Source organism: Lissotriton helveticus, chromosome 6 (genome assembly GCF_964261635.1).
Source record: "Lissotriton helveticus chromosome 6, aLisHel1.1, whole genome shotgun sequence".
Taxonomy (NCBI): Eukaryota; Metazoa; Chordata; class Amphibia; order Caudata; family Salamandridae; genus Lissotriton; species Lissotriton helveticus.
In genome coordinates this window covers 1964893305-1964965393 of record NC_136067.1, presented here as the reverse complement: position 1 = coordinate 1964965393, position 72089 = coordinate 1964893305, and positions in this window count along the sequence as shown.

The window sequence follows — 72089 nt, the reverse complement described above, 5'->3', positions numbered from 1 at the left end:
TCGGTAGTTCGCAAGGCAGGGCTACGGCAGCGCCAGTAGTCCGTCAAGGATGAGTTCTTCACTGCGTCTCTCGACTCCAGGATACAACTGCCTTCCTGCTCTGGAGCTGCGCCAGTTATAGGTCTGGCGCCCTTTGATGTCCGGACCCTCGCACTGGGAGGTCGGGAGGTCCGGGATGAGGGAGTCCAGACACCCAGCAGGGGGGTGGAGCCAGCGCCTGGGGGAGCTGGGGGCGATCGGCACCTGGCGGGGGAGAGCCATCGACACCTCTTTCTCCCATTGACCTGCCAAGTAGTCCGCTCACCTCCTGGGTGGATGGTGGTGCCGGGATGTCGGGGCCTGGCCAGGCCCAGGGTTAGGGTTGATCGGAGGCCACGCGGCCTCGTGGTGCCGTGTCCAAGATGGCGCCCAGGCCGGGCGAGAGGGCCGGTAGGGAATCGGGCCCACGATGTGGAGATGTTCAGGGGCAGGGGCCCTATAGGAGACGGGAAACGGGTTGTTGTTGCGTGTAACGCCTGAGGAGCGGGGCTCGGGCCTGGTCGTGCGGGGAGGGAGCAAGCCTTACACGTGGCCTGTCCAACACTTAGGTAGCCCCCTCCATGTTTCCGCCCCATTTATGACATATTCTGTTACGTTTACATCACATGTCTATGTTCACGCCTCTTGTTACACCTACTTTCACCCTTATCTTTCGCGACTGCTATTGACCACACCCACTGCTCCGCCTATTGTATGTACTGTAATGCAATTGTTTTAGTATATATGCTTGTGCACTGTTATTAAAAGTTACGCCGCCGATACGCCGATTCCGATCCTGCCCCCGGCAGCGCTGCCATCCTAGTCCTGTGCAGGTTGTCCTGTTCCTGTCCTTATGCTGTATTAAACCTGCAAACTCCTACTACCTCGAATCTTGACTCTTATTTATTGAGCTATCTGTTATTACTATATCCAGTCAAAAATAGATCCGGTATTATTTATTTATATACCACATAATGGCGCCCGAATAGGGACTTGCCCTTTCCCCACGCGCCGGTGAAGCCACGTATGCCCCCTGACCCTCTGCAGCCGTGACGGAACTCTTCTGCGCACCGGCAGATATTTCTGCTTCAAGTATCCCTCAGGCCCACGGAGGAGACGGAGGTTGCGGTCCAGCGTCCAGACGAGGCGGTGGAGGAACGCGGCGAGTCCCGACCAGAGCCCAAGCCGAGAGTCCAAGGTCCGAGGTATCCGGAGGCCCACCCGTAACTGAAGTCCGAAGTTCGTCCGTCCGGCGTCGAAGCAGTCCAGTCCAGTCCGAGGCCTTCCGTTCTTGCTGCCCGGTGAGTACCGTTGCTGGGGTAGTATCTAGACAGGGTCAATCTAATTGACTCTGGTCCGTGGGTTTGGTGGTACACAGACCCAATACGAAGTGTCCACTCCGGTGGATGCGGGTCCTGACGTGTCTCTTTATGAGACCGGTAAGTTCGTACTGTTTTAGCAGTGCATCTAGTTTCTGTTCTAGTCAGTTCTGTTCTCGAGAAAATTCATGTATTCTGTTTTCAGTATTCCAGGTAGTATTTTGTCAAGACTATTATTTTGAAAATGTCATTCATGTATTTTAATGTCGTGGAATGAAAGTGGTGTAATTATCGTGTTCATTGTGTATTGTATTGTGTCTAGATTACAGTCCAGTCATGCCTTTGTTTTCCAAGTTACGTCAGTTAAAAACTAGAAAAGGTCTGTTAGAGGAAGCAGTTCCTGTCCCGCCTAGGGACAGTCCAGGTCATTTTATGTATCAAAAGCATGGCATAAGTGCCATATTATATCTAGATTTATGGGTGGAGTACACCAAACAGTTAGAAGAAAAGTACAGATGGCCCGTATCGGGTACATGGGATGCCGAGTGCATCATGCGAGTAGAAGAAGCATTATGGAAAAAGAAAGCCAGACAGTCACAGAAAGAGGCCGTCGAGTTATGGCGCAAAGAATCTCATAAGAGAACCGAAAAAGAAATCAGAAAGTCAGAATTAAGTAGAGAATCCATAGAAAGAGCCCAAGAAAGGGAATTAATCGAAATAGGTGAGCGAGTTAAAACCGAACAGTCAGACAGACAGAGGAATGCCCTCATTAAGGGTATGTATCCTCTTCTTGCCAAGGGCTTGCCAAAAGCAACCCCAGAGGCATCCAGTAATTTTCCGCCACCATTAGTTCCGACCAAGCTACGTCACAAACCGACCGCAGCTGATATTTTTATATCGTCCTATTTGGACGACATAGTCCCAGAATATGCAAATCCTGTTCCGCCAGTTCCTGTAAATCATGCAATTCCTGCTCCTCCAGACACCGGGGCACCTTTTGCAGTACCTGCTACGGTACCCCCGGTCCAGCCCATAGTACAACTTCCCGCCACATCAGCCACTCTGCCAGCACGAAGAATGTCAGTCGACGATTCTAGTTTAGGGGCCGCAGGAGGAGGTCCTCCTGGTACCCCGCCGCCACACCAACGTGTAACGTTAGTCGAGTTACATGAACGTGCGTTACAGCGTACGCCCAAATATAAGTCCGTTGCAGAAATCCGACGAGCTCTTACTGAATGCCGCTATGATCCAGTCACAGGCGATGATAGTACGGTTATATATTCCATACGTGTGAGACGGGTGACCGGGTATTTGGACACCCTACCGGATATGAAAGAAGATCTAGACAGAATATATCGTTTCATCCGTACAGGGGATGATCCAGAAAGTATTGGCGAAACCATGTCCCAAAGGAAAGCTGAGATCCAGCTCATGATATTAAAGTTTCTGATCAATTGTTTAATACGGGAACAAGATTCCCCGACCAAAGATCCGACAGAAATGAGAACCCTGACAAGGTGGAGTGATAATATAGCCGAGGGTAAACACAGAACCATCAGTAGTATAGAGAGTATGTACAAGAAAATTCGTAAGGAAATAATAAGGTTACACGAACAACATAAAACAGCACAAGTAAGCGAGAAAGAGAATGACTCTCCTACAGAAGAGGTAGAGGATGAGAATCCCGCCAGAATAGCGTATGTAGGTAAATCTAGATTTCCAGACCGCCATTCACGTTTGGAACACAAGAAAATCTTTCATCATCCAGCACCAGAACAAGGTTCTCTAGAACAAGTATTTCAAGCTACCGATCACATTTTGAAATCACGAATTGGTTATAGTGAGTTAAGTACTATGCATGAACAAGAACTAGCCCGATCAGCAGTCCGATGGACTACTGATTCTACCACTTTTCCAGACGAAATAGTGGCACAAATGTTTCTGAAACTGCCCCCAGCCGAACAGCGACTGGTGGGTATGTATATGATTCAGCACCTCATCACCTTGTATGAGGGTCAACATTCTGATCCAGGTCCGTTACATGATGTCCTGAACGAGTTACTCCAGTATAGATGGAAAGGTTTAGGTACCGATTTAATTAGTGTCATTCTAGAACAGCGTCATAAATATAGTATGTTTTTGAACCCGCATTTTGTTCACGTCTCACCTCCAGAAAGTAAACCGTTTTACATAGATAGACAGAATCCGTTACGAGAAGTACACCCAGTCAGGACAGCAGATGGTGAAATGCAACGAGTATTTGTTTACACCCCGATTACAAAGATGGAACTCTTAGAGATGAAGAAATTAATTCCCTGTCACGACAAAGATCCAGCAGGGTTCCACCGAGAGTTAAAGGACATGCTCCGTATGGGAGAATATACTTATCCAGATATTATTAAAATGCTAAAGGTCCTGTTGCCCGCAGGGGTATACGAAAAACTTAAGGAAAAAGAATGGGAGGTGGGAGAGAAAAAGATCGATTGGGCAGTTCTAGAAGCCGAAGATAAGATACGAGTACCAGGTACCGGTCTTGGAGAGAAATGTAAAGAATTACCAGAACTGTTAATACAAGTTTTGCCCAGATTGTTAGCCACTAAAAAGGAAGACTGGGATGCAATCTCAGCCTGTAAACAGAAACAAGACGAAGACACTAGTGATTTTTATTCTAGATTTGAAAAATGTTTCATTATAAACAGTGGATTGAAGACGAGTAGCGAGTCATACCCTCATCTTTTTGTTACTAAACTAGTCGAGAATTCAAGTCCACAAGTTAAGAATCGAGTTTTGAAAGTCGAAAGTACATGGCAAGCTAGTACCCCGTCCCAGATGTTACAGATGCTCCAGTATCACCAGAACAGAATCAGAGAAGAGCAAGAACACGAGAGAAGACGTATGAAAGACACGAAAATGAAAGTACTAGTTGCACAATCTATTCCACAAGACAGTCAGAAGAGGGGTCCGAATCAAGCCAGTCATCCTGCAGCTCCCGTTAAAGGGACATGCAATTATTGTAAACAGCCAGGTCATTTCATAAACGAGTGTGCAGTTCTGAAACATAATATAGCTACTGGTAAAACTAAAGAAAGACCACGTCCGTCTAGACAAGAACAAGTTTCACAGACTTCTCAGCCACAGAATGCACAACAGACAGTTCCAGCACCGCAGCCTATTGCTGCAACACAGCATGTTACACAGCAGATGTACCAGTATGCTCAGGCAGAGTATCCAGAGTACCAACAGTATTCATGAAACAGCCTAGAGAGTGAGGTAGGCTTGCCTCTCATCGAGATTCCTGTAGATCAAGAAGGTCCCTATATTCATAGTCAAGTACTAGGGAAAGACAGAAAGTTTCTGATTGATACAGGGGCAAGTAGGACCACTATAAGTCACGCCGAAGTTCCAGGGGCTCCGCTCTCAGGCTCTAGAAATGTTTCCCTTGGATTTTCAGGAAAGCCTATTGTAAACGAGATATCTAAGCCAGTTACTCTAGACGTAGGTCCATTGTCCCGTACTACTGATCTATTACTTACGAAGTCATGTCCAGAAAATCTGTTAGGCATTAAGACACTGAAAGAATTAGGTGCAGTTATTTGCTGCTCCCCAGAGGGAATAAGTTTGTTTTTACGTGACTTCAAGGGTCACTATGTATTACGAGATTTTGATCCGAGATTGTCAAATGTTCCGCAGCATCTATGGGCGCAAGGTCCAACTGATGTTGGTTTCATGCAAATCACACCCCATCGTGTGACTCTCAAACCAGGTGTAGTGTTACCACGAATCAGACAGTACAGATTGCCACCTGAGGCTGTAGCAGCCTTATCCAAAATAATTGACGAGCTCATTGCTCAAGGAGTAGTTGTAGAAACTGACTCCAATGTATGTAATTCTCCGATCATTCCAGTCATGAAACGTACTGATCCAAATGCACCCCCAGTATATCGATTAGTGATTGACCTTCGAGAACTCAATAAATGTATTATTCCCCAATACCCAGTTGTCCCAGATATCTCTTCCCTGTTGACAGCCATTGATTCTGAGGCAATATTCTTTACCGTAATTGATCTCAAAAACGCGTTTTTCAGTGTCCCCATTCATCCAGACAGCCAGTACCTTTTCGGTTTTTGCTTAAATGGAAGGAGCTATAAATTCACACGAGCTCCTCAAGGTTTCACAGAAAGTCCTAGCATTTACAGTCAAGCACTTAAGAGACAACTAGACAACATTCACATGCCAACAGACACTGCCCTGCTCCAGTATGTCGATGATCTACTGATCACAGCCCGTTCTGAACGTGCTTGCGAGCGAGCATCACTTACAGTCTTGTATTTCCTAGCCGAGATGGGGCACAAGGTGTCCCCTTCGAAGCTTCAATTCTGTGTCCAGCAAGTGATCTACTTAGGCCACTTACTGTCCAAGTGGGGTAGGCAGTTGACACCCGATCGTATCCAGTTAATAGCGAGTCTTCCTCAGCCCAAGACACAGAAGGAGGTACGTGCTTTTATCGGCCTCACTTCTTACTGCAGACAATGGATTCCTCAGTATGCATTTCTAGCTAAGCCACTGATACAGTTAACGACACAGGAGGCAGCCGTATCGACTGTCCTCCCTTGGACATCTGAACATACACTTAGTTTCAATGAGCTAAAGAAAGCTCTATGCCAAGCTCCTGTTCTAGCTACACCGAACTACAGTAAGTCTTTTACACTTTTTGTTACAGAACGTAATGGTACAGCATTATCTGTTCTTACACAAGATCAAGCAGGACAATACAAGCCCTGTGCTTATTTTTCGAGCACATTAGATCCTGTAGCCCAGGCTTTGCCTGCGTGCCTCAAGTCAGTTGCAGCCACAGCACTAGCTATCAGACAAAGTGATTCCATAGTATTAGGACACTCTCTGACAGTACAAGTTCCACACTCCGTAGAAGTTCTTTTAAACCGAACACAGACTCAGCACTTGACAATTGCACGTTTGACAGGTTATGAACTGACACTGTTTGTTGGACAGGCCACATGAAGGGCTCGCTCCCTCCCCGCAGGACAGGGCCCGGGCCACCGTCAGCACCATTGCCCGGCCCAGCCGCCATCTTGGACACGGCACCACGCGGCCGCGCGGCCTCAGCCCGACCCCAACCCTGGGCCTGGCCAGGCCCCGACATCCCGGCACCACCCTCCACCCAGGAGGTGAACGGACCACTTGGCAGGTCAATGGGAGTACGAAGTGTCGATGGCTCTCCCCCGCCAGGTGCCGAGCACCCCCAGCCTCCTCGGGCGCTGGCTCCACCCCCCTGCTGGGTGTCTGGACTCCCTCATCCCAGACCTCCCGACCTCCAAGAGCGAGGGTCCGGACATCAAAGGGCGCCAGACCTATAACTGAGGCAGCCCCAGGACAGGAAGGCAGTTGTATCCTGGAGTCGAGAGACACCGAGAAGAACTCATCCTTGACGGACTGCTGGCGCTGCCACAGCCCTGCCTTGTGAACTATTGTCCTGCCTGCTGGCGCTGCCGCGGCCCTCTGCAACCTTCATCCTCGTGGGACCTGCTGGCGCTGCCGCGGCCCTCTGCAACCTTCGTCCTCGTTGGGACCTGCTGGCGCTGCCACGGCCCGTAGTAACCTCCATCCTCGTGGGACCTGCTGGCGCTGCCGCGGCCCGTTGCAACCTGCATTCTCGTGGGACCTGCTGGCGCTGCCGCGGCCCGTTGTAACCTTCATCCTCGTTGGGACCTGCTGGCGCTGCCGCGGCCCGTTGCCACCTACGACCTCTTCGGGACCTGCCGGCGCTGCCGCGGTCTGACCCATCCGAACACCGAGCTCGAGGATTGTGAGCTATCACCGTTACACCTCAGTACCCGTAGGTACCAAGACTGTCCCGCTACCCCCTTCCCTTACTAGAGACTAGAATTGAGAGGATCATCGTGTCCTGATCGCCTTGTATCGTACCACTCTACTACCAGAAGTGCCTATAAAAGGTGTTACCCTGATCTTTGTGTGGTGTCCATCTGTGGGGGGGAAGTTACCTGTCTGTGCGATCACTGTGCTCGGCCGACCCTCCAGGTCTCCGTCTAACATTGGTGGCTAGCGGCGCGATCCGAACCAACGCGTACCGTACAGACAGTAACTCACCCTACGACTAAAACCACAATGACGACCAAAGAGAGCGGATCGGCGGAGAAGTTCCAGATGGAAAAGCTGGAAGAATACAACCACCGAGAGCTCAAACAATTTTGCATGGACTTAGGCATTGCTACCACCGGGCTAAGCACAAAAGAAGACTTCAAAAACGCCCTAGAGGCCTGGGCAGAGACAAATACCGCAACCCCCCGGGACCCCGCAGCCCCGGAAGTCAACACCACCCGGACGGAGGAGCGGAGAACAGGCCCTTCCCGTGAAGAGATCCAAGAGCGGGAAAAAAATAGATTACACGAGTTAGACTTGGCACGACTCAGATTAGACGGAGAATTGAAACTGGCGGAACAAAAAATAAACCTAGAACACTTACGGCTCAGAGAAGAGCGAGAGGAAAAACAGAGACAGAGAGACCTCGAAGAAAAAAGACTGGCATACGAGCACGAGTGCAAACTAGCGGAGATAGAAATACGCAAACTGAACAAAAACCTAGGGGTGCCCGAGCAACCGCACTCCCCGGGTCCTACCGAGCAGAAGGTCCACATCCCCAAGGATGTGGTCCGAGAATATCACCGGAATGACGACATACAGCAGTGGTTCAAGGCCTATGAGATTGCCATGACCGCCCACCGGGTCGCTCGAAGTGACTGGGGAGCCGGTCTATGGGGGAGATTCGTCAACGAGGGTCGTGATGCCCTGCTGCAGCTTCCGGACCATCAAATGACGTCCTATGACCACATGAAGGACGCCCTCCTCAGTCGATATGGGCTTACACCCGAAATGTACCGCCAGAGGTTCCGCAACTGCACCCGGATCCCAGGTACGACGTGGTTGGAATACGTGAACTATTTCAGCCGAGCCTTCGAGGGGTGGATCAAGGGTAACAACGTAACCACTTACGAACAACTCTTCAATATCATTGTGTGGGAGCACCTCTCCAACAACTGCTTCGTCGAGCTCAGGCAGCACCTCCTCGACAGTAAATTGACTGAACCCCGGCAGCTTGCCACCGAGGCTGACCGGTGGGAGAGCACCCGAGTGGCCCGGAGTGGGCCGAATGAGCAGAACAGAACCAACCAAGGTCATCATCGTCCCCGAGGAGGAGGAGGAGGCCCGGGCCGGGGCAGAGACGCCATCCCGGCCGCACCCACTAACGCCACCCCGGCCCCAGCAGGCCGGGGAAACCCCCCGATGCGCCCGGGGTTCCGAGCTAACGTGACGTGTCATCGATGCCAGCGAGTCGGCCACTATGCCAGTGACCCGACCTGCCCGAAGAACCAGGCCCCCGGGCCCCGCCAGATGGCGGCCGCCGCCCTGGGAGAAGAACAAGTCTCCGAAGACACGGAGACCTATGAGTCGGAGCAGTTCGAGTGGGAACCCGCCGCCATGACCCTGGCATGCCTAGGAGGAAGAGACATGGTCCCGCGGACTCCCCTGCCCGCCAACACTCGGAAGTACAGCCAATGGGTGAGCATCAATGGGCGCAAGGCCGAGGCCCTGCGTGACACCGGGGCCAGTGTGACGGCCGTCCGCTGTCACCTGGTGACCCCAGAACAAATCCTACCAAACGTACTTTGCCCCGTCCGATCGGCAGATAACTCGGAGAGCCTGTGTCGGATGGCCTGCGTCCCCTTCGAATGGGGAGGAGTGTCCGGCATGCTGAAAGTAACTGTCCGTGACAATGCCCCCGTAGACTGCCTCCTGGGGAACGATCTCGAGAGCTCCCCGTGGGCCGCTGTGGAAAGAAGAGAGCATCTGGGGATGTTGGGTCTCCCGGACTGGGCGTGCGTAACCACCCGGTCCATGGCCACCCGCACCATCCCTAGACCAGAAGAACCAGAATGGGCAGCACCTCCGCCCTCGATCACTCCAGAAGAAGACTTCCTCCAGACCGACCACCCGGACCCCACCCCAGAGGGGTCCACACAGCCCCCCGAGCTTCCCGACCTGCCTCAGTGGCGCCAAGAAGGGGGCCCACCCAGGAACAATTCCGGCAGGAGCAAAAGACCTGCCCCTCCCTCGAGGGATTGCGACAGCAAGCGCTCGCCCAGAGCCAAGGAGACACCACCGGGGCCCACTGGATTTATTGGGACAATGACCTCTTGTACAGCGAACAGAAAATCGCAGAACTGGGGGCCGGGCGAGTGCTGGTGGTGCCCCTCCACTTCAGAGACTTCCTGTTGAACCTAGCCCATGATGTCCCCCTGGCCGGGCACCTGGGCCAAGACAAGACCTACCACCGCCTGGTGACTCACTTTTTTTGGCCCAAAATGAGAAATGACGTATCCAACCATTGCCGGTCCTGCCCAACCTGCCAGGCCAACGGGAAGAGCGGCCGCAAACTCAAGGCACCCCTACAACCATTCCCCGTGGTGACCACCCCGTTCGAAAGGGTGGGAATAGACATTGTGGGGCCCCTGGACCCCCGAACAGCACAGGGGCATCGCTTCATCCTGGTCCTGGTGGACCACGCTACCCGCTATCCTGAGGCGGTCCCCCTTCGTACTATAACAGCCCCAGTAGTGGGTCGAGCCTTGATGGGGATCTTCTCTCGAGTGGGCTTCCCCCGGGAAGTCGTCAGCGACAGGGGTACGAACTTTATTTCAAAGTATATGAAATCCCTCTGGCAGCAGTGCGGAGACACTTACCGCTTCACCACCCCCTATCACCCCCAGGGGAACGGACTAGTCGAGCGGTTCAACCGCACCCTCAAGGGGATGATCATGGGGCTGGAAGAACCCCTACGCCGCCAGTGGGACGTGCTACTACCATTCCTCCTCTTCGCCTACCGAGAAGTCCCCCAGAAGTCCCTCGGCTTCAGCCCCTTCGAACTCCTGTACGGACACCCCGTTCGCGGGCCTCTCAGCCTAGTGAAGGAGGAATGGGAGATGGCCCCCCTAAAGACCCCCCCGGACGTCTACAAATACCTCCTGACCCTCCTCAATCAGACCCAGAAATTCAGAGAAATCGCTAAAGCCAATCTAGAGGCCAGTCAAGAGGACATGAAGAAGTGGTACGACCAACATGCCTCCTCCATCGAGTTTGAACCGGGTCAGCAGGTATGGGTGATGTCCCCCATCGAACCGTGTGCCTTGCAAGACAAATGGACGGGGCCCTTCAAGGTGATCGAGCGCAGGAGTCCCGTCACCTATCTCATCGACCTGGAGTCCCCCCGGAACCCCCTCCGGGTCCTCCACGCCAACAGGCTCAAACCCCACTTCATGCGCTCAGAACTCAGCCTGCTGATGGCTACCGACAGTGGTACGGAAGGAGACTCCGAGCCCCTCCCTGACCTACTGAGGACTCGGGAAAGGGATGGCTCGGTGGACGGGGTCCGACTCTCCGAGGCCCTGACCCCAGAGCAGCGTCAAGATTGCCGGGCCCTCCTGCTGCCGTTCGCAAACCTGTTCTCCCTCGCACCCGGAGTCACCTCCTGGTGCCTGCACGACGTGGACACGGGGGACAGTCCTCCTGTCCGACACCGGGCGTACCGAGTACTGGATCGGGTACGTACATGCATCCAAGAAGAAGTCTCCAAGATGCTCGCCCTCGGGGTCATCGAGCCTTCGGACAGTCCCTGGGCCAGCCCGGTCGTCCTGGTCCCCAAGGCCGCGGCACCGGGCACCACACCTGAGCTCCGATTCTGCATCGACTATCGGGGGCTGAACGCGGTCACCCGAACCGACGCTCACCCTATCCCCCGCGCAGATGAACTGGTCGACCGCATGGGGGCAGCCCGCTACCTAAGCATCTTTGACCTGACAGCGGGCTACTGGCAGATCGGCCTCACCCCCAGGGCCCAAGAACGTTCCGCTTTCTCCACCCCGGACGGACACTACCATTTCAGAGTGATGCCCTTCGGCATGAAGAACGCTCCAGCCACCTTTCAAAGACTGGTGAACCAGGTATTGGCGGGCCTCGAAGAATTCAGCGCCGCCTACCTGGACGACATCGCGGTATACAGCCGCCACTGGGCAGACCACCTCCACCACCTCCGAGAGGTCCTGCAGGCCCTCCAACAGGCCGGCCTCACCATAAAGGCCAGCAAGTGCCAAATCGGCCAGGGGTCCGTAACCTACCTCGGACACCAAGTGGGGAGCGGTCTGGTGGCTCCCCTCCAACTCAAGGTAGCTGCCATCCAGTCCTGGCAACCCCCCGAGTCACAAACAGAGGTCCGAGCCTTCCTGGGGCTCACCGGATACTACCGGCGGTTTGTGAGGGACTATGGCAGCATTGTGGGGCCCCTCACGGAACTCACGTCCAAGAACAGCCCAAAGAGAGTCAACTGGACGCCCGACTGTCAAGCAGCCTTCGAGACGCTGAAGGCCGCCATGTGCACCGCTCCTGTACTCCAGGCCCCCGACTACAGCCGCGAGTTCATCGTGCAGACCGATGCCTCCGACCATGGTATTGGGGCCATCCTCTCCCAACTGAACACCGAAGGGGTGGACCAACCAGTGGCCTTCATCAGCAGACGCCTACTGCCCCGAGAACAGCGCTGGAGCACCATTGAGCGAGAGGCCTTCGCTGTGGTATGGGCCCTCAAGAAACTCCGGCCGTACCTCTTCGGAACCCATTTCCGGGTACAGACGGACCATCGGCCCCTGCAATGGCTCATGCAGATGCGGGGGGAGAACCCCAAACTATTGCGATGGTCCATCTCCCTGCAGGGGATGGACTTCACTGTGGAACATCGCCCTGGCCAAGACCACGCCAACGCGGACGGCCTGTCCCGCTTTTTCCGCCTCGACGAGGAAAGTCCCCAAGAAGATGGGTGACTCTCCCCGCCTTCAGCTGGGGGGGACGCATGTTGGACAGGCCACATGAAGGGCTCGCTCCCTCCCCGCAGGACAGGGCCCGGGCCACCGTCAGCACCATTGCCCGGCCCAGCCACCATCTTGGACACGGCACCACGCGGCCGCGCGGCCTCAGCCCGACCCCAACCCTGGGCCTGGCCAGGCCCCGACATCCCGGCACCACCCTCCACCCAGGAGGTGAACGGACCACTTGGCAGGTCAATGGGAGTACGAAGTGTCGATGGCTCTCCCCCGCCAGGTGCCGAGCACCCCCAGCCTCCTCGGGCGCTGGCTCCACCCCCCTGCTGGGTGTCTGGACTCCCTCATCCCAGACCTCCCGACCTCCAAGAGCGAGGGTCCGGACATCAAAGGGCGCCAGACCTATAACTGAGGCAGCCCCAGGACAGGAAGGCAGTTGTATCCTGGAGTCGAGAGACACCGAGAAGAACTCATCCTTGACGGACTGCTGGCGCTGCCACAGCCCTGCCTTGTGAACTATTGTCCTGCCTGCTGGCGCTGCCGCGGCCCTCTGCAACCTTCATCCTCGTGGGACCTGCTGGCGCTGCCGCGGCCCTCTGCAACCTTCGTCCTCGTTGGGACCTGCTGGCGCTGCCGCGGCCCGTAGTAACCTCCATCCTCGTGGGACCTGCTGGCGCTGCCGCGGCCCGTTGCAACCTGCATTCTCGTGGGACCTGCTGGCGCTGCCGCGGCCCGTTGTAACCTTCATCCTCGTTGGGACCTGCTGGCGCTGCCGCGGCCCGTTGCCACCTACGACCTCTTCGGGACCTGCCGGCGCTGCCGCGGTCTGACCCATCCGAACACCGAGCTCGAGGATTGTGAGCTATCACCGTTACACCTCAGTACCCGTAGGTACCAAGACTGTCCCGCTACCCCCTTCCCTTACTAGAGACTAGAATTGAGAGGATCATCGTGTCCTGATCGCCTTGTATCGTACCACTCTACTACCAGAAGTGCCTATAAAAGGTGTTACCCTGATCTTTGTGTGGTGTCCATCTGTGGGGGGGAAGTTACCTGTCTGTGCGATCACTGTGCTCGGCCGACCCTCCAGCGTCTAACACTGTTCCAGCCACACATAGAAATCAGACGCTGCAACGTTCTAAATCCTGCTACACTGTTACCGTCAGTTAATTCAAATCCTGCCACACACAACTGTGTGGAAGTAGTTAATACTATGACTAAGCCAAGACAAGATCTGACAGATATTCCATTACCAGATCCTGACCTGACACTTTATGTGGATGGTTCATGTATGAGAACAAGTACAGGAGAACTAGTAGCCGCGTATGCAGTGACTACTGACACTGAAGTTATAGAAACACACCGTATTGACACCCTGTCTGCTCAAGCAGCAGAGCTAGTTGCTCTGACCCAAGCCTGCATACACGCCAAGAACCTGAAAGTCAATGTTTATACAGATTCACGCTACGCATTTGGAGTCGTACACGACTTTGGAGTGCTCTGGCAGGAGAGAGGTTTCATGACTTCTCATGGAACCAAGATTCAGCATGGTCTCCTTATTCAAGCTCTGTTAGATGCTATACACTTACCGACATCTATCGCTATCATGAAGTGCAAAGCACACACGAAGGTTACTGACACTATTTCCCAGGGTAATGATCTAGCAGATCGCACAGCCAAGCTTACAGCACAGACACCAGATATACCAGTTAACAAGACACCGACATCCATTCTAGAACAGACTACTTGTATGACAGTTAAGGACCCCACTCAAGATATCATAGATATCCAGTTACATGCTACTCCCGATGAAATCAAGAAATGGTCCGAACAAGGAGGGGTCCAGACAGATCAGGGATGGTTGACGAAGGGTAGAGCCACATGGTTTCTCCCCGACTCTATGGTTCAAGTCATTATCAATACCGCACATAGTCCAGCACACTTAGGAGAAAAAGCTATGTTAGACAGTATCCAGAACATTTGGTTCAACAAACATTTACGAGCTGCAGCCAAGCAGAAAGTCCGTACCTGTATGATATGTTGCCAGTTTAATCCAGGTAAAAGTGTCCCGGTGGAACAAGGTGGATTCCAGCCCCCTGACCACCCTTTTGAAGCCCTCCAGATGGATTATATTCAGATGGAGCGATGTCGAGGTTTCAAGTATGTCCTTGTAGTTGTATGCGCTTTGTCCAGGTGGACAGAAGCATATCCAGTCCCAGATTACACAGCCGCGACCACTGCCAAACAGTTGGTTCGTGAATTCTTCCCCCGCTATGGACTCCCAAGGGCCGTATATTCTGATAACGGCCAGCCATTCTCATCTGAACTGATGAAACACGTTTCCCTGTTGTTAGGATACCAGTGGTACGCCATCCTGAAGCAGCCGGTCTGGTAGAGAGACATAACCAGACCCTGAAAATCCGCATTGCCAAAGTCTGTAAAGAGAAAGGTGTGGACTGGCTAGTAGCTCTGCCAGTCGCTCTGTTTTATATGCGCATTTATTTATTTTATTTTATTTTATATTCTTCTATAGCGCCTGAATAGACCCCCGAAGGGGTATCTCCGCGCTTTGCCAGTAAGAATATCCTCAGATGAATATGGGTAGTACATATAAACAGAGAGGGATCAATTGCTGGGGAATAGGTACGTTTTTAAGACCTTACGGAAGGTCAGATGGTTGGTAAGTATTCTCATCTCAGAAGGTAGGGAGTTCCAGAGCTTTGGTCCAAGATGGGCCAGAGCTCGCCCTCCTTGTCTGGACCTTTTTATTCTGGGCACCTGCAGAAGCTGCTGGTTACCGGAACGAAGGGTACGTCCAGGGGCATAGGGCAGGAAGATGTTGGCCAGATATTTTGGGCCTTTGCCTATCATGCTTTTGTGGATAGTGCATAGGGTCTTAAAATGTACTCGTGCCCTCACTGGCAGCCAGTGGAGCCTAATCAGCAGAGGGAGGGAGGGAGTCCTAGGGGGGGCATTGAGGACTACCCTTGCTGCCGTGTTTTGAATCACTTGCAACTTTTTGAGCTGCCCTTCGTTTGCTCCTAAAAGGAGGCCGTTGCAGTAATCCACTCTGCTGATGACTAATGCCTGCACGAGTGTTTTCCTATGGCAGTCTGGCAGATAGGGGAACACTCTTCTTAACATTCCAATAGCTTGGAAGCAGGTGCTAGCCACCTGGTTTACATGGTCCTTGTAAGTGAGTGTCTGGTCTAATAACACTCCAAGGTTTCTCACCATGCTTTTAGGGCTGGGAACAGGGCCCAATTCCAGGGGCCACCAATCCGGTGTCCAGTGTGTTGCTGCTTGCCCAAACAACATTACCTCAGTTTTTCCGATATTACATTGGAGGCAATTTAATGACATCCATGTAGATATTGCTTTCATTCCCTCTGCAAAAGATCTTTGTATTGCAGGTGTTAGATCTTTAAAGGGAAAGAGGAGTTGGGTGTCGTCAGCATACGACACAGGTGTAAACCCAAATGATCTTGCTAGAGTGGCCAAGGGGGCCACATACACGTTGAAGAGTGTAGGACTTAAGCAAGAACCCTGTGGCACTCCCTTGTTGAGCTCCCTGTAGATGGATTTGTGGGAGCCCAGCCTGACCTCTTGAGAACGGCCTGACAGGAAGCTTTCCATCCATGTCAGTGCCACTCCCTCCAATCCTACGCCCTTTAGTCGCTCAAGAAGCACTTTGTGAGACACCGTATCGAAAGCGGCGGAGAGATCCAACAGCACCAGAATCATAGAGCTACCTCCATCCAGTGCCATTCTGATGTTATTGGTCACTGTTTGGAGGGCTGATTCGGTGCTGTGGTTCGGCCTGAAACCAGATTGGGAATAGTCCAGGCCCTCCGTCGCTTCGAGATGTTGTGACAGATAGGTGTTCACATGCTTCTCAGCTATTTTGCTGATGTATGGCAGGAGCGAGATGGGGCGCAAGTTGGAGAGGTCGGTCCATGGGGATGCAGCTTTCTTGCGTATTGGGTTTACCACCGCCCTTTTCCACTCTACCGGGACGTGTCCTTTAGTAAGAGAGATGTTAATAACATTTTGTATAAAGGGGCCCAGGAGAGGGATCAGGGGAGGAACCATCTTGGCAGGGAGGAGGTCATTTGGAGATCCTGATTTAATGTGAGTAATGAGATGAGGAAGATCTGTACTTTCAATAAGGGGGAAAAATGATAATGGGTGTGGGTTATCTTTAGGCGGGGTTAGAGGTGTAATCTTATTGGTATCGCTCATGCTGTTATTGGCAGCCACTATTTTCTCATATATGTTGTTTATTTTACTCTCAAAAAACGATGATATGTCGTCGCATAAAATCTGTGAGAACTCCTCAGGGCTCTCACATGCGGCGGGTTTGATGAAGTTTTGAAGGATTTTAAAAAGCTCCTTAGGGCAATTAACAGCTTCTTCCAGCTGTTGCAGAAGACGATTTTTACGGGCCGTTCTGATGTTTTTGTAATAAATGGATTGAGCAAGACGGAAGACCGCTCTAATCTCCTCAGTCTTATGCTTCCTCCATTTTTTTTCGGCTTGCCTACATTTCTGTTTTTGCTCCCTTAGCTCCTGAGTATACCAACTTTCTTGTTTAGAGGAGGGATACTCTTTGTATAGTTTTAAAGGGGCCAGGGTGTCAATGGCTTGCTTAATTGAGCCTGTGAATTTTTCCAGTGCTGTGTCTGCTGTGTCTTCTGCTAATATGGTGGGTTCTACCCAAATTTCCCGTAGGTTACTTAAGGAGATTTTGTGCCATTGGCGGCGCCAAGTCTGAGGAAAGGGTCCTTTGTTAGTGGGTTTTTTGGGGATTGAAAATGAGAATTGTAGAAGAAAATGGTCTGTCCATAGGATCTCTCTTGCTGGAAGGCAGTTGATCTTTGAACAGTTGGAGAGGACAAGGTCTAACGTGTGGCCACCACTGTGCGTGGGTCCGGTGTTTTTTATCTCTAGACCTAGATTTAACAGGTCGGTGATAAGGGAGTAAGATTCAGGTAGAGTTGGTTGATCTACATGAATGTTGAAGTCCCCTAGAAGGATAAAATCTTCGTTGGATTTGAGTTGGGGCGCTAGCAACTCTTGGAGGAGGAGCGGGAAGTCTGGGTTTGATCCTGGGGGACGATAAGCCAGAGCTCCTTTCCAGAATATGTGGCTTTTAAGATCAATTTTAAAAAACATGATTTCAAGTAGTGGGCTTTGATATTGCGAAAATACAGTGACCTTTAAATCATCCTTGTGTATGATTGCTAGGCCACCGCCAGTCTTCCCTTCTCTATCTAGGTGTTTAAGTTTATATCCGATTGGGATCCCCATTGTTACAGCAGTGATGGTGTGGGGCTTCATCCAGGTTTCAGTGATGAAACATATGTCTGGCTGGATAGAGTGTATCAGATCCCATACCTCGTGCTGGTGTTTGGGCAGGGATCTTACGTTAAGAAGGAAAGACTTCAACCTTATTGCGGGAGCTTCTACTTCAGGTGGACTGTAATTACAGAGCAATCGATGATGACATTCTAAACATGAAAAGGCTCCCTCCACAGTATGCCATGGTATTTTAGTGCTGCATGCGGACAGCGGTTTTAGGGCTTTTAAGGATTGAGTAGAGTAGGTGATAAAGTGTGGATTCATACCTGATCGTGATAATATAGAAGGCGCAATGGCTGTGGCCCCTGGCCCCGTCCTGTCGCGGACGGGCGCAGACGGGCAGCTCTTTGGCGGGTCTTCGGCGGGGCTGCGCGCGATCGCTGCGCGCTCAAAAGGGCGCGAGGGCTATATACCACTGCGTGGATCCACTAGAGCGCTAACCGCTCCCAGTGGACCAGGAAGTGAACAGGAAGTGAGTAAAAAGCCTACCACCCCCTTGTTACCGTGGGAGGCGGCAGCCTAGCGCTTTCACCCACCGTGGGTCACGCGAGGATATCTGGAAGCTAAGTTGCTTCTTGGTGAGTGCGTGCGGTGCAAGCAATGCGCTCCGATTTTAAAAATACACTTTAGTGTTATATCAGTAAAATAATGCCACAGTTCAATTCACATTTGCTTTTAAAAATTATGTTGGTACCATTCCACACACGCTCTCCTTACATGAGGCGACCGACAAGCGGGTTGGAGACACTGCCACCGTCTCCTTCCCGCAGCGAGCACCTCCGGCGCTCCGCCTATATACCACTGCGTGGATCCACTAGAGCGCTAACCGCTCCCAGTGGACCAGGAAGTGAACAGGAAGTGAGTAAAAAGCCTACCACCCCCTTGTTACCGTGGGAGGCGGCAGCCTAGCGCTTTCACCCACCGTGGGTCACGCGAGGATATCTGGAAGCTAAGTTGCTTCTTGGTGAGTGCGTGCGGTGCAAGCAATGCGCTCCGATTTTAAAAATACACTTTAGTGTTATATCAGTAAAATAATGCCACAGTTCAATTCACATTTGCTTTTAAAAATTATGTTGGTACCATTCCACACACGCTCTCCTTACATGAGGCGACCGACAAGCGGGTTGGAGACACTGCCACCGTCTCCTTCCCGCAGCGAGCACCTCCGGCGCTCCGCCTATATACCACTGCGTGGATCCACTAGAGCGCTAACCGCTCCCAGTGGACCAGGAAGTGAACAGGAAGTGAGTAAAAAGCCTACCACCCCCTTGTTACCGTGGGAGGCGGCAGCCTAGCGCTTTCACCCACCGTGGGTCACGCGAGGATATCTGGAAGCTAAGTTGCTTCTTGGTGAGTGCGTGCGGTGCAAGCAATGCGCTCCGATTTTAAAAATACACTTTAGTGTTATATCAGTAAAATAATGCCACAGTTCAATTCACATTTGCTTTTAAAAATTATGTTGGTACCATTCCACACACGCTCTCCTTACATGAGGCGACCGACAAGCGGGTTGGAGACACTGCCACCGTCTGCATGGTCGCACATTCCAGATCAGGTCTGTCCCCCTATGAGGTCGTATTTGGCCGCCCCCCTAATATGTGGGGTACACCTAGACCTCGAAGTATTACAGATGTTTCAAGTAATATGCTGACAGATTACCTAGCTTCCTTGATGTCTGCCCTACACTCTTGTCGTTCACAGGTTGCCGCCGCATTTCCAGACAATACCGAGGTGGCACCGCATGAAATCGTTCCCGGAAGTCTGGTTCTCGTAAGGAACTTTGATCGTTCAAGTCCGCTGGAGCCCCGCTGGAAGGAGCCAAAGCAGGTCCTCCTGGCCACCCGTACTGCCGTCAAGCTGGAAGGCAGGAAGGGGTGGGTCCATCTGTCTCACGTAAAGAAATTTTATGGACTAAAGACTGTTTCCAAGAACATTTCCGAGGATTTTAAAGACTGCCAAAGTACTATTCTCAAGGACTGTCCCGCAAAAGACACTGATTCAAAGCCCTCCCTGTTAGAGAAAACTCCGCAGCAGGAGTATAAGGTGAAATTAAGGTCTAGTAAAATAAGTCAGCCAGTTTGATTGTCTAAGTCCTCCCCTAGGTGAAACGGTTAGACCGGTTTCTGACATGTATAAAATAGACCCCCATAGAGAGAGAGTTAGTGAGAACTCTAAAAGTTGCATTATTATTTTATGTTTTCTGTTATATCTCAGCCTTATGATTGCCTGCACGAGTTATGCATTTTATTTATGTTTTCCACTTTCTCATGTAAATAAGTCTTCTAATGCTACAGTAGAACACACGTTTAGTGATCTGCCTCCTCATGAACTATCTTATCGTCTTGCTATGCGAAATAATTCCTTTATCCGCATGTTACATTATTCACACCAGACCAGCAATGCCACTAATTGTTGGGTGTGTGGTCGACTCCCCCTTTTCCAGACACCGAAGGGAGTTCTGCCACTCTTTCCTTATCCATTTTCACATACTGGTTCGTGTGGAGCATGGTCCACGTTAACATTATCCTCAAATGATATGTCCTTTCTTAACAGTACATGTTTTCCAGGCAAGCAAGGTCTTCCCCACAGAACAGGGTTAGATCTAGAAAATGAGGTTTATAATTTGGGTAATTATTCTTCGAATTTTATGGTCCTGAATGTTCAGTCTGATCCTACTCCAGACTTACCTGTTATGTCAGTACTACCAGTCAAAGGCGAATTATGTGTCAGAAATAATGGTTCCATACATGTAGGACATAGTGATTGTACTACTATTGTCAAGTATAGTGACAGCAGGAAATCTATTTTCAAAGCTTCACGTCATTCTTATTTTGTTTGTGGTCAGACCGCATATGTTCGTCTGCCCCTCGATTGGGAGGGAACCTGTTACATTGCATTCCTTCTGCCACCAGTTTTCCTAGCCCCACCTGACTATCATAGGAATTCCCACCTAGTACATACTAGACACAAGAGAGACCTCCCGATTGTCGATTATACTGAAACTGCTCTAGAACAATACATAGATATCAATAAAGGTGTCTTCCCCTACTTAGGTACTGTCGTGAATAGTAAACTGATACGTAGATTAACCAGAACCCTTGAAGGAGTAGTGATTGAGACTACCTCTGCTCTAGGTAACTTAACCGAAGAGCAATCTTTTATGAGAATTGTCGTGCTCCAGAATCGTCTCGTCCTTGACGTCATACTGGCCGATAGGGGCGGGGCATGTAGAGTCATCGGATCTAGTTGCTGCATTTTCATTCCTAATAACGCGCCGTCTGTTTATTCAGCTATAACCAGACTCCATAAAATTGCCCATCTGTTACACCAAAATCCAGGCACCTGGACATGGTCCGGTTGGTTCTGGAGTATAATTTCTGCCTGGGGATGGAAAGTGTTGTCCTTCCTAGGTATTGCAGTAGCGATCATATTCAGTTGCTGCCTCTGTATACAATGTGGCCCTGCGATTTGCGGCATTTGTGCTACCTCTTGTATTCCTAGTCCCAAGTCCCGTTCTAAATCCAGTTCCAAGAAAATTCGAGACGAGCAAATGATACTGTATGAAATAATAGATGGTATCATGAATATTGATGTTTCCTGATGGAAACGTAGTGACAAGGAGGGAATGTGGAAAAGTAAATTTTGCCATGTTCTGTGTCCCTACGTGTTCCCCATCCTATGTTGTATGTGCATGATTAATATGCATATGTATTCCCCATGATCGATTAAAGACGCAATTACAGTTGTGTCCATCTCTAGTATGCCAGTTCTCAGTTCTCGTGAAAGCTACGAGTATTAGGCCTATGTAAAGTTACGTTGCCACGTTTCTCAGTGTGCACGTTATTTCATTGAAAAGTCCCCGTTTCTAGGCCTCAAAAGGGCCTGGACACCAGATTCAGCTCCTGTCTCCTGAGCCCTCGCTGAGGAGCGATACAGCCCCCACCTGTATCCCTGACCCTTCACTTACTTCCTGCCTCACAGTGCCCGGCTCGGCCTGGCTCTGCCTGCCAGTCTGCCAAGAGTATGTTATGATTCTAGTTATCAGTCCAGCCCTCCTTCTCTGCATTCCTAAAGCTACTGAATCGCATCAATAGTTTCCGTCATCGTCTAGCCTTTACGTCTCCATGTAAGAGAAATACTGTATTAATGGTCATTTAATATTCTTCAACACGCACTACATGTAGAATAATGCATGCACCAGTCTTAGTGTCTGTTAGCCTTTACCCCGATAACTTTTGGATTCTATCAACATGTTCTCTAAACATCAGATACTAGATAGTGTTTAGGTACATGTCGCCCTGACTCCCCTGACTCCCCAGACTTCAGTCTCTGCTCCTAGCGCAGAAGTCATAGCCCCCAGCTTCTCCTAGTAACACGTCATTGTCAGTTTGCGCGCACCACTAGGTTAGAGGTTCCGGCTCCTTAGGTAGCCCCCTCCATGTTTCCGCCCCATTTATGACATATTCTGTTACGTTTACATCACATGTCTATGTTCACGCCTCTTGTTACACCTACTTTCACCCTTATCTTTCGCGACTGCTATTGACCACACCCACTGCTCCGCCTATTGTATGTACTGTAATGCAATTGTTTTAGTATATATGCTTGTGCACTGTTATTAAAAGTTACGCCGCCGATACGCCAATTCCGATCCTGCCCCCGGCAGCGCTGCCATCCTAGTCCTGTGCAGGTTGTCCTGTTCCTGTCCTTATGCTGTATTAAACCTGCAAACTCCTACTACCTCGAATCTTGACTCTTATTTATTGAGCTATCTGTTATTACTATATCCAGTCAAAAATAGATCCGGTATTATTTATTTATATACCACACTCAGACCGGTGGTAGCAATGCCTAGTTCTATGCAAAATTGTTTTAGCTCTCGGTGGTTGTACTCTTCCAGTTTTTCCATCTGGAATTTCTCTGCAGATCCGCTCTCTCTGGTCGTCATTGTGGATTAGTCGTAGGGTGAGTTACTCTCTGTACGGTTACGCGTTGGTTCGGATCGCGCCGCTGGCCACCAATGTTAGACGGGGACCTGGAGGGTCGGCCGAGCACAAGGGGAGAGGCCTCCAGTGAGGGCCGTCTCCAGCGATCGTACAGACAAGTAATTTCCCCCCCACAGATGGACACCACACGAAGGTCAGCTTAACACCTTTTATAGGCAATTCTTTGAGTAAGGTAGTACGATACAAGGAGATTAGGACACGATGATCCTCTCAATTCTAGTCTCTAGTAGGGGAAGGGGGTAGCGGGACAGTCTTGGTACCTACAGGCACTGAGGTGAAACGGTGGTAGCTCACAATCCTCGAGCTCGGCGTTCGGACGGGTCAGACCGCGGCAGCGCCAGCAGGTCCCGAAGAGGTCGTAGGTGGCAACGGGCCACGGCAGCGCCAGCAGGTCCCGAAGAGGTCGTAGGTGGCAACGGGCCGCGGCAGCGCCAGCAGGTCCCAACGAGGATGACGGTTACAACGGGCCGAGGCAGCGCCAGCAGGACCCACGAGGATGAAGGTTGCAGAAGGCCGCGGCGGCGCCAGCAGGCAGGACAATAGTTCAAAAGGCAGGGCTGCGGCAGCGCCAGCAGTCCATCAAGGATGAGTTCTTCTCGGTGTCTCTCGACTCCAGGATACAACTGCCTTCCTGCTCTGGGGCTGCCTCAGTTATAGGTCTGGCGCCCTTTGATGTCTGGACCCTCGCACTGGGAGGTCGGGAGGTCCGGGATGAGGGAGTCCAGACACCCAGCAGGGGGGTGGAGCCAGCACCCGGGGAGGCTGGGGGCGATCGGCACCTGGCGGGGGAGAGCCATCGACACTTCTTTTTCCCATCAGCCTGCCAAGTGGTCCGTTCACCTCCTGGATGGATGGTGGTGCCGGGATGGCGGGGCCTGGCCGGGCCCAGGGTTGGGGTCGAGCTGAGGCCACGCTGCCGCGTGGTGCAGTGTCCAAGATGGCGGCTGGGCCGGGCAATGGGGCTGCCGGGGGCCCGGGCCCGTGACACAGAGATATCCGGGGGCAGGCGTCCCGGAGATGACGGGTTGTGGGTTGCTTCTGCGGGTAGGCCCCGGAGAGCCGGTGTCTGGGCTCTGTCATGCGGGGAGGGAGCGAGCGCTTCGTGGGGCCTGTCCAACACCCTCCCTATGCACTCTGCACTCCCTATGCACTCTGCACTCTGCACTCCCTATGCACTCTGCACTCCCTATGCACTCTGCACTCCCTATGCACTCTGCACTCTGCACTCCCTATGCACTCTGCACTCCCTATGCACTCTGCACTCCCTATGCATTCTGCACTCTGCACTCCCTATGCACTCTGCACTCCCTATGCACTCTGCCCTCCCTATGCACTCTGCCCTCCCTATGCACTCTGCCCTGCCTATGCACTCTGCACTCCCTATGCACTCTGCACTCTGCACTCTGTATGCACTCTGCACTCTGCACTCCCTATGCACTCTGCACTCCCTATGCACTCTGCACTCCCTATGCACTCTGCACTCCCTATGCACTCTGCACTCTGCACTCCCTATGCACTCTGCACTCTGCACTCCCTATGCACTCTGCACTCTGCACTCCCTATGCACTCTGCACTCCCTATGCACTCTGCACTCTGCACTCCCTATGCACTCTGCACTCCCTATGCACTCTGCACTCTGCACTCCCTATGCACTCTGCACTCCCTATGCACTCTGCACTCCCTATGCACTCTGCACTCCCTATGCACTCTGCCCTCCCTATGCACTATGCACTCTGCACTCCCTATGCACTCTGCACTCTGCACTCCATATGCACTCTGCACTCCCTATGCACTCTGCACTCCCCATGCACTCTGCACTCCCTATGCACTCCCTATGCACTCTGCACTCCCTATGCACTCTGCACTCTGCACTCCCTATGCACTCTGCACTCCCTATGCACTCTGCACTCTGCACTCCCTATGCACTCTGCACTCCCTATGCACTCTGCACTCCCTATGCACTCTGCACTCCCTATGCACTCTACACTCCCTATGCACTCTGCACTCCCTATGCACTCTGCACTCCCTATGCACTCTGCACTCCCTATGCACTCTGCACTCCCTATGCACTCTGCACTCCATATGCACTCTGCACTCCCTATGCACTCTGCACTCCCTATGCACTCTGCACTCTGCACTCCCTATGCACTCTGCACTCCCTATGCACTCTGCACTCTGCACTCCCTATGCACTCTGCACTCCATATGCACTCTGCACTCCCTATGCACTCTGCACTCTGCACTCCCTATGCACTCTGCACTCCCTATGCACTCTGCACTCCCTATGCACTCTGCACTCTGCATTCCCTATGCACTCTGCACTCCCTATGCACTCTGCACTCCATATGCACTCTGCACTCCCTATGCACTCTGCCCTCCCTATGCACTTTGCCCTCCCTATGCACTCTGCCCTCCCTATGCACTGTGCCCTCCCTATGAACTCTGCACTCCCTATGCACTCTGCACTCTGCACTCCATATGCACTCTGCACTCTGCACTCCCTATGCACTCTGCACTCCCTATGCACTCTGCACTCCCTATGCACTCTGCACTCCCTATGTACTCTGCACTCCCTATGCACTCTGCACTCTGCACTCCCTATGCACTCTGCATTCCCTATGCACTCTGCACTCTGCACTCCCTATGCACTCTGCACTCTGCACTCCCTATGCACTCTGCACTCTGCACTCCCTATGCACTCTGCACTCTGCACTCCCTATGCACTCTGCACTCCCTATGCACTCTGCACTCCCTATGCACTCTGCACTCCCTATGCACTCTGCACTCCCTATGCACTCTGCACTCCCTATGCACTCTGCACTCTGCACTCCATATGCACTCGGCACTCTGCACTCCCTATGCACTCGGCACTCCCTATGCACTCTGCACTCCCTATGCACTCTGCACTCCTTATGCACTCTGCACTCCCTATGCACTCTGCACTCCCTATGCACTCTGCACTCCCTGTGCACTCCCTATGCACTCTGCACTCCCTATGCACTCTGCACTCCCTATGCACTCTGCACTCGCTATGCACTCTGCACTCCCTATGCACTCTGCATTCCCTATGCACTCTGCACTGCCTATGCACTCTGCACTCCCTATGCACTCTGCACTCCCTATGCACTCTGCACTCTGCACTCCCTATGCACTCTGCACTCCCTATGCACTCTGCACTCCCTATGCACTCTGCACTCCCTATGCACTCTGCACTCCCTATGCACTCTGCACTCTGCACTCCCTATGCACTCTGCACTCCCTATGCACTCTGCACTCCCTATGCACGCTGCACTCCCTATGCACTCTGCACTCCCTATGCACTCTGCACTCCCTATGCACTCTGCACTCCCTATGCACTCCACACTCCCTATGCACTCCGCACTCCCTTTGCACTCTGCACTCCCTATGCACTCCCTATGCACTCTGCACTCCCTATGCACTCTGCACTCCCTATGCACTCTGCACTCTAGCACTCCCTAGCACTCCCTACTCACTCTGCACTCTGCACTCCCTATGCACTCTGCACTCCCTATGCACTCTGCACTCCCTATGCACTCTGCACTCTGCACTCCCTATGCACTCTGCACTCCCTATGCACTCTGCACTCTGCACTCCCTATGCACTCTGCACTCTGCACTCCCTATGCACTCTGCACTCTGCACTCCCTATGCACTCTGCACTCCCTATGCACTCTGCACTCCCTATGCACTCTGCACTCCCTATGCACTCCCTATGCACTCTGCACTCCCTATGCACTCTGCACTCTGCACTCCCTATGCACTCTGCACTCCCTATGCACTCTGCACTCCCTATGCACTCTGCACTCCCTATGCACTCTGCACGCCCTATGCACTCTGCACTCCCTATGCACTCTGCACTCCCTATGCACTCTGCACTCCCTATGCACTCTGCACTCTGCACTCCATATGCACTCGCCACTCTGCACTCCCTATGCACTCTGCACTCCCTATGCACTCTGCACTCCCTATGCACTCTGCACTCCCTATGCACTCTGCACTACCTATGCACTCTGCACTCCCTATGCACTCTTCACTCCCTATGCACTCTGCACTCCCTATGCACTCTGCACTCCCTATGCACTCTGCCCTCCCTATGCGCTCTGCCCTCCCTATGCACTCTTCCCTCCCTATGCACTCTGCCCTCCCTATGCACTCTGCCCTGCCTATGCACTCTGCACTCTGCACTCCCTATGCACTCTGCACTATGCACTCCCTATGCACTCTGCACTCCCTATGCACTCTGCCCTCCCTATGCACTCTGCCCTCCCTATGCACTCTGCCCTCCCTATGCACTCTGCCCTCCCTATGCACTCTGCACTCTGCACTCCCTATGCACTCTGCACTCCCTATGCACTCTGCACTCCCTATGCACTCTGCACTCCCTATGCAAATCAAATTTCAAAGCTTTATTCGACATTAGTCATAAAAGCATCCACCTAACCCTAATACAATAAATACTATATCTAAAAATACATCCTAAAACACATATTAAACATTGACAGTCGAATGCTATGCATATAAAAAATACAAATACATTTTCCAAAATTCATTAAAAAAAAATTATTTTTTAGAAATGGCAATTCGCTTAACGTGATAGATTGATAATAGCAACCATATTTCAATTTACTATATTTGCTATAAGGGTACGAGTGCGGATTATCCAAGCCCAAGCAAGAAATTTTGCTACGGCAACTACAAATGGAGCTGAGCAATCAGTTTCTAATATTCTAAGGGCTATCTGCCCTCCCTATGCACTCTGCCCTGCCTATGCACTCTGCACTCTGCACTCCCTATGCACTCTGCACTATGCACTCCCTCTGCACTCTGCACTCCCTATGCACTCTGCACTCCCTATGCACTCTGCACTCCCTATGCACTCTGCACTCCCTATGCACTCTGCACTCTGCACTCCCTATGCACTCTGCACTCCCTATGCACTCTGCACTCTGCATTCCCTATGCACTCTGCACTCCATATGCACTCTGCACTCCCTATGCACTCTGCACTCTGCACTCCCTATGCACTCTGCACTCCCTATGCACTCTGCACTCTGCATTCCCTATGCACTCTGCACTCCCTATGCACTCTGCACTCCATATGCACTCTGCACTCCCTATGCACTCTGCCCTCCCTATGCACTTTGCCCTCCCTATGCACTCTGCCCTCCCTATGCACTGTGCCTTCCCTATGAACTCTGCACTCCCTATGCACTCTGCACTCTGCACTCCGTATGCACTCTGCACTCTGCACTCCCTATGCACTCTGCACTCCATATGCACTCTGCACTCCCTATGCACTCTGCACTCCCTATGTACTCTGCACTCCCTATGCACTCTGCACTCTGCACTCCCTATGCACTCTGCACTCCCTATGCACTCTGCACTCTGCACTCCCTATGCACTCTGCACTCTGCACTCCCTATGCACTCTGCACTCTGCACTCCCTATGCACTCTGCACTCCCTATGCACTCTGCACTCCCTATGCACTCTGCACTCCCTATGCACTCTGCACTCTGCACTCCATATGCACTCGGCACTCTGCACTCCCTATGCACTCTGCACTCCCTATGCACTCTGCACTCCCTATGCACTCTGCACTCCTTATGCACTCTGCACTCCCTATGCACTCTGCACTCCCTATGCACTCTGCACTCCCTATGCACTCCCTATGCACTCTGCACTCCCTATGCACTCTGCACTCCCTATGCACTCTGCACTCGCTATGCACTCTGCACTCCCTATGCACTCTGCATTCCCTATGCACTCTGCACTGCCTATGCACTCTGCACTCCCTATGCACTCTGCACTCCCTATGCACTCTGCACTCCCTATGCACTCTGCACTCCCTATGCACTCTGCACTCCCTATGCACTCTGCACTCTGCACTCCCTATGCACTCTGCACTCCCTATGCACTCTGCACTCCCTATGCACTCTGCACTCCCTATGCACTCTGCACTCTGCACTCCCTATGCACTCTGCACTCCCTATGCACTCTGCACTCTGCACTCCCTATGCACTCTGCACTCCCTATGCACTCTGCACTCCCTATGCACGCTGCACTCCCTATGCACTCTGCACTCCCTATGCACTCTGCACTCCCTATGCACTCTGCACTCCCTATGCACTCCGCACTCCCTATGCACTCCGCACTCCCTTTGCACTCTGCACTCCCTATGCACTCCCTATGCACTCTGCACTCCCTATGCACTCTGCACTCCCTATGCACTCTGCACTCTAGCACTCCCTAGCACTCCCTACTCACTCTGCACTCTGCACTCCCTATGCACTCTGCACTCCCTATGCACTCTGCACTCTGCACTCCCTATGCACTCTGCACTCCCTATGCACTCTGCACTCTGCACTCCCTATGCACTCTGCACTCTGCACTCCCTATGCACTCTGCACTCTGCACTCCCTATGCACTCTGCACTCCCTATGCACTCCCTATGCACTCTGCACTCCCTATGCACTCTGCACTCTGCACTCCCTATGCACTCTGCACTCCCTATGCACTCTGCACTCCCTATGCACTCTGCACTCCCTATGCACTCTGCACGCCCTATGCACTCTGCACTCCCTATGCACTCTGCACTCCCTATGCACTCTGCACTCTGCACTCCATATGCACTCGCCACTCTGCACTCCCTATGCACTCTGCACTCCCTATGCACTCTGCACTCCCTATGCACTCTGCACTCCCTATGCACTCTGCACTCCCTATGCACTCTGCACTACCTATGCACTCTGCACTCCCTATGCACTCTTCACTCCCTATGCACTCTGCACTCCCTATGCACTCTGCACTCCCTATGCACTCTGCCCTCCCTATGCGCTCTGCCCTCCCTATGCACTCTGCCCTCCCTATGCACTCTGCCCTCCCTATGCACTCTGCCCTGCCTATGCACTCTGCACTCTGCACTCCCTATGCACTCTGCACTATGCACTCCCTATGCACTCTGCACTCCCTATGCACTCTGCCCTCCCTATGCACTCTGCCCTCCCTATGCACTCTGCCCTCCCTATGCACTCTGCACTCTGCACTCCCTATGCACTCTGCACTCCCTATGCACTCTGCACTCCCTATGCACTCTGCACTCCCTATGCAAATCAAATTTCAAAGCTTTATTCGACATTAGTCATAAAAGCATCCACCTAACCCTAATACAATAAATACTATATCTAAAAATACATCCTAAAACACATATTAAACATTGACAGTCGAATGCTATGCATATAAAAAATACAAATACATTTTCCAAAATTCATTAAAAAAAAAATATTTTTTAGAAATGGCAATTCGCTTAACGTGATAGATTGATAATAGCAACCATATTTCAATTTACTATATTTGCTATAAGGGTACGAGTGCGGATTATCCAAGCCCAAGCAAGACATTTTGCTACGGCAACTACAAATGGAGCTGAGCAATCAGTTTCTAATATTCTAAGGGCTATCGATTGGCTGCGGGTACCAATATTTAGGCACACTGGTTTTAACCACTTGCGCCTAGGGCTGGTATACAATGGGCAACAGAATAGCAAATGGGAAATGTGCTCTACTTGATCTTTGCAAAAATAACAATGTTCATCCCACAATGGGGACCAGTGTTTCTTGAACGCATTCACAGGTAATGTTCCTATGCGGAACTGGAAATACAGTTTCCTGTCATATGGTCGTTCAATTATATCCCAATATTGTTCGCATGACGGATACATTTTTATGTCTAAAAAACGAGATGACAATTTTGGATAGGATCCATTACAGAACATTGTTGAATACACCATTTCCCAATATAATTCTTTCAGTATCGCTTTTGTAGGAAAGCTAGCCACATCATTAGAGCCCCATAAATGGTCCAGTTTTAACTTTACAAGAAGTCCCCGTAGTTCTTTTAGCCATTCAATGCAATGGAAACGATCGAACTCAACAACATCTGCCAAAGCTAAAGCATAATGATTTAGCTCTGGATTCACCATCAGGCGTCTCCAATATAAGAGTGGCCGTAACCTGGCAATATCCTCAATATTTTTCCTGCCAAGGTCCAATTTCAGTGGAATTGTGGGTGTGCTTTGGGGGACCGTTACAAGCCCTCGCAAGAATCTGTTTTCTGCACGTCCCAGCTCTCCCAAGTTTGAGAACCCCCACAATTCAGAACCATATAGGCAAGCACCCAATACTTTCGTATTATAAATTTCAAGCGCACAATTTACTGGCTTAGTTAGCGAGGCTCGGTGTTTTAGGCTAACTGCGCCTGCGAGCTGGTTGAACTTCAAAACTGTCGTATTTATGTGCGATTTCCACTTCATATTCCCCTGCAGGATGATACCTAAATAAGAAAAAGCATCCACTTTCTCTAGGGGAGTACCTTTATATTTTATTACACCTTTAAAAGTGGAATATTGATTTAGGCACATAAATTTAGTTTTTGTGGTATTCAGTTCAAGACCCCTATTATCAGAGAATTCTCCAAAAGCGTCTACCACTTTTTGAAGACCGCTCGGCGTACGTGAAAGTAAAAGCGTGTCGTCCGCAAACATAAGGACGGGGACGCGGGAGCCTGCTATAATTGGGGCGTCACTTGAGATTTCCTTTAGATGGTCGACTATGCCATTTATATAAATTGAAAATAATGTTGGTGCTAGGACACATCCTTGTCTTACTCCTCGTTCTACTGGAAACGGGTCTGTAACTTCTCCTTGCTTGCCCCACCTGATCTTAGCAAAATTATTTTCATGGAGGCGAACTAGGAGGGTGAGGAGTTCCTGGCTTAATCCTACATCGGCCAGGGTCTGCCACAATTTTTCTCTGGGGACAAGGTCAAACGCTGCTTTTAGATCCACAAAAACGGCGTACAATGACCCCTTTTTTAGTGTGACATTTCTCCAATAGATAGCTATTGTTGGACAGGCCGCATGTTCGAGCTGTCCCCCCTCCCCGCAATGGGACCAGGACCCTGGCTCTCCCTGCATCCCCAGCCAGAGTCCACAAACGACCACCCGAAGTACCCTGCAATCCCTCCACTACAAGACACCAGCTCCGGACCCAGCTGGCCCGGGTCACCATCTACCCCACGACATCGACCCGGCCGCCATCTTGGGGCACTGCAGCACGAGGCCGCGTGGCCTCAACTCGACCCTAACCCCGGGCCCGGCCGGCCCCGACATCGAGGCCCCACCATCCTCCCAGGAGGCAGAGTGACCACTTGGCGAGTCAATAGGAGAAGGAATCGTCAACGGCTCTCCCCCGCCAGGTGTCGATCACCCCAGGCCGCCTGGGCGCTGGCTCCACCCCCCTGCTGGGTGTCTGGACTCCCTCATCCCGGACCTCCCGGCCCCCAGGCGCGAGGGTCCGGACATCAAAGGGGACCAGACCTATAACTGGGGCAGGACCAGACCAGGAAGGCAGTTGTATCCTGGAGTCGAGAGACCCGAGAAGAACTCATCCGTGACTTGGCCTGCTGGCGCTGCCGCGGCCCTCTGCCTCGTGAAACCATCGTCTTGGCCTGCTGGCGCTGCCGCGGCCCTCTGCCTCGTGAAACCATCGTCTTGGCCTGCTGGCGCTGCCGCGGCCCTCTGCCTTGTGAAACCATCGTCTTGGCCTGCTGGCGCTGCCGCGGCCCTCTGCCTCGTGAAACCATCGTCTTGGCCTGCTGGCGCTGCCGCGGCCCTCTGCCTCGTGAAACCATCGTCTTGGCCTGCTGGCGCTGCCGCGGCCCTCTGCTTTATGAGACTATCACCTTGGCCTGCTGGCGCTGCCGCGGCCCGATCCACAGACACTCCAGCTCGAGGATTGTGAGCTCGCCTTTTTACCACTACCTGTACCGATCCGGTACCAAGACTGTCCCGCTACCCCCTTTCCCTACAGAGACTAGAAGTGAGAGGACCCCCGGGTCCAAGATATCCTGTATCGCTGATATCCTTGCCTTAAGAACCTTATATAAAGCCTTGAACTCGACTTGGTGTGGTGCCTGTTTGTGGGGAGGGAGGTAACTTGTCTGTACGATCGCCGGAGACGGTCCCCCTCGGGGATCTCTCCCTCGGTATCCGGCCGACCCTCAGGGTCCCCGTCTAACAGCTATGAAGTATAAGACTTGGTCAACACTGCTAGTCAGGGGTCGAAATCCTGCCTGATAGGGTGACAATATATCCCTTTCATCGATCCATTGCTGCAGTTTGTTTTGGACTAGACGCCCCATCAGTTTTTGGGCTGTATCAATTAAACTGATGGGTCTATAGTTTTTAGCTAGGGTTTTGTCCCCTTTTTTAAATATGGGGACAATTTCTGCTCCCTTCCATGATGCAGGTACCTCCCCTCCCATCGCCACAGCATTGGCCAGCATTTCAAAATAGGTACACCAGGATTTCCGGTCCGATAAAAATATATCAGCCGGGATTCCATCCATACCCGGGGCTTTTCCCCCCGCTATACAATCCAATGCTTTACTGACATCCATTTCATTGAATATTTGATATTTGAAAAAGACAGGTGGTGGAGGTTTAATGGAGATGTAAGCTGGGTTTCGGGCATACTGTGGTTGGAAAAACTCAGTCCATTTGCATTTAGCAACATGGTTTTGTGGCTGGGCAGCTATCCCTCCCCTTTCCCATTTTACCAGGGACCAAAATCGCTTGGAGTCCTTAGCAGCACAGGCCTCCTTCAAGTCCTGCCAGCATTCCTCATCCCAGCGTTTCCTAGCCTGTTTTTGGGTCTGTCTATAATTATCCCTAGCCCTCCTTACTGCTTTGGCATTGCCTGTTCTCAATTCTGTACTTAGGTTGAATCGTGCCAGCCTGCAACTCTTATCATACCACCCTTGCCTAGGTTGCTCCTTTTTAGTTTTACTAGAATCTACTGTTTTAATAAAAAAGCTTTGGATGTTACGAAAAAGATTTTTATGGGCCTCCATCATGTGAACTTGAAAGTTGGGCTTTCCACAATGAGACTTAATGTTGTTTACTTGATCGGCTACTACTTTTTTGAGAGTCTCAAGTTTTTCAACATCTTCTGATAGCATTCTCCATTTCAGATGTCGTTGGTTGTTCGAACAAACAACATCTTGTGTGACCATTTCATTTTTGTTAGTAGACTCTGTACTCTCATTATAAGGGTGAAGGGTCAGGCATAGGGGGTTGTGGTCGCTTTCTAATCTCTTTTTCACAACCATATCTACCATTTTATTCCAAGCCCTTACATCCAATAGTAAATAGTCAATTCTACTAGCTGCTCGACCATTGTCAAACGTATTATTCCCTTCTAAATCAGAGGGCGAACGCCCGTTTACTGCTCTTAAACCTTTTGCTAAACAGAGACTCTTTAGCTGGATTGCCACTGAGCTCCATTTTTTAATAACAGGCACCTCTAACTGGGGTATGCCCCACTTGGCATCCTCTTCCTCAGACAGGATCCTATCCTCTTCACCTAAGGGTTCAAAGGTGGCGTTTAAGTCTCCGCCTACTATCACATGGGGTTTTGCTGTTACCATTTCAATATTCTGGTCAAGAATTGTTACAGTCTCTGAAGATTTGCCACTACCAACTCCCCTGGCATAAATATTATACAAGACAAGTTCGTGGCCATTTCCCCAGTTGATATCAAGTGCTATGATATCCTTAGTTGGTACAGATCTTTGTTTTATAGAACAATTCAATGACTGTCGTATCCAGATTAACAAGCCTCCTGAGGGGCGTCCCAAGCGGTTTCTGGTTGCTGGCATATAGAAGTTTAAATACCCCTGGCGGAAAGTTGGAGTCAATGACCAAGTTTCTTGTAGCATAATTATATCATATTGGTCAATGAAATCCACCCACTCTGGTGTAGTTATTTTATTCGCTAAGCCTGCTATATTCCATGAGACAAGGGACAGTAATGATGTCTCTTGGTGTTGCAACACCTGGCACTTCTCTGCATTGTTTATAAGTACCTCACATTCTGCAGTTGGTGTTTCACCATCCATCAATATAACCTTACTTTCTTTTGCCTTTCTAGCTCTATTTATACCTTTAAAATCTGGCATTGTCCCTCCCTCAACAAAAGTTTGGGGTTCCCTAAAGCCTATTTTCTGATTATTTGGCTGTGTACAACTCATATTTTCTGCCCTTCCATTATTTAAAATTATCTGCTTTTTAAGAGATACAGATTCATAACTTGCGAGTCAGTCGCATTCGTTTAAGTCAGATAAAGCCGAATAACGATTTACCATATTTAGTCCCCAATTGCATGTAGGATCTGCCCTGGCCCTTCTCTTTCCCACCACTGACCACTTAGTTCTCAATATACTTGGCTTAGCTACAAGACCTCTTCTAGTATAGAAAAAATCTAACATTAGTGGAATTATTTCTTCCGTTCTACGTTGTGGAGGGAAAATGTTATGCAAAATGTCCGGTAGTACCTCAGGGCCCTTAAGGTTTAATACCACACAGTCACCTGCAAATTTCTTCGGTTTAGTCCCTATCCACTTTACCCGTCTCGCTGATAGCAAGTCTCCTAAAAGCTTTTCTTTTCCCCGGGGAGATATATGCATGTTATTACTCAACCACTGCGAAGCTTTGTTTAATAAAGAATCTGGGGACTCACCCTGGCCTGTTTTTAGGGGTGGAACATTAGCAAGTACTAATATCAATGGTGAGGCTTCTACAATTAGTTCCATAGGACTTGTTTCAGTATTAGAGTCAGGGGATAGGATATTCCCTTGAATTGGCAGAGGGTCTAGGGTGATACAGTTACTAGGAACATTACTAGGTCTGGTACTAGTTAGTTGAATAGGAACTGGAATGTCTTCTATTCCCCCAGGGATGTTTCCCCCTATTATGTTTCCCGTCACTTGTTTTTCATCAAATTTATTTAATACTAGATTCGGTATCTCTACTACACTATCATTTATTGTTTTTACGAGGGTCTCCAGTTTTTTAACTTTATCAGTTAAATGATCTATTTTAGATGTAAGGGGTTTGATCAACTGGGATATCTTGGATTCTAACATGCCCATAAACTTGCTTGATAACATATCATCCCATACATTATTGGCATTCCCTTCCTCCCCTATCCCTTCTGAGGCACTCTTGTGTTTGTTTCTAGGTGGATTTGTTGATTTATTTCTACTAGAGCGAAGTCCTTCTCTTTTGGGGGGGGCTTTTATGGACCCTCTTGTTACTCTTGGTGCAGGTACAGGCATTGGGGAAGAGATGCTTTCCTTGTCTATCCCTGACTCATTACAGGATATGTTTAGCTCCTCCCCAATCAATAGATCGACATTTGTATCAAGTTGTGGAGCAATAGATGTCATAGAAGCATTTAGCGCTATACAATCACTAGTCTCTTCCACATGCAAATCTGAGACAATTATTTCATCAGAGTCCAATTAGGTTTCGCCCAGATCTACTAATTGGGCACACGGTGGGGAGTCTACTAGTTGAGCACATGGTGGAGAGTCACTAAGCCCCAGGGAAGACCTTCGTACACTGTTAATTTTTGTCACCACTTGGACTAAATAATTGTCCATTGTGTTAGCAGGGGTGATGGGGGTCTTCTGTCTCGACATGTCAGAGGCATTCAAACCTAATACGGGACAAATGTCTTTTCAATAGCAGAATTATCAGGTTTTGGGCACTTAAATAGTTAGTAACAACTTAGTCGGAAAAGCGTGGAACTCACAGCACAATAGATGATAGATTCCTGGCCCAGTCCAGTCGTGGCCAGTCTTGGACTGTCTTAGACTGTCCGCCCTTTGTCCGGGCTTCGTCCGGCGTCCCGCACACGCGTCCCGCTATGCGTCAATGATACGTTTTTGTAGGAGGAGCAGGGGGCGGGAAGAGACTCCAGGTGCGCTACGATTTTCCTGCGCGGAACCCTGGGTCTCGCAGTCCCAGCCCCTGTTACAACAGCCTTTCAGTCGCCCTAAATCCAAAGCGCCTTTCCTCGCAATTCAGCAGGCAAACGGTGGGTCAGAGGCAGAGTCACGGACACAGTAGGAAACGAGCGGCTCCCGCGAAGCGGGGGCCGCGAGCTGTTTGAAGAGCAGGTCAGCCAATCAGGGAGGAGCAGGGGCGGGAAGAGACTCCAGGTGCGCTACGATTTTCCTGCGCGGAACCCTGGGTCTCGCAGTCCCAGCCCCTGTTACAACAGCCTTTCAGTCGCCCTAAATCCAAAGCGCCTTTCCTCGCAATTCAGCAGGCAAATGGTGGGTCAGAGGCAGAGTCACGGACACAGTAGGAAACGAGCGGCACCCGCGAAGCGGGGCCCGTGAGCTGTTTGAAGAGCAGGTCAGCCAATCAGGGAGGAGCAGGGGCGGGAAGAGACTCCAGGTGCGCTACGATTTTCCTGCGCGGAACCCTGGGTCTCGCAGTCCCAGCCCCTGTTACAACAGCCTTTCAGTCGCCCTAAATCCAAAGCGCCTTTCCTCGCAATTCAGCAGGCAAACGGTGGGTCAGAGGCAGAGTCACGGACACAGTAGGAAACGAGCAGCACTCCCTATGCACTCTGCACTCCCTCTGCACTCTGCACTCCCTATGCACTCTGCACTCCCTATGCACTCTGCACTCCCTATGCACTCTGCACTCTGCACTCCCTATGCACTCTGCACTCCCTATGCACTCTGCACTCCCTATGCACTCTGCACTCCCAATGCACTCTGCACTCCCTATGCACTCTGCACTCCCTATGCACTCGGCACTCCCTCTGCACTCTGCACTCTGCACTCCCTATGCACTCTGCACTCCCTATGCACTCTGCACTCTGCACTCCCTATGCACTCTGCACTCCCTATGCACTCTGCTCTCCCTATGCACTCTGCACTCTGCACTCCCTATGCACTCTGCACTCCCTATGCACTCTGCACTCCCTATGCACTCTGCACTCCCTATGCACTCTGCACTCCCTATGCACTCTGCACTCTGCACTCCCTATGCACTCTGCACTCTGCACTCCCTATGCACTCTGCACTCCCTATGCACTCTGCACTCTGCACTCCCTATGCACTCTGCACTCCCTATGCAATCTGCACTCCCTATGCACTCTGCACTCCCTATGCACTCTGCACTCTGTACTCCCTATGCACTCTGCACTCCCTATGCACTATGCACTCTGCACTCTGCACTCCCTATGCACTCTGCACTCCCTATGCACTCTCCACTCCCTATGCACTCTGCACTCCATATGCACTCTGCACTCCCTATGCACTCTGCTCTCTGCACTCCCTATGCACTCTGCACTCCCTATGCACTCTGCACTCCCTATGCACTCTGCACTCCCTATGCACTCTGCACTCCCTATGCACTCTGCACCCCCTATGCACTCTGCACTCCCTATGCACTCTGCACTCCCTATGCACTCTGCACTCCCTATGCACTCTGCACTCTGCACTCCATATGCACTCTGCACTCTGCACTCCCTATGCACTCTGCACTCTGCACTCCCTATGCACTCTGCACTCCCTATGCACTCTGTACTCTGCACTCCCTACACTCTGCTCTCCCTATGCACTCCCTATGCACTCTGCACTCCCTATGCACTCTGCACTCCCTCTGCACTCCCTATGCACTCTGCACTCCCTATGCACTCTGCACTCCCTATGCACTATGCACTCTGCACTCTGCACTCCCTATGCACTCTGCACTCCCTATGCACTCTGCACTCCCTATGCACTCTGCACTCCTTATGCACTCTCCACTATGCACTCCGTATGCACTCTGCACTCCCTATGCACTCTGCCCTCCCTATGCACTCTCCACTCCCTATGCACTCTGCACTCCATATGCACTCTGCACTCCCTATGAACTCTGCTCTGTGCACTCCCTATGCACTCTGCACTCCCTATGCACTCTGCACTCCCTATGCACTCTGCACTCCCTATGCACTCTGCACTCCCTATGCACTCTGCACCCCCTATGCACTCTGCACTCCCTATGCACTCTGCACTCCCTATGCACTCTGCACTCCCTATGCACTCTGCACTCCCTATGCACTCTGCACTCCCTATGCACTCTGCACTCTGCACTCCATATGCACTCTGCACTCTGCACTCCCTATGCACTCTGCACTCTGCACTCCCTATGCACTCTGCACTCCCTATGCACTCTGCACTCCCTATGCACTCTGTACTCTGCACTCCCTATGCACTCTGAACTCTGCTCTCCCTATGCACTCCCTATGCACTCTGCACTCCCTATGCACTCTGCACTCCCTCTGCACTCCCTATGCACTCTGCACTCCCTATGCACTCTGCACTCTGCACTCCCTATGCACTCTGCACTCCCTATGCACTCTGCACTCCCTATGCACTCTGCACTCCCTATGCACTCTGCACTCCCTATGCACTCCGCACTCCCTATGCACTCTGCACTCCCTATGCACTCCCTATTCACTCTGCACTCCCTATGCACTCTGCACTCTGCACTCCCTATGCACTCCCTATTCACTCTGCACTCCCTATGCACTCTGCACTCTGCACTCTGCACTCCCTATGCACTCTGCACTCCCTATGCACTCTGCACTCCCTATGCACTCTGCACTCCCTATGCACTCTGCACCCCTATGCACTCTGCACTCCCTATGCACTCTAGCACTCCCTAGCACTCCCTATGCACTCTGCACTCCCTATGCACTCTGCACTCTGCACTCCCTATGCACTCCCTATGCACTCTGCACTCCCTATGCACTCTGCACTCTGCACTCCCTATGCACTCTGCACTCCCTATGCACTCTGCACTCCCTATGCACTCTGCACTCCCTATGCACTCTGCACCCCCTAAGCACTCTGCACTCCCTATGCACTCTGCACTCTAGCACTCCCTAGCACTCCCTACTCACTCTGCACTCTGCACTCCCTATGCACTCTGCACTCCCTTTGCACTCTACACTCCCTATGCACTCTGCACTCCCTATGCACTCTGCACTCCCTATGCACTCTGCACTCCCTATGCACTCTGAACTCCCTATGCACTCTGCACTCCCTATGCACTCTGCACTCCCTATGCACTCTGCACTCTGCACTCCCTATGCACTCTGCACTCCCTATGCACTCTGCACTCCGCACTCCCTATGCACTCTGCACTCCCTATGCACTCTGCACTCCCTATGCACTCTGCACTCCCTATGCACTCTGCACTCTGCCCCCCATGCACTCTGCACTCCCTATGCACTCCCTATGCACTCCCTATGCACTCTGCACTCTGCACTCACTATGCACTCTGCAATCACTCTGCACTCCATATGTACTCAGCACTCTAGCACTCCCTAGCACTCCCTACTCACTCTGCACTCCCTATGCACTCTGCACTCCCTATGCACTCTGCACTCCCTATGCACTCTGCACTCCCTCTGCACTCTGAACTCCCTATGCACTCTGAACTCCCTATGCACTCTGCACTCCCTATGCACTCTGCACTATGCACTCTGCACTCTGCACTCCCTATGCACTCTGCACTCCTTATGCACTCTGCACTCTGCACTCCCTATGCACTCTGTACTCCCTATGCACTCTGCACTCCCCTTGCACTCTGCACTCTGCACTCCCTATGCACTCTGCACTCCCTATGCACTCTGCACTCTGAACTCCCTATGCACTCTGCACTCTGAACTCCCTATGCACTCTGCACTCCCTATGCACTCTGCACTCCCTATGCACTCTGCACTCTGCACTCCCTATGCACTCTGCACTCTGCACTCCCTATGCACTCTGCACTCTGCACTCCCTATGCACTCTGCACTCCCTATGCACTATGCACTCTGCACTCCCTATGGACTCTGCACTCCCTTGCACTCCCTAGCACTCTGCACTCCCTAGCACTCTGCACTCCCTAGCACTCTGCACTCCCTAGCACTCTGCACTCCCTTGAACTCTGCACTCCCTAGCACTCTGCACTCCCTAGCACTCTGCACTCCCTAGCACTCTGCACTCCCTTGCACTCCCTAGCACTCTGCACTCCCTAGCACTCTGCACTCCCTAGCACTCTGCACTCCCTAGCACTTACCTTTAACTTGAACAGACAGAAACGAGACACACAAAGGGGAGACGACATAAGACGGAACACGGAGCAAAAGTATAAACAAAATGCTGCTTACCTGATCGGAAATCACAACAACTTCCTGGCAACGTAAATCTCGCCGACCACTCCGGCTAAAGGCACTTCCAAAAAGACGAAAACATCACGGGAGAAAAAAATAAATAAATACACGCCCACTGCCACATGACGTCAGAAAAGAGGCAGGATGAGAAAAACATCGCCGAAACGCCCACGAATCGCCCCGAACGATGACAGGCAGATCTCACTTCCAATGGCTAGCCTCCATTTATGGAGGTAGCCAATGGACGTGAGAGGCGTAACAAAGCACCATACTCTTCACAAAAGATTTCGCCTCCGCGAACCGCTGCTTGCGCAGCTTTTCGCCAGGTCGAAACCTAAAAAGGACTAGGCTCCCCTCTACGTATTGGACTTTTGTCATCTTTGTGGAGTTTTGATTTTTAAAATACTGTCTATTTTTCTAAATTGGTTTGGGATTTTTCTTTTACTGTGTTTCACTTTAATACTGTTTGAGTGTTGCCAACATATTTTACTCATTGCCTAGAAGTTAAACCTGGCTGCTTCGTGCCAAGGTTTATTGACAATTGTAGCTCACCCTGAACAGGATTGTTATTATTTCTTGAAGTGGGTTCACCCCTACATCAACAAATAATCCAATTTCTTTCAAAGAGGAAAAGATGGGCTCAACAAGAGGCAAGGTACATTGAGGTCAATTGGCGGCTGGGAAGACTGGTCCTAAAAGTTTTACTGACTTTGTGCCAATAGGAATTGGGGTGGAGCCAGGAAAATGTAGTCCAGCTATCCCCTCTGCTTTATAGGCAGTTGTTCCCTGCCAGTCTTTGAGATGAGATGGAACTGACAGAAGGAGAGTTGACTTCTGCCTCTCCACACCACACCTGATCCTAACTTAGACAACAGAGAAAGGTGCAGGATATGACCCAGTTGCAAGGGAGTGTAGATTGTAAAGACTTTAACTAATGAAGTTACTGGGATATTAAAACTGGAGGAGAAGGTGCATAAAGGATTTCTACTATGCCTGATGTAAGAGTATGATATGAAAACAAGTATGAAAACAATCAGTTTAAGAAGAACTTCAGTTTGATTGCCTATTCCTCAAGTGTACAATCCACAATTCTCTTTCAGACTTTTACTCAAAATAAGACAACATAACAGTTTAAAGACTAGAGATTAAAAAAAGTTTCTCAATCTAAAGCTACATATAATCTTATGGAATTTCATACGTGTTAGACGGAGACCGGGAGGGTCGGCCGAGCACAAGGGGAGAGGCCTCCGGGGAGGGCCGTCTCCAGCGATCGTACAGACAAGTAACTTCCCCCCCACAGATGGACACCACACGAAGATCAGATTAACACCCTTTATAGGCAGTTCTTGAAGTAAGGTAGTACGATACAAGGAGATCAGGACACGATGATCCTCTCAATTCTAGTCTCTAGTAGGGAAAGGGGGTAGCGGGACAGTCTTGGTACCTACTGGTACTGAGGTGAAACGGTGGTAGCTCACAATCCTCGAGCTCGGCGTTCGGACGGGTCGGACCGCGGCAGCGCCAGCAGGTCCCGAAGAGGTCGTAGGTGGCAACGGGCCGCGGCAGCGCCAGCAGGTCCCACGAGGATGGAAGTTGCAACGGGCCGCGGCAGCGCCAGCAGGTCCCACGAGGATGAAGGTTGCAGAAGGCCGCGGCAGCGCCAGCAGGCAGGACGATAGTTCACAAGGCAGGGCTGCGGCAGCGCCAGCAGTCCGTCAAGGATGAGTTCTTCTCGGTGTCTCTCGACTCCAGGATACAACTGCCCTCCTGCTCTGGGGCTGCTTCAGTTATAGGTCTGGCGCCCTTTGATGTCCGGACCCTCGCACTGGGAGGTCGGGAGGTCCGGGATGAGGGAGTCCAGACACCCAGCAGGGGGGTGAAGCCAGCACCCGGGGAGGCTGGGGGCGATCGGCGCCTGGCGGGGGGAGAGCCATCGACACTTCTTTCTCCCATTAACCTGCCAAGTGGTCCGTTCACCTCCTGGGTGGATGGTGGTGCCGGGATGTCGGGGCCTGGCCAGGCCCAGGGTTGGGGTCGAGCTGTGGCCACGCGGCCGCGTGGTGCAGTGTCCAAGATGGCGGCTGGGCCGGGCAATGGGGCTGACGGGGGCCCGGGCCCGTGACACAGAGATAACCGGGAGCAGGCGTCCCGTAGGGGACGGGTTGCGGGTTGCTTCTGCGGGTAGCACCCGGAGAGCTGGTGTCTGGGCCCTGTCATGCGGGGAGGGAGCAAGCCCTTCATGGGGCCTGTCCAACATGCGTCCCCCCCAGCTGAAGGCGGGGAGAGTCACCCATCCTCTTGGGGACTCTCCTCGTCGAGGCGGAAAAAGCGGGACAGGCCATCCGCGTTGGCGTGGTCTTGGCCAGGGCGATGCTCCACAGTGAAGTCCATCCCCTGCAGGGAGATGGACCATCGCAATAGTTTGGGGTTCTCCCCTCGCATTTGCATTAGCCATTGCAGGGGCCGATGATCTGTTTGTACCCGGAAGTGGGTTCCGAAGAGGTAAGGCCGGAGCTTCTTGAGGGCCCATACTACTGCAAAGGCCTCTCGCTCAATGGTGCTCCAGCGCTGTTCTCGGGGCAGTAGGCGTCTGCTGATGAAGGCCACTGGTTGGTCGACTCCCTCGGGGTTCAGTTGGGAGAGGACGGCCCCGATGCCATGGTCTGAGGCATCAGTCTGGACGATGAACTCACGGCTGTAGTCGGGGGCCTGGAGCACAGGAGCGGTGCACATGGAGGCCTTCAGTTTCTCGAAGGCCGCTTGACAGTCGGGAGTCCAGTTGACTGTTTTTGGGTTGGTCTTGGATGTGAGTTCCGTGAGGGGCCCCACAATGCTGCCATAGTCCTTCACGAACCGCCTTTAGTATCCGGTGAGCCCCAGGAAGGCTCGGACCTCGTTTTGGGTTACGGGGGGGCGCCAGGACTGGATGGCAGCAATCTTGAGCTGGAGGGGGGCCACCAGACTGCTCCCCACTTGGTGTCCGAGGTAGGTCACGGACCCCTGGCCGATTTGGCACTTGGTATTTGGTATTTGGTATTTTGGTATTTGGAGGGGTATTTGTAAAGCGCGGCGTTCGCTCCGGAGGGAGCATCATGGCGCTGTGAATCCTTGAGCCCAAATCGCAGAGTGGTAGGAGGGGGGAGCTAGATGGCGGATTTAGTCCAGTCGTCAGGGAGATTAAAAATCCAAGTTTTGAGGAGCTTCCTAAAGGGTTTCTCAGGAGTCTGAAGTCTGAGATGTCTTGGCATGCTATTCCAGGCTTTGATGGCCAGGGTGCTAAGGGTTTTACCTCCTTTAGACTTCAGATTGAATTTGGTGGAGGTCATAAGGTTTTCTTGTGAGGATCGAAGGGAGCGACTAGGATTATAGTGAGGGAACCGTCTGGTAAGGTAAGCAGGACCTGTATTGTTGAAGGCTCGAAAAGCAACAATGAGGATTTTAAAGAGTATTCTCTTGTGCAAAGGGAGCCAATGCAGGGTCTTGAGGGCTGTGGAGATTGATGATTTGCGTGGGAGTTTTAGAACCAGGCGAGCCGCAGTGTGTAAAACACTTTGAAGTTTCGAGATCGTTGACTTTTTAGTCCCTGCCAGAAGACCGTTACAGTAGTCCAATCGGGAGAGTATGAGGGCCACTGTGACTGCCTTTCTAGAATCAAGGGTGAGGAAATCAAAGAACTTTCTCAAAGATTTTATTATGCCGAAGCATTTGCCTGCTACGGACGTGACATGATGATCGAAAGAGAGGTCAGAATCAAAAATGACCCCGAGATTTCTAGCAGAGGTGACTGTCTGAGGGGGGGCTACAGAGTTGTCGGGCCACCATAGGGCAGGGCAGAACGAGGTGTTCTTTCCAATGGGGAGGATCTCAGTTTTATTTGAGTTGCAGCGAAGATGGTTAGCATCCATCCATTGGAATACTGCCGTTAGACAGTGTTTGAGATTGAGCTCTGTTTTATTAGAGTTATCGTCTAGGGGGATGATCAACTGAGTATCATCAGCATAGGAAGTTACGGTTATGCCGAATGATTCTATCAAAGTAAGAAGTGGAATGAGATAAATGTTGAAGAGGAGGGGGCTTAGGATGGAACCTTGAGGGACTCCAGAAGACACCTTTTTCTCATTGGATTGGAAGGAGCCGAGGGTGACAGTTTGCGACCTATCGCTGAGGAAGGATCTGATCCATGATAAGGCTGTGCTAGTGATGCCGATATCAATAAGTCTGTTGATGAGGATGGAGTGGGATATGGTATCGAAGGCTGCCGTGAGGTCAAGAAGGATTAAAATAGCCTTCTTCCTTTGATCCTGTATGGATTTGATGGTGTCGGTCAGTTCGATTAGAGCGGTTTCAGTTGAATGATTGGACCGGAACCCAGATTGCTGGGGATGGAGTAAATTGTGGGAATCAAGAAAAGTCTTAAGTTCTTTATGTACTAGCTGTTCTGTTATTTTACCCAAAGCAGGTAGAAGGGTGATGGGACGAAGGTTGGTCAAGTCTGTTGGGGATTTGTTAGCCTTTTTCATAAGTGGCTTAACCATGCCCTTTTTCCATACAGAAGGAACAGAACCGGAGCTGAGGGACAGGTTGATTAATTTGTTTATGATAGGGTTGACCTCGTTAATGATGAGGTGGAGAATCTTGGGTGGGCAGGGGTCAGAGGGAGAGCCAGATTTGCACGCAAGAATGGCTTCTCTGGTCTGAGTCAGTGTTACTGGAGTAAAGTTTTTGAGACTATTTGTAGTCAGGCACGGTTGGTCTGCGTCGGGGATTATGTGTGTTGGGGGGGGGGAAGTCTTTTTGAATGGAAGTAATTTTATCCTCAAAGTAATCAGAAATCCTGTCACATAGCTCCTGGGATGGGGGGATTTCAGGCTGTAGAGCTTTGGGGTTGGTAAAGGTTTTTACAATTGTGAACAGGGTTTTTTGCTTTTGGCTGGCTTTGTTTATGGCGTTTACATAGTAGGTCTTTTTTGCCAATTTGATGGAGGAGAGATAGCTTTTCCTCTGCGAGATGTAAGTGCTACGGTCATCATTATTGTAGGTTCCGCGCCATTTGCGTTCCGCTTTCCTGCAAAGAAGATGTGCGGAGGCTAAATCAGGCGTGTACCAGGGAGCTTTAATTTTGTTTTTCTTCAATGTGCTACCCTGTTGTTAGACGGACCGGGAGGGTCGGCCGAGGATAAGGGGAGAGGTCTCCGGGGAGAGCCGTCTCCAGTGAATCGTACAGACAAGTAACTTCCCCCCCACCAACGGACACCACACAAGGATAAAGTTCAACGATACTTTATAGGCAATTCTTCAAGTACGGTAGAATGGTACAAGGAGGTCTGGACTCAGGGGTCCCCTCTATTCTGGTCTCTGTTTGGGAAAAGGGTAGCGGGACAGTCTTGTTACCAAAAAGATGGAAATAGCTCTCAATCCTCGAGCTCGGTGGTGGAGATGAACGGGCCGCGGCGGAGCCAGCAGGTCCCGAGATGGATGAAGGAAGACGACGGTCCGCGGCAGAGCCAGCAGGTCCCGATGAAGGTGGTGGTTACAAACGGTCCGCGGCCACGCCAGCAGGTCCCGACGACGATGAAGGATAGGGTGGTTCCCAAAGCCGCGGCAGCGCCAGCAGGCAAGACGAGGGTGCACAAGACAGAGCTACGGCAGCGCCAGTAGTCCGTCAAGGATGAGTTCTTCTTTGCGTCTCTCGACTCCAAGATACAACTCCCGTCCTGCTCTGGAGCTGCCCCAGTTATAGGGCTGGTGTGCTTTGATGTCCGGACCCTCGCACTTGGAGGTCGGGAGGTCCGGGATGAGGGAGTCCAGACACCCAGCAGGGGGGTGGAGCCAGCGCCCGGGGAGGCGATGGGCGAGCGGCACTTGGCGGGGGAGAGCCATCGACACCTCTTGCTCCCATTGACTGACCAAGTAGCCCGCTCACCTCCTGGGTGGATGTTGGTGCCGGAATGTCTGAGGCCTGGCCAGGCCCAGGGTTGAGGTCGATCGGGGGCCAGGCGGCCTCGTGGTGGAGTGTCCAAGATGGCGCCCAGGATGGGCGCGCAGGCCGGTAGTGGGTCGGCCTACGCGGTCAACAGGTTCGAGTGTAGGGGTCCCTGCGGGGACGGTGGACGTGCAATGGTGGTGTGTGGTACTTGCGTGGCTGGGCTCGGGCCTGGTTGGACCGGGGGAGAGCGGCCCTTCATGTGGCCTGTCCAACATGCGTCCCCCCCAGCTGAAGGCGGGGAGAGTTACCCATCCTCTTGGGGACTCTTCTCGTCGAGGCGGAAGAACCGGGACAGGCCATCTGCGTTGGCGTGATCTGGCCCAGGCCGGTGTTCAACTGTGAAGTCCATCCCTTGTAGGGAGATGGACCAGCGTAGTAACTTCGGGTTTTCCCCCCGCATCTGCATCAGCCACTGCAGGGGTCGGTGGTCGGTCTGTACCCGAAAGTGTGTGCCAAAAAGGTAGGGCCGGAGCTTCTTGAGGGCCCATACCACCGCGAAGGCCTCCCTCTCTATGGTGCTCCAGCGTTGTTCCCGTGGTAGGAGTCGCCGGCTGATGAAGGCCACCGGTTGATCACGGCCTTCGGTGTTCGCTTGAGACAGGACTGCCCCAATGCCATGGTCGGAGGCATCCGTCTGGACGATGAACTCCCGGCTGTAGTCGGGGGCCTGGAGCACAGGGGCGGAGCACATGGCGGCTTTCAATTGTTCAAATGCAGCTTGACACTCTGGGGTCCAGTTGACTTTCTGGGGCTGATTTTTTGACGTGAGTTCTGTGAGGGGCCTCACGATAGTACCATAGTCTTTCACGAACCTTCGGTAATAGCCCGTGAGGCCCAGGAAGGCTCGTACCTCGGTCTGGGTGATGGGGGGCTGCCAGGACTGGATGGCGGCAATTTTTAGCTGCAGAGGGGCCACCAGGCCGCTTCCCACCTGGTGCCCGAGGTAGGTTACAGACCCTTGCCCAATTTGACACTTGCTGGCCTTGATCGTGAGGCCAGCTCGCTGAAGGGCTTGCAGCACTGCTCGGAGGTGGTGGAGGTGCTCGGACCAATGGTTGCTGTATACAGCGATGTCGTCTAGGTAGGCGGCGCTGAATCCTTCGAGCCCCGCCAGGACCTGATTGACGAGCCGTTGGAATGTTGCTGGGGCATTCTTCATGCCGAAGGGCATGACTGTGAAATGGTAATGGCCATCGGGAGTGGAAAAGGCAGAACGTTCTTGTGCCCGGGGTGTGAGGCCGATTTGCCAGTAGCCCGCCGTCAGGTCGAAGATACTGAGGTAGCGGGCAGCTCCCATGCGGTCGATTAGTTCATCTGCCCGGGGGATGGGATGTGCGTCTGTCCTGGTGACCGCATTCAAGCCCCGGTAGTCGACGCAGAACCGGAGTTCTGGTGTGGTGCCGGGGGCAGCGGCTTTGGGGACCAGTACTACAGGGCTGGCCCAGGGGCTGTCTGAGGGCTCGATGACCCCGAGCGTGAGCATTTTGGCTACTTCTTCCTGGATGCAGGCCCGTACCCGATCTGGCACGCGGTAGGCCCGGTGGCGGATAGGGGGGCTGTCCCCCGTGTCCACATCGTGCGTACACCAGGAAGTGACACCTGGGGTGAGGGAGAACAGGCTGGCGAATTGTGACAGGAGAACTCGGCACTCCTGGCGTTGCTCTCGGGTGAGGGCCTCTGAGAGTCGGACCCCATCTACGGAGCCGTCTTTCTCCCGAGTCCGTAGGAGGTCAGGGAGGGGCTCGGAGTCCTCTTCAGCCCCATTGTCTGTGGCCATCAGGAGGCTGAGTTCTGTCCGTACAAAGTGCGGTTTCAGTCTGTTAGCGTGGAGGACCCGGAGGGGGTTCCGGGAAGATTCCAAGTCGATGAGATAGGTAGCCGGACCCTTGCGCTCGACCACTTTGAAGGGCCCTGTCCACTTGTCTTGTAGGGCGCAGGGTTCGGTGGGGGACATCACCCATACCTGTTGCCCAGGTTCAAATTCGATGGAGGAGGCATTCCGGTCATACCACCTTTTCATGTCCTCTTGACTGGCCTCTAGGTTGGCTTTTGCTAGTTCTCGGAATCGCCGGGTCTGGTTGCGGAGGGTTAGGAGGTAGCGGAAAACATCTGGTGGGTTCTTTAGAGGGGGCATCTCCCAGCCTTCCTTGACTAGGCTGAGCGGCCCCCGCACGGGGTGTCCATATAGCAGTTCAAATGGGCTGAAGCCCAGGGACTTCTGGGGAACCTCTCGATAGGCGAAGAGGAGGCACGGCAGCAGCACATCCCACTGGCGACGGAGGGGCTCTTCCAACCCCCCGATCATCCCTTTGAGCGTGCGGTTGAACCGCTCAACGAGTCCGTTTCCTTGAGGGTGATAGGGGGTCGTGAACCGGTAGGTAACCCCGCACTGTTGCCAGAGAGACTTCATATATTTCGAAATAAAGTTCGTGCCTCTGTCACTGACGACCTCCCGGGGGAAGCCCACCCGGGAGAAGATCCCCATCAGAGCCCGGCCGACTACCGGGGCTGTCACAGTCCGCAGGGGAACAGCCTCCGGGTAGCGGGTGGCGTGGTCCACTAGCACCAGGATGAATCGATGGCCTTGTTTTGTGCGCGGGTCCAGGGGCCCTACGATATCGATTCCGACCCTCTCGAACGGGGTGGTGACCACAGGAAAAGGTTGCAGGGGGGCTTTCAGTTTGCGGCCGCTCTTTCCACTGGCTTGGCACGTGGGGCAAGATCGGCAATGCTGGTGTACATTGTCCCTCATTTTGGGCCAGAAGAAGTGGGTCACCAGGCGGCTATAGGTTTTGTCTTGACCCAGGTGTCCTGCCAGGGGGACATCGTGGGCCAGGTTTAGCAGAAAGTCTCTAAAACGGAGGGGTACCACTAGGACTCGGCTGGCCCCCAGTTCCGCGATTCTTTGCTCACTGTACAGCAGATCATTGTCCCAGTAGACCCAGTGAGTTCCGGAGGTATCCCCTGCGCTTTGGGCTAGCGCTTGCTGGCGGAGTCCCTCGAGGGAGGGACAGGTCTTTTGTTCTTGGCGAAATTGTTCTTGCGTGGGCCCCCCCTCTTGAGGCCACTGGTCGGGGTTAGCGAGGTCTGGAGGTTGAGCTGGTTCGGGGGGGACGTCACGGTCGGTGGTTTCGGCGGGGGCGACCGGAGGCGGTGGCGCCGGCCATTCGGGTTCCTCTGGGCGGGGGTTGGCACGGGCGGTCATGGACCGGGTGGTGACGCACGCCCAGTCCGGGACGCCCAACATCCCCAGGTGCTCTTTTCGTTCGACTGCTGCCCATGGAGAGCTTTCCAGGTCATTACCCAGGAGGCAGTCTACGGGGGCATCATCTCGGACCGTCACCTTCAACATGCCGGAGACCCCTCCCCATTCGAAGGGGACGCAGGCCATCCGACACAGACTTTCTGAGTTATCGGCTGAACGTACAGGGCAGAGAATGTTTGGTAAGTATTGTTCGGGGGTCACCAGGTGACAGCGGACGGCTGTTACACTGGCCCCAGTGTCACGAAGGGCTTCAGCCCGGCGTCCATTGATGCCCACCCATTGGCTGTACTTCTGGGTATTAGCGGGTAGGGGGACCCGCGGGACCATGTCTCTCCCCCCCAGGCAGGCGAGAGCCATGGCGGCTGGCTCCCATTCTTGGTGTTCCTGTTCATATTCTTCTTGTTCCTCTGAGATCTGTTCCTCCCCCAAAGCAGCAGCGGCTACTTGGCGGGGTCTTGGGCTCTGGTACTGGGGGCAGTTTGGGTCGTTTGCATAGTGTCCGACTCGTTGGCATCGATGGCAGGTAACATTGGCTCGATATCCCGGTCGCGCTGGGGTGCTGCCCCGGTTGGCCGGGGGGGTGGTGCTGGTAGTGGGGGTGACCGGAGCGTTGCTTCTTCCGCGTCCTTGGCCTCCTCCTCCTCGGGGACGGTGCTGACCATTGTTGTTCCGGTTCTGTTCGTAGGACCCATTTCGACCCACTCTGGTGATCTCCCACCGGTCAGCTTCGGCTGCGAGCTGCCGGGGATCCGTTAACTTGCTGTCGAGGAGGTGCTGGCGAAGTTCAATGAAGCAATTGTTCGACAGATGCTCCCATACCTTAAGATTGAACAGTTGTTCGTAGGTTGTGACCTTGCTTCCTTTGATCCAGCCCTCGAAGGCTCGGCTAAAGTAATTGACATAGTCCACCCAAGTTGTACCCGGGATGCGGGTGCAGTCTCGGAACCTCTGACGGTACATCTCGGGTGTGAGGCCATAGCGGGTGAGGAGTGCAGCTTTCATATGGTCATAGGAGGTCATCTGGTGGTCCGGGAGTTGCAGCAGGGCGTCGCGGCCCTCATTGAGGAATCTCCCCCACAGACCGGCCCCCCAATCGCTTCTATCGATCCGGTGTGCAGTCATAGCGATTTCATAGGCCTTAAACCATTGCTGGATGTCGTCCTCTCGGAAGTATTCTCGAACGACATCCTTGGGGATGTGTACCTTCTTCTCTGTTGCCCCTGGAGTGTGGGGTTGCTCGGACACCCCTGCTTCTTTATTCTGTTTGCGTAGGTCGATTTCAGCTAGTTTCCGCTCATGTTCATATGCCAGTTTCTTTTCCTCGAGCTCCCTTTGTCTCTGTTTCTCCTCTCTTTCTTCTCGGAGACGCAGGTGCTCTAAGTTGATTTTCTGTTCGGCCAACTTCAGTTCAACGTCCATTTTGAGCCGGGCCATTTCTAGCTCGTGTAGTCGGGTTCTTTCTCGTTCCTGGATCTCGTCTGGCGAGAGACCCGTTCTTTGCTCTTCAGGGGCCATGGGGGTTTGTGCTGCGATGTTTTGATCGGGGGTTCCGGCAGCCCCGGTTTCTGCCCAAGATTCTAGGGCCTGCTTAAAGTCATCTTTGGTATTTAGTCCGGTGGTAGCGATACCTAATTCGATACAGAACTGTTTAAGTTCACGATGGCTGTACTCGTCCAATTTCTCCATCTGGAATTTCTCCGTTGATCCGCTGTCTTTAGTTGACATCGTGATTCGCCGTGGGGTGAGCTACTCTCTGTACGGTTTATGCGGTGATTCGGATCGCGCCGCTGGCCACCAATGTTAGACGGACCGGGAGGGTCGGCCGAGGATAAGGGGAGAGGTCTCCGGGGAGAGCCGTCTCCAGTGAATCGTACAGACAAGTAACTTCCCCCCCACCAACGGACACCACACAAGGATAAAGTTCAACGATACTTTATAGGCAATTCTTCAAGTACGGTAGAATGGTACAAGGAGGTCTGGACTCAGGGGTCCCCTCTATTCTGGTCTCTGTTTGGGAAAAGGGTAGCGGGACAGTCTTGTTACCAAAAAGATGGAAATAGCTCTCAATCCTCGAGCTCGGTGGTGGAGATGAACGGGCCGCGGCGGAGCCAGCAGGTCCCGAGATGGATGAAGGAAGACGACGGTCCGCGGCAGAGCCAGCAGGTCCCGATGAAGGTGGTGGTTACAAACGGTCCGCGGCCACGCCAGCAGGTCCCGACGACGATGAAGGATAGGGTGGTTCCCAAAGCCGCGGCAGCGCCAGCAGGCAAGACGAGGGTGCACAAGACAGAGCTACGGCAGCGCCAGTAGTCCGTCAAGGATGAGTTCTTCTTTGCGTCTCTCGACTCCAAGATACAACTCCCGTCCTGCTCTGGAGCTGCCCCAGTTATAGGGCTGGTGTGCTTTGATGTCCGGACCCTCGCACTTGGAGGTCGGGAGGTCCGGGATGAGGGAGTCCAGACACCCAGCAGGGGGGTGGAGCCAGCGCCCGGGGAGGCGATGGGCGAGCGGCACTTGGCGGGGGAGAGCCATCGACACCTCTTGCTCCCATTGACTGACCAAGTAGCCCGCTCACCTCCTGGGTGGATGTTGGTGCCGGAATGTCTGAGGCCTGGCCAGGCCCAGGGTTGAGGTCGATCGGGGGCCAGGCGGCCTCGTGGTGGAGTGTCCAAGATGGCGCCCAGGATGGGCGCGCAGGCCGGTAGTGGGTCGGCCTACGCGGTCAACAGGTTCGAGTGTAGGGGTCCCTGCGGGGACGGTGGACGTGCAATGGTGGTGTGTGGTACTTGCGTGGCTGGGCTCGGGCCTGGTTGGACCGGGGGAGAGCGGCCCTTCATGTGGCCTGTCCAACACCTGTTGATTGAGTGGGCATCGTTTAGTGATTTCTTCTGAGAGCCAGTTATGAAGACGAACTGCATCTCTATCGATGTTACCGGATAGAGAGAGGGTACTGGTTGGGGAAAAGGGATGAAGGATTAGGTTGTTCTGGACCGTTTTCCAATTTGTAGAGTGAGCATTGCCGGAAGTGCGTTTTTTGCTAGTAGGAGGGTGGCCGGTAGAAATGTGGAAGGGGATGAGGCAGTGATCTGTCCAAATCTGGGGGAGGGGGGACAGGGTGGTGATAAACGGGAAATTTGAACAGACACCATCCAGGGTGTGACCAAGCGAGTGGGTAGGCAACTTGACGCTTTGTTGTAAGTTAAAGATTTCGAGTACCCGATTTCGAGTTGCTGGCCTTGATTGTGAGGCCGGCCTGTTGGAGGGCCTGCAGGACCCCTCGGAGGTGGCGGAGGTGGTCTGACCAGTTGCGGCTATACACCGCGATGTCGTCCAGGTATGCGGCGCTGAACTCTTCGAGGCCCGCTAATACCTGGTTCACAAGTCGTTGAAACGTGGCTGGAGCGTTTTTCATGCCGAATGGCATCACTCTGAAATGGTAGTGTCCCTCCGGGGTGGAGAAAGCGGATCGTTCTTGGGCCCTGGGGGTGAGGCCGATCTGCCAGTAGCCCGCCGTCAGGGCGAAGATGCTTAGGTAGCGGGCCGCTTCCATGCGGTCGACTAGTTCGTCGGCTCGGGGGATGGGGTGAGCGTCGGTTCGTGTGACACCGTTCAGACCCCGATAGTCGATGCAGAATCGGAGCTCGGGTGTGGTGCCCGGGGCCGCCGCTTTGGGGACCAGTACAACCGGGCTGGCCCAGGGGCTGTCCGAGGGTTCGATGACTCCGAGTGCGAGCATCTTGGAGACTTCTTCTTGGATGCAAGAGCGTACCCGATCTGGTACTCGGTACGGCCGGTGTCGGATAGGAGGACTGTCGCCAGTGTCCACGTCGTGCAGGCACCAGGGGGTGACCCCGGGTGTGAGGGAGAATAGGCTTGCAAATTGCAGCAGGAGGGCCCGACAGTCTTGGCGCTGCTCCGGGGTCAGGGCCTCGGAGAGTTGGACCCCGTCCACTGAACCATCTTTTTCCCCTGTCCCCAGTAGGTCAGGGAGGGGCTCGGAGTCCTCTTCCGCTCCACTGTCTGTAGCCATCAGCAGGCTGAGCTCCGAGCGCACGAAGTGGGGTTTGAGTCTGTTGGCGTGGAGGACCCGGAGGGGGTTCCTGGGGGATTCCATGTCGATGAGGTAGGTGACGGGGCTCTTACGCTCGATCACCTTGAAGGGCCCCGTCCACTTGTCCTGTAAGGCACAAGGTTCGATGGGGGACATTACCCATACCTGCTGGCCAGGCTCGAATTCGATGGAGGAGGCATGTTGATCGTACCACTTCTTCATGTCCTCCTGACTGGCCTCAAGATTGGCTTTGGCGATCTCTCTGAATCGCCGGGTCTGATTACGGAGGGTCAGGAGGTACTTGTAGACGTCTGGAGGGGTCTTCAGGGGGGCCATTTCCCACTCTTCTTTAATGAGGCTGAGGGGCCCGCGAACAGGGTGTCCGTACAGGAGTTCGAAGGGGCTGAAGCCGAGGGACTTCTGGGGGACTTCTCGGTAGGCGAAGAGGAGGCACGGTAGTAGCACGTCCCACTGGCGGCGTAGGGGTTCTTCCAGCCCCATGATCATCCCCTTGAGAGTGTGGTTGAATCGCTCGACCAGTCCGTTTCCTTGCGGGTGATAGGGGGTTGTGAATCGGTAGGTGACTCCGCACTGTTGCCATAGGGATATCGTATATTTTGAAATAAAGTTCGTGCCCCTGTCGCTGACGACTTCCCTCGGGAAGCCCACTCGAGAGAAGATCCCCATTAAGGCTCGACCTACCACTGGGGCTGTTACAGTTCGAAGGGGAACCGCCTCAGGATAGCGGGTGGCGTGGTCTACCAGGACCAGGATGAATCGATGCCCTTGTGCTGTTCGGGGGTCCAGGGGCCCCACAATGTCTATTCCCACCCTTTCGAACGGGGTGGTCACAACGGGGAATGGTTGCAGGGGTGCCTTGAGTTTGCGGCCGCTCTTCCCGCTGGCCTGGCAGGTCGGGCAGGACCGGCAGTGGTTGGAGACGTCATTTCTCATTTTCGGCCAGTAAAAGTGAGTCACCAGGCGGTTGTATGTTTTGTCTTGCCCCAAGTGTCCAGCCAGGGGGACATCATGGGCCAAGTTCAAAAGGAAGTCTCTGAAGCGGAGGGGCACCACCAGCACTCGACTGGCCCCCAGCTCCGCTATTCTTTGTTCGCTGTACAGTAAGTCATTGTCCCAATAGATCCAGTGGGCCCCTGCGGTGTCTCCTGCGCTCTGGGCGAGCGCTTGCTGTCGCAGTCCCTCGAGGGAGGGACATGTCTTTTGTCCTTGCCGGAATTGTTCTTGGGTGGGCCCCCCTTCCTGACGCCACTGAGCCAGGTCTGGAAGGTCTTGGGGCTGAGCGGGCTCTTCTTGGGTTTGTTCCGGGGGGTCGGTAGGGATGGAGTCTCCCTCTGGAGCGATCGGGGGAGGAGGTGCTGGCCATTCGGGTTCTTCAGATCTAGGGATGGTGTCGGCGGCCATGGACCGGGTAGTTATGCACGCCCAGCCCGGGAGGCCCAACATCCCCAGATGCTCTCTTCTTTCAACGGCTGCCCACGGGGAACTCTCGAGATCGTTCCCCAGGAGGCAGTCCACTGGGGCATCGTCACGGACAGTTACTTTTAGCATACCGGACACTCCTCCCCATTCGAAGGGGACGCAGGCCATCCGACACAGGCTCTCCGAATTGTCGGCCGATCGGACGGGGCAAAGAACGTTTGGCAGGATTTGTTCTGGGGTCACCAGGTGACAACGGACGGCCGTCACACTGGCCCCTGTGTCACGCAGGGCCTCGGCCTTACGCCCATTTATGTTCACCCACTGACTGTATTTCCTGGTGTTGGCTGGTAGGGGAGCCCGCGGGATCAGGTCTCTTCCCCCTAGGCAGGCCAGGGTCATGGCGGCAGGTTCCCACTCGGGCTGCTCCTGCTCGTACTCTTCAGGCTCTTCGGAGACTTGCTCTTCTCCTAGGGCGGCGGCAGCCACCTGGCGGGGCCCGAGGGTCTGGTTCTTTGGGCAGGTCGGGTCACTGGCATAGTGGCCGACTCGCTGGCATCGATGACACGTAACGTTGGCTCGGAACCCCGGGCGCATCGGAGGGTTGCCCCGGCCGGCCGGGGGCGGGGTGTTGTTTGCGGGAGCGGCCGGGACGGCATCTCTGCCCCGGCCCTGTCCTCCTCCTCCTCCTCGGGGACGATGATGACCTTGGTTGGTTTTGTTCTGCTCGTTTGGCCCACCCCGGGTCACTCGGGTGCTCTCCCATCGGTCAGCCTCGGCGGCGAGCTGCCGTGGGTCAGTCAATTTACTGTCGAGGAGGTGCTGCCTGAGCTCGACGAAGCAGTTGTTGGAGAGGTGCTCCCACACAATGAGGTTGAAGAGCTGCTCATAGGTTGTTACGTTGCTACCCTTGATCCATCCCTCGAAGGCTCGGCTGAAATAGTTCACATATTCTATCCATGTTGTACCCGGGATCCGGGTACAGTTGCGGAACCTCTGGCGGTACATCTCGGGCGTCAGCCCATATCGACTGAGGAGGGCGGCCTTCATGTGGTCATAGGACGTCATTTGATGGTCCGGAAGCTGCAGCAGGGCATCACGGCCTTCATTGACGAATCTCCCCCATAGACCGGCTCCCCAGTCACTTAGAGCGATCCGGTGGGCAGTCATGGCGATCTCGTAGGCCTTGAACCACTGCTGTATGTCGTCGTTCCGATAATATTCACGGACCACATCTTTGGGGATGTGGACCTTCTGTTCGGTAGTACCTGGGGGGCGCGGTTGCTCGGGCACCCCTAGGTCTTTGTTCTGTTTGCGCATTTCTATCTCCGCTAGCTTGCACTCGTGTTCGTATGCCAGTCTTTTTTCTTCGAGTTCTCTCTGTCTCTGCTTTTCCTCTCGCTCTTCTTGGAGCCGTAAGTGTTCTAAGTTCATCTTTTGTTCTGCCAGTTTCAACTCTCCGTCTAATTTGAGCCGTGCCAACTCTAACTCGTGTAGTCTATTTTTCTCTCGTTCTCGGATCTCTTCCCGGGAGAGATCCGTTCTCCTTTCTTCCGTCAAAGTGGTGTTTGTCTCCGGGGCTTCGGCGGTATTTGTCTCTGCCCAGGATTCTAGGGCGTGTTTGAAGTCCTCTTTCGTGCTCAGACCGGTGGTAGCAGTGCCTAGTTCTATGCAAAATTGTTTTAGCTCTCGGTGGTTGTACTCTTCCAATTTTTCCATCTGGAATTTCTCTGCAGATCCGCTCTCTCTGGTCGTCATTGTGGATTAGTCGTAGGGTGAGTTACTCTCTGTACGGTTACGCGTTGGTTCGGATCGCGCCGCTGGCCACCAATGTTAGACGGAGACCGGGAGGGTCGGCCGAGCACAAGGGGAGAGGCCTCCGGGGAGGGCCGTCTCCAGCGATCGTACAGACAAGTAACTTCCCCCCCACAGATGGACACCACACGAAGATCAGATTAACACCCTTTATAGGCAGTTCTTGAAGTAAGGTAGTACGATACAAGGAGATCAGGACACGATGATCCTCTCAATTCTAGTCTCTAGTAGGGAAAGGGGGTAGCGGGACAGTCTTGGTACCTACTGGTACTGAGGTGAAACGGTGGTAGCTCACAATCCTCGAGCTCGGCGTTCGGACGGGTCGGACCGCGGCAGCGCCAGCAGGTCCCGAAGAGGTCGTAGGTGGCAACGGGCCGCGGCAGCGCCAGCAGGTCCCACGAGGATGGAAGTTGCAACGGGCCGCGGCAGCGCCAGCAGGTCCCACGAGGATGAAGGTTGCAGAAGGCCGCGGCAGCGCCAGCAGGCAGGACGATAGTTCACAAGGCAGGGCTGCGGCAGCGCCAGCAGTCCGTCAAGGATGAGTTCTTCTCGGTGTCTCTCGACTCCAGGATACAACTGCCCTCCTGCTCTGGGGCTGCTTCAGTTATAGGTCTGGCGCCCTTTGATGTCCGGACCCTCGCACTGGGAGGTCGGGAGGTCCGGGATGAGGGAGTCCAGACACCCAGCAGGGGGGTGGAGCCAGCACCCGGGGAGGCTGGGGGCGATCGGCGCCTGGCGGGGGGAGAGCCATCGACACTTCTTTCTCCCATTAACTTGCCAAGTGGTCCGTTCACCTCCTGGGTGGATGGTGGTGCCGGGATGTCGGGCCTGGCCAGGCCCAGGGTTGGGGTCGAGCTGTGGCCACGCGGCCGCGTGGTGCAGTGTCCAAGATGGTGGCTGGGCCGGGCAATGGGGCTGACGGGGGCCCGGGCCCGTGACACAGAGATAACCGGGAGCAGGCGTCCCGTAGGGGACGGGTTGCGGGTTGCTTCTGCGGGTAGCACCCGGAGAGCCAATGTCTGGGCCCTGTCATGCGGGGAGGGAGCAAGCCCTTCATGGGGCCTGTCCAACAATACGACTGGAATTTAGCTCTTTTTAAAACATTTTATTTATTGGCATTTAGAAATACTACATAGAGATTCTTGGTGAACAATATTGGAACATCATGTATCATGTTGCAAGTAATAATCTGATAACATAACAAAAACAAAACAATCAGGTGGTAGAGCGACATACTCTCGTCAATATAGGGCCTTCTGGACACTTCACAACAGGACTACAAGCATAAGGTATGTTGTTGCGGCTGTGATGCATTTCATAACCACAATATTACCATGACATTAAACATAACCCTAAAATGAGCTAGGCATGTACTGGGGTGCATGCCGTATTACCGTGGATGGACATGGGTGCCACAGCCCTCCCTGCCAGTGAGGGTGAGCCAGGGTCATCTGAATTGTGAGAGCTTAACCACCCTAGGAACAGACTCCAAATATCTATGGGCCTGGAAGCAGCAGGCATTAGTTCCCAGAATGTAGACAACTGGTCCTGGCAGAAGGTGACATCAAGTATCCAGGCCTTTACTGATAGGGCATTTGATTTCCCCCCCAGTGCCTGGCTACCCTACATTTCGCAAATAAAAGTAGCATGTCGTGTAGTCTGCGGACTTCAACCGGGGTGTCTTACACATATCCCAACAGCTCAAGTAGGGGAGTCAGTTCCACTTGTATTACCAAAATTCCGCAGATCTTGCTGAAGATATCCGCCCAATAGCTTGCATTAGAGGGACAACTCCAGGCCAGGTGTAGAATGGATGCTTGTGTGGTGTGGTATCTCCAGCAGCTAGTATCCGAGCGGATACCCATTCGGTGGAGTTGAGTAGGTGTTCTATGGAAGCAGTGGAGGAATTTGAAGTGGATGAGTCGTAGTTTGTAATTAGGGGACAACAATTTTAATTGGCCACAATAAAAGTGCCATTGCTTGTCAGTTATAGGTGGGTGAAGGTTGACATTCCACCCTGCTAACACTTTCAGCTTGGTCACTGGGGAGGTGTGCTTCATGATGTTGTATAAAATTGTGATGAGTCTACGTGGCGATGGTTCTGTTAACATGTGTTCTAGGGCCTGTAGTTTAGGCGGAGGGCTTGGAAAAGTGTTATGTAGTTGACGGCATGTGGCACGGATGCAGTAATTTAGGAACAAGTCAAAGAAGCTGGGTGGGGTCTTCCCGTGTGATGATGGTGGGGTAATTAAAGTGTCTTCGGAATATGGGTCCTCAAACGTGTTCATGTCTAGTTGTCTCGCCATTGTCACATTCCCTTTGTCTTCTAGTTGAGGTATTTGTGGATTGTGGGCCAAGGGAATAGAAGGGGCATAAAGTATCTCAATCTTAACACTGTTCCATAGAGCCTCCCATGCCCAGCGCAGTGTTTCAATCGTGTTTATTTCATTTCGGGGTTGTTGGTATGTCTGATATAGTGCTATGTGAAGGGGGTAGAGCCGTTCTGTCTGTTTCTACCGCTACATGAGGTTGGAACGGAGTCGGATGCAGCCAGGAGTGAATTAACTCAGCTTGTGTGCAGTATGCATATACAGGAATGTCAGGTGCACCCAGCCCTCCCTGGCCAGCAGGAGCATAAGTAGCTCCCAAGAGACCCAAGCCTGTTTACCTGCCCAAACCGAGAAAGCAGCAGGGAACACAATGTCTTGAAGAAGGTTTGAGTTAGTGGGAAAGGGAGATTCATAAAAAGGTATAGAAATCTTGGCAGAACTATCATTTTGGTAACCACAATACTACCAGTTAATGACAACAGCAATTTGGACCAGGTGGTCACCTTCCCTTCGAACCAGGTGAAAGCCTGCTCATAATTAATACTCCAGATCTCTTGCATATCGCGGCTCGCCATATCCCTAGGTACTTGACTGGCCCCTCCGCCCACTTAAGGGGGTAGTCCAGCTCGAAGGGTTTAGCGATGTCAGTTAGAGGGAATAATATTGATTTGGCCTAATTAATATGGATTCCTGACAATCCTTCAAATTGAATAATTTCTCGTAGGACGCGGTGTATGTTTTCCTCCGGGTTGTTGATGTACAAAGTGATGTCATCTGCATATAGCGAGATGATTGGTCCCCTGGTTGTGAATCCCAACCCCTTGGATGCCTGATGTTGTCTGAGATGAGCTGCCAGTGGCTCCATAGCAATGGCAAATAAGAGAGGGGATAGGGGACATTCCTGTCTCGTACCACGGGTGATCGGGAAGGTGTTCAAAATTAGGCCATTCACGCAAAGCCTGGTGGTGGGCACAGAATATAGCAACTGGATCTGTTTAAGGAATGTTGGGCTGATTCCCAATCTCTCCAAAATTGTGAAGAGGTATGGCCATTCTAAAGAGTCGAATGGCTTTGGTTGCATCAAGATGAGCGGCCAATGCAGATGTTTGGGGATCTAGATAAGTACTGCAAAAAAGGTGAGAAGATTATGTGCTGGTGATCTCCCGGGTATAAAACCTGATTTATCAGGTCTGGTGATTAGGGGGAGTAGTGGATGTAGCCTGTTTGTGATTAGTTTAGCATATTTTGGTATTAATATTTATCAGCGACAGTGGGCGATAAGAATCCCAATGATTCCGGGCTTTCCCAGGTTTTAGCAATGTCAATATAATCGCCTCCCACATGGTAGGGAGTAGGGTTCCGTCCCTTGAGCCTCCTGGTATACAGCCAGGAGAAGGGGTGCTAGTAATGATGCATAGCATTTGTAGAATGAGGTAATTAAGCCATCTGAGCCGAGAGCTTTGTCATTCGGTAAGCCGTTTATGACCTGTATAATTTCGTCTGTGGTAAAGGGCTCATCCAGGTAGGATCTATGCACCCTGTACAGCCATAGTAATTCAATAGAGTTTTAACAGGTCTGGAGGTCCGCCGATATGGCAGGAGGAGAGGAGTATAATTTAGAGTAAAACTGTGTGAGGTGGTCTAATATCTCCTGTGGGCCTCTAACAGCCACATGGTTCTCGTCTAGTATCTCTGTGATGTATGATGCATTGTGCGGTGTCCTGAGAATGGTAGCAAGGGCTCTGCTTGGTCGAGCCCGCTCCCCATACCTTCTGGCTAAGTGTGTTTACCCAGGAATTTTACCTCCATTTGTGCTTCTGCATCAAATTCAGTGGTTTTCTCCCTAAGCAATGCCAGGTGGCTCAGGTGTTTAGTGTTGTAGTATTGCAATTCAATATACCTAGGCTGTGGGGTTTTAGGTTTAAACCTATAATAACTGATAAAACCCCACTGAAAGAAAAATAGCCCTCACCAGTGAAAACATATAAACACTGAAAAAACACCTGCAACACCACAAACTAAATGCCATTCAAAGAAAGGAAAAATAAAGTGAAAGAGTCATTTTTGTATCTTCCTGAAGGGGCGAATACAATGTAACTTTGTTATACAAGCTAGCAGTAAGAAAGACTGGGCTAACATTATTCTGCTTGAGTTTTGTTGTTTAGGGATGCCACTAAAATATTGTTTCTTCTTCCTTCTGCTTTTCTTTTTGTTATATGGTTTTTGGTCTAAAGATTTAGGGTTTAGAAGCATTTTTAGGCCTTGTTAAATTATGTTATAAACTGTAGACAATCAGGAAATATCAAACTCACATTTGATATTTCAGCTGCGTTTGATTCTTTCACTGATAGGTAAAATGGCTGGTTTCATAAGAATCTTTACTAAAATGTGTCATCACATTTACCCACAGAGAATGGGTAAAAACCCTTAATACATCAGCCCCCAGGTTCTAGTGGGTCAGAATTGATAGTAGGTGAATTGCCAACAACTCAGGCTTTAAACATTCAATGCAATGTATAATGACAAGTATATGTTAAAAGAGCGCTATAATGACAAGTATATGTAAAAAGAGCGCTATCACCAAGCATCTGGGATAGTGGTGAAAACATGACATCAAACTTTTGGAAAATATGGAACGCAGTGTCACTTGGAATGCGCTGCAAAAAGATTCTTCCAAAGTTCAATAAAGATTGGAGTGATATTGTTTATATTTGCAGTGATTCAGCTGCGTATATGAAAAAGTTGTGTGATGACCTGTCAAAATTGATACTCGAGCTGGAGTGATTCCCTGTAAGAAAACCTTGCCACTTGTTAGATGGTATGATGAAAGCATCTTTACAATCTTTAGAATTTATGAGGGATACTATCCTTGTGCACTGTTTTCTTATGCACAGGAACTAAAACGCAAATATTTATCATTTTGTGCTTTGTGTAGCATCAAAGAAAGAGTCATCACAACTGTGCCCCTAAGCTGATCCTACTCAGTCCAAGGGGCTATTAATGCTATATTATCCATGTGGCAACCAATTACAGAATTTCTGCTGCATGATGATGCCAAAGGCAAGAAATGTGAGGATCTTTGGTCGCATATTGATAGTGCTGTGAAAAAAGTACACTCCACTACATGTTTAGATTTTTACAGGAAAACATAACTGCTGTAGTGGACATAATCAAAAAGCTAGAGTGTTCAGCATAATTGGTGTAGATGTGAAACTTCTCCTTGAGAGTAGCCTGGGCGACACCTTTAGTGACTTTGGCACTGCAACGTGTTCCATGTTAGAGTGATTGCCACTTGGTAAGCAAAGCAATGTTGAAGAGCAATTCAGGAACGTTTATTTAACAAAGTATCAGAAACGGCTTGCAATGATGAATTGAAATTTCCCTTCACCACCAATGGCATTTGAGGTCAATGAAACCTCTCTGTGGTACTCTGTACAAGTTCTAGATCCCTTCAGTAAAAGGGAATTTCCTCCGTAGTTTCAAAAGTGCTGCTTCATTTTTGACTGATTCAATAACTCTGAAGGCATAAGCGCCCATCTCAACGCAAATGTTGCAGAACCTGCCCTGAGAATCGCAATCATCAAGTGCACCAGTATTGGCCGAAAACTATGTCAGTGGCCAGAGTTAACAAATCGTGTACTGGCTGTTTTGGCATTGCCCGTCCCAAGTGCCAATGTTAAGAGGGCCTTTTCACAGACGTTTACATGGGAAAGAGCAGGCACACATGACCAAACACTCACTGAAGAAGTATTATATGGTATACTACTATAAGCTTAATTTACAAAAATCTATTTGGATCTCATATAAAATATACGTACACTGTCTATATACCATGTGCTATCAGTGCAGAAAGCAAGCAATACTAAAAGAAAAATGTTCCATAAACACCAGAAAAACACTTTTTCCGTTGTTTTTAGTGGCGCGAAAATGTGTAACCACTGATAACAACTGTTTTTTTAAGGTATTGAAATCACTTGAAAACACTGAAAAAACCCCACCAGAATTTACCAAAAATAGAAACTGAAAACAGGAAAGCCTAAATATACCACTGGTTTGCAGACTTTTAAGGGATTGCCTAATGGATTTCAATACTCCAGCTTGCCTGGCTATGCAGTTCCCGCGAATTACAGCTTTGAAGGCTTCCCATAGTGAAGCTTAAGAGGAAACTGACCTTAATGTGAAATATTCCATTATGTCTCCCCGGATTTCTTCCTGAAAAGCAGAGTCTAATATGGTATGTGGCCGGAGTCGCCAACTAAATTCCTGTTGTGGTATTGCTGGGATTGTCAGTAGTAAAAGGCAGGGGGTGATTGACAGTGTCCTAGGTAAATTCTTGATGTCTGTTGTCCATGTCGCTATATCTCTGAAGACTAACCAATAGTCAAGTCTGGACCAGGCATTGTGTTGTGTCGTGATACATGCGCCTTTATCTGTCCCAGGATGCCACCGCCTCCAAATGTCCACTAAACTGCCGTCCAGCAAGATGGTATTTAGTGTTGCATTTAAACTAGGGTGAAGTCTACTAGAGGCTCCCATTCTATCCAGGGCCTCATCTCATCTAGCGTTGAAGTCCCCCTCCCCATATACTTGTGCTGCATCCCATTAGCCTGATTTTCGCCCATATACTGTCTATGTTAGGCCCATAAATTTCTGCCATGGTAATCCTAATATTTCCTAGTGTACCTCCCAAGATAACATATCTACCCTCCGGGTTGAGGTGCGAGTCTGTAGTTGTCCACTCCAGTCCTCGGCGCAAAAGCACAGCCACCCTTCTTGCGTAGCTAGAGTATATAGATGAGTAGGTGCTCCCTGTTGGACTGGGCCCTTCTAGCAGGTCCACCCCTGAAGTTGTGCTTGTTAAATGTGACCTGGGGATGGTGATTCCCACTCTGAGTGTGTGTAGATGAGAGAAGCCTGCCCTCCCATAGGACTGCATGGGGAATGGGTGTGTCCCTGATAGTTCCTGGTGCGTGGGGGGTACAGGCTCGAGTCTGGTATGTATGGACTCGTGTGATTGAATGCTGTAAGATGATGTATGCGACGTGTGTGTGTCTAAAAGAGAAGTGCCACTTCTAGACATCGGTGTGTGTGTGCAGTAAGTATGCTGGCGCGTGATTGGCTGAAGTGAGGGAGGGGCTGTGCCTGTATCCTGTATGGGTCTGGGCTGTCCCCCACAATGCTGGCTCCACCCACCTGGGGTGCGTCTGGTGTCCTAGCCTGGCCAGTAACAAGAAATTCCTTATAACCAGTTCCAGCTGGTTCTCATCCTGCCTGCCCCTTTTTAGACAAAGGGATCTCATGTATAAAAGGAGGGTGTGCCCTCTTCTCTTTTTTCTTTCCTGCTTGTCCTGACTGGCATCCTGCCAGGGGCATGCTGCTGCTTGGGCTCAGGGGAAAGGCTTGCCTCCCTGAGCCCTGACCTGCTCCTGATCTACTGGGAACCTGGACTTCCTTTGGACTCTGCTAGCTATGGCCCTAGCACTTGAGAGCGCTTTCCTGCTATCCTAGCGCCTTGGGGCGCTTCCTTCACGCTTCTAGCGCTTGGGAGCGCTTTTCTGCTGTCTAAGCGCCTTGTGACGCTCCATCCCGGCTCCTAGGGCTCTCCGGCTGTCCTAGCGCCTTGAGGCGCTGCCTTCATGCCCCTAGCACTGGGAGCGCTCTATTCGTCCGGCCGGTGCCCACCCGGCCTTTGCCTGTTCGTGGGAGGGGGCCCGAGCCCCCAGCGAGTGCCTACCTCGCTTGCACCGTCATTGCCCTACTTTTGCGAGGGAGCCTGGCCCTCGTCAATTTCCCCTGTGTTCACCGCCGCCGCCCGGGACCCTCGTGAGGCCCGCCCCCGGGCCGCGCTCTGATAGGCTGCTGGCCCGATGACGTCTCCCCGGGCCGCGCTCTGATTGGCCGGCGACCCGGGGAGCTGTAGAGGCGGAGGGGAGAGCCGAGCATGCAGGGAGCGGCGGGAGCCGACTCCGCGCCCCTGCGTCCCCCAGAAGAAGTGCCGCTTCCCCCCCGGGCCCCCCCAGGAGCGAGAGGGAGCCCCGGAGAACGAGGAGAGACCGGCGCGACTAACAGCCGGTGAGTGCTGCCGGAGGGGAGGCGGGGCTTCGGGGCACATTGTCGGTGCCCGCCCCTCCCCTCCAGCGCGAGCACACATGTGCTTGAAGGCCCGCGGGGCCCCCAGTGATGCCGGGTCCCCCGAGGGGGGGCCCCGCCTGCCAATAGCTTCGTCCCTGGGCCCCGCGTGGCTTCGTCACAGCCCCTGGGACCCCCAGTGATGCCGGGTCCCCCGAGAGGGACCCCGCCTGCCCCGCAGCTTGACCCCTGAGCCCGAGAGGCTCCATCATGGCCCGTGGGGCCACCCGTGATGCCGGGTCCCCCGAGGGGGACCCCGCCTGCCCTGCCTTGACCCCGGAGCCCCGCGAGGCTCCACCTCCGGCCTGAGCCCCGAGAGGCCCCTTCTGTATTTTTACCCCCGAGCCCCGAGAGGCTCCAGCTGCATCTTTGACCCCCGAGCCCCGAGGAGGCTCCAACGTGTCCTTGCCCCTGAGCCCCGAGAGGCTCCAGCTATAATCCCTGAGCCCCGAAGAGGCTCCACCGTTTGGCGCCTTTTTCCTCAGAGCCTGCGAGGCTCCCCCAATGGCCCCATCCTTGCTCTACAGCTGCCCAGCACTTCGTGGGCAGCTGCTACGTTTAGGTTTAGTGTAGGCTACCTGCAGCGTACCCTGACATTGAGACTTTGGGCGTCCTAGCCCCTGAAGGCCCGTTGGCCTGTTGAAAGTACTAGCTAAATGTAACTGTGCTCCTTGAGAGTTATTCTGTGTTTCCTTCCTACAGGTACGTCTGTGGTGTCATGTACCTTGTTATTCCTTCCCTCCTGTATAACCTTGCCTCATGTATGTTGATACTGGTTAGAGTGAGTTCTATTGCTAGTCCTAGGAAACCCCGGGGCGTGACGTATTCTAATGCTAAGCTCCTGGTGATTATGTGGTCTAGTCCTAGTTCGAGGAAGCTCCCAGTTGTTATATGTTCTAATGCCAGCTCCATCATGTGCATATTCCTGGCAGTGGTCCCATGGCCCTGTCCTGTATATATTCCCTTGTAAACCCTGCCCGTGCCCCTGGCACCCTGTAAAGTACGTGTTCCTATGTGTCCTTTTTAATACAAAGACTATTTTCATATATACCTGGTGTGGAGTTACTTTTGTGGGGGGCCCGGGAGGTTGTTGCTGGGGGGTGCGTGCGCAAATGCTTTACACATGACCTCCGAGATAGGCCTTGCTGCTCGCGCCACGTTACCTAGAGGGCGAGTAGGGGTTGTCTTGGTGGGTGACCCCCTGGCCCTGACGGGGGAGTGGTGGTCTCTGACTGACTCTGGCGCAAGCTCTGGTCGGCCGGGGATCCCATTGCCTACATTGGTGGCTAGCGGTGGGATCCAGACTTGTGTTTGCGCAGTACCACAGCGATAACCGGCCCCACTACAACACTCTGCAGTTGAGATGAATGTCTGTTCTTGTGAAAAAAGTGGTTCTGGTGCACTTTGCTAAAAATGTCTGTTCTTCTGAAAAAAGTGGTTCTGGTGCGCTTTGCTAAAAATGTCTATTGTTGTGAAAAATGTGGTTCTGGTGCACTGTGAGTTAGGTGTCCCTAGCTCGGGAGGGTAGATCCTCCCCCTAAGTGCAATGTGTTTTCTGGATTCACCAGAAGGGTGGGATCCAGTGGTGGCAGCGAAATTGTGTCCAATATGTGCGGTCCTTGTCCCTTCCCTAGAGTAATGGTGCCTGTGCCACCTGGGTCAGGTTGAGGAATCAGGGGCGGTGAAAACTGTCTTACCAGTCCAGGGGAGGGTGTGTGGATGAATGTTGAGGTATACTGATTAATGGAGTGTAAGTTCTCTGAGAGGGGGAGCTTGCTGAATAATGGAGTGTAAGTTCTCTGGGATGGGGAACTTGCGGAAGCAACGATAATTGTATCCTACCTACCCCGCTGAATGTGTTTGATGCATCATGTGTTCCGTACACCGCTGAATGTGTTTCATGCGTCAGGTGTCCTACCTTCCCCGCTGAATGTGGTTGATGCATCATGTGTTCCGTACACCGCTGAATGTGTTTTATGCTTCAGGTGTCCCCCTTGTTGAATATATGTTAAGTTGTATCCCGGACAAGGAAGACCTGCTGGTGCTGCCGCGGCTTGCCTTGGGGAGAGCTGAATGTTGGACCCGGCCTCATGGCGTGGTCCTACCCCTCCCGCATGGCGGGCCCAGGACGACATCAGCCCTCCTCCGGACCTCGGGCGGCCCCTTCTGCCCGACCCTGCACGCCCCAACACAACAGATCCGGCTACCATCCCGGATCCCCCATGTTGGACAGGCCTCGTAGCCGGGCCGTCCCCCCTCCGCACAACAGGGCCCGGACCCCGGCTCTCCCTGAATCCCCAGCAAGAGCCACCCCGGCAACCCCCCGAGGTAACCCACAACCCGTCCACAACGGGACTCCAGCTCCTGAACCCTCCCGTACCGGCTGGCCCTGGTCCCCGTCAGCACCATGGCCCCGGCCCGGCAGCCATCTTTGGACACTACAGCACGAGGCAACGTGGCCTCGAATCGACCCCTACCCTGGGCCTGGCCAGGCCCCGACATCGAGGCACCAACCTCCACACAGGAGGTAAAGAGACCACTTGGCAGGTCAATGAAAGTAGGAGGCGTCAACGGCTCTCCTCCGCCAGGTGTCGATCACCCCCGCCCTCCCTGGGCGCTGGCTCCACCCCCCTGCTGGGTGTCGGGACTCCCTCATTCCGGACCTCCCGACCTCCAGGCGCGAGGGTCCGGACATCAAAGGGAACAAGACCTATAACTGGGGCAGCTCCAGACCAGGAAGGCAGTTGTATCCTGGAGTCGAGAGACACAGAGAAGAACTCATCCTTGACGGACTGCTGGCGCTGCCGCAGCCCTGCCCTGTGAACCCTTCATCTTGGCCTGCTGGCGCTGCCGCGGCCCTCTGCCTCGTGAAACCATCATCTTGGCCTGCTGGCGCTGCCGCGGCCCTCTGCCTCGTGAAACCATCATCTTGGCCTGCTGGCGCTGCCGCGGCCCTCTGCCTCGTGAAACCATCATCTTGGCCTGCTGGCGCTGCCGCGGCCCTCGGCAAAGTGAACCATCATCTCGGCCGGCTGGCGCTGCCGCGGCCCTCTGCCATTGGAACCATCGCCTCGGCCTGCTGGCGCTGCCGCGGCCCCTTCGTTGTAGACCTTCCTCCTAGCCGGCTGGCGCTGCCGCGGCCCGACCTTGCAGACTCCTAAGCTCGAGGATTGTGAGCTTCCCTCCTGCCACCCCCTGTACCGATCCGGTACCAAGACTGTCCCGCTACCCCCTTTCCCTACAGAGACTAGAATTGAGAGGACCCTCGAGTCCTGAATCTCCTGTACCGCTGATAACCTTGCCGCAAGAACCCTATATAAAGCGTGTTGATCTCATCCTTGTGTGGTGTCTATCTGTGGGGAGGAAAGTGACTTGTCTGTACGATCGCCGGAGACGGCTCTCATCGGAGGCCTCTCCCCCAGTATTCGGCCGACCCTCCGGGTCCCCGTCTAACATTGGTGGCAGCGGCGGGATCCGAACCTACGCATAATCGTACAGAGGGTCACTCGCCCCACGACACACAACCACCATGACAACAAAAGAGAGCGGAACAACGGAAAAATTCCAGATGGAAAAGCTAGAAGAATACAACCACAGAGAACTGAAACAATTTTGCATAGAATTAGGCATTTCAACCACAGGACTGAGCACGAAAGAGGACTTCAAACGAGCCCTGGAATCTTGGGCGGAGACGGGTACGACCGTACCCCAAACACGAAGCCACGAGACACCCGAAACAAGCCCCACGCCGACGGAAGAAAGAAGATCGGGTCTCTCCCCAGAAGAGGTCCGGGAACGGGAAAAAAGCAGGCTCCATGAATTAGAACTGGCACGACTTCGCTTAGATGGAGAGCTCAAATTGGCGGAACAAAAAATAACGTTGGAACACTTACGGCTCCGAGAGGAGCGAGAAGAGAAACAAAGGCAGAGAGAGCTAGAAGAGAAGAAGCTAGCCTACGAACATGAGCGCAACCTCAAAGAACTAGAGATTCGGAAGCAGAACGAGGAGCTCGGAGTCCCCGAGCGCACGAACACTCCTGCCCCTACAGGTCCACATACCCAAAGATGTCGTCAGAGAGTACTACAAGAACGATGATATCCAGCAATGGTTCAAAGCGTACGAGGTAGCCATGACCTCCCACCGGATTCCCCGGAGCGAATGGGGAGCCGGATTATGGGGGAGGTTTGTCAACGAAGGGCGAGACGCCCTGCTGCAACTCCCGGACCATCTGATGACATCCTACGACCACATGAAAGCCGCCCTCCTCACTCGATACGGACTCACACCCGAGATGTACCGCCAGCGGTTTCGCGACTGCAAACGGATCCCGGGTACAACTTGGGTGGAGTACGTGAACTTCTTTAGCCGGGCCTTCGAGGGGTGGATCAAGGGCAGCAACGTGACCACCTACGAGCAGCTCTTTGACCTTATTGTGTGGGAGCACCTTTCTAACAACTGCTTCATCGAACTCAGGCAGCACCTCCTGGACAGTAAACTAACGGAACCTCGGCAACTCGCCGCCGAAGCTGACCGATGGGAAAGCACCCGAGTTGGCCAAAACGGACCCAGCGAACCGAACAGAACTGCCCAAGGGCCCCATCGCCCCCGTGGAGGAGGAGGCCAGGGTCGGGGTAGGGACACCGGCCCGGTGACTCCCACAAGCAACCCCCGCCCCTGGCCGGCAGGGGAAACCAACCCGATGCGACCAGGCTTCCGAGCCAACATTACTTGCCACCGATGCCAGCGACCCGGCCACTACCCAAATGATCCCAATTGCCCAAAGAACCCGAACCCTTTACCCCGCCAGGTCGCTGCTGCAGCCCTGGGGGAAGAGCAAACCCCAGAAGACCAAGAAGAGTACGAAACCGACCAGCCTGAGTGGGAACCGGCCGCCATGTCCCTGGTTTGCTTAGGGGAACGAGACCTGATCCCTCGGGCCCCCCTTCCCGCCAACACGCAGAAGTACAGCCAGTGGGTCAACATTAATGGCCGCCGGGCTGAAGCCCTCCGTGACACCGGGGCCAGTGTGACCGCGGTCCGCTGTCATCTGGTGGCCCCGGACCAGATCTTGCCGAACATTCTTTGCCCTGTCCGGTCGGCCGACAACTCAGAAAGTCTATGTCAAATGGCCTACGTCCCCTTCGAATGGGGAGGAGTATCAGGGATGCTGAAAGTGACGGTCCGCGATGATGCCCCCGTGGATTGCCTCCTGGGGAACGATCTCGAAAGTTCTCCCTGGGCAGCAGTCGAACGGAGAGAGCACCTGGGGATGCTGGGCCTCCCCGAATGGGTCTGTGCCACGACCCGGTCCATGACCGCCCGTGCCGTCCCCAGTCCAGAGGAACCCGAGTGGCCGGAGCCTCCTCCCGCGATTGTCCCAGAGGAGGCCACCCCAGAAGCAAGTCCCCCGGCCCAAACCGAAGAAGGACCCGGTCGGCTCCAGGACCTCCCCGACCTGGCCCAGTTGCGTCAAGAGGGGGGTCCCACCCAGGAACAATTCCGACAAGAACAAAGAACCTGTCCCTCCCTCGAGGGACTCCGGCAGCAAGCCCTTGCCCAGAGCGCAGGGGACACCTCGGGGGCCCACTGGATCTACTGGGACAATGACCTGCTCTACAGTGAGCAAAGGATTGCAGAACTGGGGGCCAGTCGGGTGCTGGTGGTGCCCCTCCGCTTCAGAGATTTCCTCTTGAACTTAGCCCACGATGTACCCCTTGCCGGACACCTGGGACAGGACAAAACGTACGACCGCCTGGTGACCCACTTTTACTGGCCCCGAATGCGAAAGGATGTCACCAACCACTGCAAGGCCTGCCCCACCTGCCAGGCCAGCGGAAAAAGTGGCCGAAAAACCAAAGCACCCTTGCAGCCTTTCCCGTCGTCACCACCCCGTTCGAACGGGTGGGAATAGACATTGTGGGGCCCCTGGACCCCCGAACAGCCCAAGGACACCGGTTCATCCTGGTCCTGGTGGACCACGCCACCCGCTATCCCGAGGCCATCCCTCTTCGAACCGTGACGGCGCCTGTGGTAGGCCGAGCCCTGATGGGGATCTTCTCCCGGGTGGGCTTTCCCCGGGAGGTCGTCAGCGACAGGGGCACGAACTTCATCTCGAAATACATGAAGTCTCTCTGGCAACAGTGCGGGGTCACCTACAAATTCACGACCCCCTATCACCCGCAAGGAAATGGATTGGTCGAGCGGTTTAACCGCACTCTCAAAGGAATGATCATGGGCCTAGAAGAGCCCCTCCGTCGCCAGTGGGACGTGCTACTCCCGTGCCTCCTGTTCGCCTACCGAGAGGTCCCTCAAAAATCCCTAGGCTTCAGCCTATTTGAACTCCTGTACGGGCACCCCGTCCGGGGTCCCCTCAGCCTAGTCAAAGA